Source organism: Erpetoichthys calabaricus, chromosome 3 (genome assembly GCF_900747795.2).
Source record: "Erpetoichthys calabaricus chromosome 3, fErpCal1.3, whole genome shotgun sequence".
NCBI lineage: Eukaryota > Metazoa > Chordata > Cladistia > Polypteriformes > Polypteridae > Erpetoichthys > Erpetoichthys calabaricus.
In genome coordinates, this window is record NC_041396.2 from 172,777,469 (window position 1) to 172,849,557 (window position 72,089).

Consider the following 72,089-nt stretch of genomic DNA (forward strand, 5'->3'; position numbering starts at 1 on the left):
CATAACGTTTTAAGACTTTTTGCCAGTCATCCATGGCTACTCCTTTTGTCGAGTAAGAAGGTCACACCCTAGCATTTGCCTGTCCTCTCACATAATTGTAGATTTCTCAGTGGCAGCCCCTCTTTCTCCCACATTGATACCCTGCACCTTAGTGTACCCTTCATTCCATTATTGGCAGTACAGAATATCTTCTTTTGCCCATGTGGTTCTTGCTGTGTTCTTAAGGTTTCCTTGCTTGACTTCTCCCTGTGTCCAGCCACTCTTTTTATGTCCTTGCACCTGGAAAGCTCCTTACAGCTTGTAGTTTGTGAATCTGTCTGGGGAAGCATGCATACCTAACTGGTTCAATTTGCTGTATTTGTCATTTTACAGACAAATATGGGTTTAATGTGAAGCTTAAATTCTTATTTATAATGAACACTTTTCCAATAGTCCCACACTATGATTCTTATACAAATCTACTGTATTGAGGGTGGTGTAGTGGGAAGCACTATTGCCTTCAGTGTCCAGTACTCTGGGTTCTAGACCAGTATCTGGTCATTATTTGTGTGGAGTTTTCAAATTCTTTCCATGTCCGCATGCCCTTCCTCCAGTCTCTGAACAGACATGCAGGTTAGGCTAATTAGTTGTTCCACATTGATCCTGTGGTTGTGTGCGTGAGTGGGCCTGGTGATGGACTGGCACCCTATCCATGGCTCTTTTCTGCTTTGCATCCAGAGCTTCCAGGACCAGCTGTGTCTCCCTGAGCCTGAATTGGATTAAGGTTTGTTATTTTACTCTATATTGAGGTTATTTAAACAGTTTGACATCTTGCATTATTCTAATTATGTTCACAATTTGAACATTCTTCAAAATGAAAACTAAATTTGAAACGATTTGGTTTGTACACCTGTGTCTTTGTTGGAAAAAGCAGTTATAGCTATTTTGAAAATGCCTCTTTAAATGCATGTAATCATGGCTTTATGTAAAAATCATCAGAAATAAAAAACACCTTAATTTTTGCTATAGAGTAAGAAAATCACCCCAGCTGTACACCACCATTTCCCTTAGTGACTTTCTTCTGTAAGTTTTTTTTTTTACCATCTGTTTTTTGTCTTCTGCCAGCTTACAGTCACTCAACAACTTAAACCATCATTTTAGTAAACATGGACATGCTGTGTCATCTGACTCTGCTTCTTGATGAATAAGCCATAGCTTTCCCCAGAAATCACTCGACATAAGGCAGTAAACAGTTACAGTATTATCCCCTTTTCTTCATTTCTCTAAAAGCATAGCTCTGATCAGCACCAGCCACAAGCCTGTTGTATTCATTCATCCATAGTCACAGAAAGGTCAACAGTGGCCAGCTGGTAGTATGAGATTGACCCAGAAATAATGAGCCTATAGGTGGTGGACTCAGACCAACCCACACAAGCAAACTTCCTAAACATTGCTAACCATTGAAGATACAAAGTCAGTTTTCAACAGTTGCTTAGTTCATACTGCAGAGTGGAAGAATCAAATCTTCATAGTCAATCGAGTCAAAGGGAACCTCTTTCAGTGCAAATGTCTGCTTAGACTTTTGACCTTGAGGGGGTAATGTTGGCTGTATACTCATTCACTTCAAATCCGCTACATTAACATGTCCTTATTTGTTTAGCCTGAAATTCGTAATCCTAAGGAAGACACACTCATGTGGCTCAGCTTTTCTGGAACAGTTATAGCAGATTGGGACAAATATAGTGACACAATACCAAAAAACAACATTATAAGTAAATGTTTTTTTCAACTAGTCAAAGATCAATCTAAAACAATGGTCTGACTATTCTTGCGGGTAGTGATGAGCAAAAATGTTTGCAGTAAAATAACTCTGAGAAACAATCTGTGCTTCACAACCAGTGAAATTTGTGACGTTAGTACATGTATTTTCATCCCACATACAACTTTTTTCTCCATGCATGGGGAAATTTATTCTGGTGCAGAATATGTATAGGAGGGTGCAGCTAGAGAGGAGATACCTGCAGGTGCTTCTAAAATCCATTGGCCTGGGTGTGTGGCTGCTGGCAATAATCTGGATGGATCCTGTGAGATCATCTTGCAGAGCAGAGGATGGTGAGTGCAGATGGTTACATCTCAGACCTGAGATAAGCAGTGTGAAGCAGGAGGCAGGCATATGGGAGCATGTGGGGCTGCATGGAAAAAGTCATGGAAGATCAGGAGGTGGCTGTAGCATTGGAGGATGGCCAAGGAAGGATTACAGCAGTTTCGGCTGAGGAATAACCCATAGTGAGCAATACTTCTTGGTTTACTGTAAGCTTTAAAAAGTTCTGAAAACCTAAGTTTAGTGAGTTTTATGTTTTGTAATTGCAAAATTGCAAGTAAAATAATTTTTGAAGGCTATTTCATGAAACAGTATGTGAAATGAAACTCCACTGTTTCTCTCATCACTAGTTGTGAAGAAGAAAAATGAACACCAAAAGATACTAGCAAAATTGTCACAACCAGAAGAACTAGAAAAGATAACAGAACATCAGAACTTTTAAAGGGCAAGATAAAACCCAGGTAATTAACTGAAACGGTCCTACGGTTGGATTTACGTCTATCTAACTCATTAAAAACATATGCCATTTTTCAATCCACTATGCTAATGCCAGGCAGCACTATTTCATAGTTCGAGTTTCAGTGACTTCAAGTACCACAGAAAACTGGCCATGTGAAAACATCTGGCTCTGAGCACAAAGCTACATGGTGACCTCTGTGAGCTCCTATTTGGCAACCAAACAAAATATTAAATGTTTTTAATATATTCAAAACAAAAATGAATTACAAAGGTGTTGTAGAAAACAGAATAAAAATTGAACAAAGCTCAAAATTGTAATAAAAGTGTGTACAGTAGGCTACAAAACCTGTTGCTCCTGGACCATTTGTCCGTGCTCAGGAATTTTCCCCACTAATCTGTGGGACCTCCCTGAGCCTTTGGTTTAATGAGCAGCTTCCTCTTCTTCTGCTTTAATAAAAAATTTGTATTCTAAAGGATTGCTGTTAAAAACTGGAATATTCAACGATGGAAATGCAATCAACTTATGCTGCTTTAGTGAAACTGCAGTAATTTTGTTTTGATGCTGCCTAACACTAAGCCTCCACTATCTCAGATCTTTCTCTATTTAAACAAGAAGCATGCAGTTCAGTTTTTCAAATAATGCTTTGATGCGTTTTAACCAACTGCCCTGGAGTTACTTCTCGTGCACTTTTTTTTTTACGTGTGTATTTTTGCTCTTTGGTGAGAGGTGTCTGGAAATGAACAGCAAATACCTTCACTTCCAATTTCACCTTTAAAAATATTGTTTGTAATTTCTGCATCTAACCTATATTTCTGTTCATAACAAGAAGTAACTGCTGAGTTCTTAGCAGACCATAACATTGAAACTTAATGAAGTTCTGCTTCTGCTTTTTAGCCTTGTATTGCTAGCAGACAGACAAGACTGCACTGTAATGCAAAGGCCCTGAATTTGAGTTCCACTACTGTCAACACAGAAACAATGAAAAACTGAGAGGGGGCTTCACATTGAGCGAGTTCCTGAGCTGAGACAAATGGTGCTGATGACATTTGCGTGTTCATCCTGGATTAATCAGTAAAGAAAAAGGTCTAGTTCAATGGTCCCTGAAAGCCTTAAGCCCATGTCACATTAGATGAATTTTCCATTGTTGTAGCCTTCATTTACATAATCTTAAGGAGTCTGAGACATTTGTGGTGAGCTCCTGTGAAATCAGTTGTATAATATGACAGGCCCAGCAACTTAGTCCAACTATAACAAAATCAAAGAGGTATAATTTTGTCTTTAGTCATAGAGGTGGGCTCTGTATGCATGAAAGCTGACAACCAATGAATGCTCATCCAGAAATACAATGTATAGAATACAATGACAAAGAACAAGGAATGGGGTATTTTGATCTCACAAACAGAAGAGACACACCACTGTCTGATGTGAAATATTTTATGTGTCATGACAGATGGAAAAAAGAAAAAAAAAGGCAGAGATTGCAGCTGAACTGACTGTACCTGTTAACCTTTCGTACAGCACTACCTCCATCAGGCAGCATGGTTTGCACAAAAAGGGGTGAGCAGAACTGTGCTGGAAGTTCGGCACTCAGTCAGTTAATGTGACATTTGCTGGCGAATGCTGCTGGAAAATGTGATATACCTCGTGACTAGAAGTCATGTAATGCGACTTCAGCTTTGAAATGAGAGTCTGTCTCTGTGTGTAATATGATACCCTTATGTTACTCTCACTTTAAAACAGTAGTCTGCTTATTCACTTGGGAGATGCAATCCTCTTTAGTTCAGCTTGATATGCTGCTGCTTACTCAGAGGCTCTGGGTTCATGGGCAGCATCTCTGTGTGAGGATGTCAAATGGAGAATATATGAGCGGTTTCTTACCGCTGACAATATATACCAAGAGAAAATAGCAACAACGTTATGGTAACACTGGTCATTTTTTTGTAATCCCTCTATTACTATGATCTGGATTATGTGGGTTTGAAAATGAATGAATAATGAACATTGGTGTCAAAAAGGAAAATATGTATTATCTTCTCATATAATACGGTGCCGTGGCTGTCCATTTGTCTGTCCAGTATTTTAAATCACCTGTAGCTCGCAAACTGTTTGACCTATTGACCTGAAATTTGGTACACATATACTATGTAACGTCTACTATCCACTTTCGGGGTGATGATTGACCTCCAAGGTTATTCCTCTTTATTTTTATTTTATTTTATTGTAGAATCAACTCTCAGCAGCAGCCAGCAGGGTGCCGGTCTCATGTCTATCACCTTCGCCGTCACTTCCCCTACTTCTTCATAGTTTAGATCATTCTTGAGGCCGATTGAAGACTTAAGTGCCAGCGTAAGTGAAAAATTAAGGAAAACGTACTAAGTAATTGCAACACAAACACTGACTTAATCAGTTTTAACGTGAAAAGATGTCGACGAAAGAAGAGAAGAAGTGGGCCACTAGGGTGGAGAAAAGAAGAGCTGCTCAGGAAGCAGCAAGCGCATCAACCTCTGAGCAAATGCTAAACGTACAGAGAAAGAGTATGAAAACTAAGAATGTTCAAGTCAAGTGGATTCATGCAGTGCACCATTACTGGTTATAATAAAATACATAAGTAAACACTTAAAAGAAAGAGGAACTATTATAAGAGATGTGCGATACAATTTTTATTGGTGTTTAATAAAAAATCATCAGTCATGAAAATCAATTTAAGTCCAGTACTAAGGATCGGGGTAAGAAGTAACAACACCCCACATATTCCACCCACAGCTCATAAACACCAATCTACAATTGTCCAGTAAAAGAGGTTCCCAAACAGCCAAAAGTTATTGATATCCATGCAGACTGGGAAGAGAAGTAAGAGAGACAGAGCTGAAAAGTAGAGAAGGTACACAGTAAAGGAGTCCTATTTGAAGGTAAGACTGGGGACACAACGTTAACACCCAGGCAATCAGCTCACAATCAGTTTCCTGGCTGATGAACACTTCTTAATATTTGGGCAAGATAATTTGTTAATCTGTGCTGTTGAAAATTAAAATAAGACTAAGTTAAAGAAGGAGGATTTGCAGCAGTCTTACCAAAACAAAATAACCTCTGCTGGATAGAAGGCTAAGATTTTTAGATGAATTTAAGATTAGAGAGTTTCTGGGGAAAAAAAGTAAGAGGCAAGTTAACAGAGGAACATTCACCAAGACAACAGAAGACAGACAGTTCGAGGCAGCAGACCAAAAAGCAGAGACTGGGGGACAGTCTCAAAATATATGAAGAAAAGTGCTAGGAGCAGAAACCTTCACAGTCTAATACCCAAGATCCAGCAGTTATACTGAGGCAGCGTCTCCATTGATCAAGCCTTTGTGGTGAATATATTGCTGTAGGTGAAGATGGCAGGTTTTTAAATGGGAAGGGACCAGATGATGAAATGTAGTTAAAAGAAAAAGGACAAGGTCAAAACCAAAATGTCAAAAAGCACTGTAGTCAAATACAAACAAAATATCCTAAATCAAAGTCAAAAGATGACGATTAGGTTTTTATACCAGGAAATGCTAACCAGCATTAACAGAACACTATTTTCTATAATTAATTTCTATAATTTCTATAACCATTGGGTCACAAGTTGCGGCCCCTGAAATCACGTGTAGGTCATCACATTATGGCAATGAATCCACAAAATGGCATCAGGAAAGACAATAAAATAACTGCACTACATTAAATAAATTTTAATCATAAATCTACCTTCAAATTTAGAATCTTGGTATTCAAAACACAGAATAATTAAAGATACAAACTGAAAAACTCAAACAAATTTAAAATAATCCACATTATAACAGTGAATACCAAAATCAACACCTCATATGTTATTACAACTTCAGCCCTGTGTTGAAAAAGGTAAGTACAGAATGTGAATGAATGGATAAAAGTATAAATGAAGGAATTAAGTAATGGCAGGCTGGTGAGTCATATAGGGAGGGCGCAATTGTAACTTTCTTCATCCCTGCTTCTTAATTACTGGGCAACTTGGTTCAATACAATCTGAGGAAGAAAATCTGAAGCACTTGAGACATTTTCAGACAGTATTGAAAGCAAATACCCCAGGGGGCAGCTTAACATGGACTATTTAACTGCTAAAAAAATGAGCCTTGTATTTATTAAGAGCAAGAAACATGACTTCATATACAACAAAGTGCGGAGAGTTCAGCTTAAAACAGTTTGCCCCACTATTTTCCTCTTATTAAAAGTTTGGCCAAGGACAGGAAATTATCTCTTGTGGAAAGCTCTCTCCTCTGGGAGCTCAGCAAAAACTGAATAGGTCAGTGAGCACGAAATGGGTCAGCTTTCATACAGGGATCGATGACACTCGCCATTGATTTCATCAGCATGTTGTTAAACATCAGTGACACTGGAGCAAAAAAGAAGAAAATAATATTTTCCAAGAGGAAGCAAAATAATAAGTGTGTGATTTATTTATACGTATAGAAAAAGAAAGTTGATGGCAGAAAGGTCAAAGTAACTTGCACACGATGTGGCCAAAGCTGCTCAGCGAGTGATTACATTGACGCACAAAGGGATAGACGGCTTGCTACAAGTGAGCCAATCAAGCGAGAAAATACTGAGCTTCTCTGGCTGACATGTAATAAGCTGCAGCTATTCACAAGATAGTCTCACTGAAATGCACTGAAATGTTTGGAAAAAAGAGAAAATTAGAAGAGATTGAAAAATAAATCATTTTCAGGCTTTCGACTTTTTAACATTTGTTCTTTTCCATTTTCCACCAGTTTATGGAGGCAGTAAATTAGCAATGGATTTGATATTTTCATTAATGTCAGTGAAATAATTATAACATTCAGTACATGGACTTTCAATATTTTTATGCTAAACTAATTTTCTCATAATTTTAATGTGTTACTTTTATTATCTAATAAATATTATGGACAACATAAAAGACACAGTTTTCTTTCTTTCTATTAAAAACTGGAGACATTTGTCTTCACAAATCCATTCCACTACAGTGTTGCGGTAAACCAGGGTTTATCCTGGCCATACTGTCCGCAGAGCAGGAGCCAACCAGCATTGGATAGGATGTCACACAAGACCAGTTTATAGTTGCCAGTCAAAGGAAAGGAACTTGTTAAAGGTAAATTCTGCACGAGCATTAGAAAGTTCTTCTTTACACAAAGAACCCCAGACACATGGATTAAGTTACCAAGCAGTGTGGTAGACAGTAGGACTTTAAGGACCTTCACATCTGGACTTGATGTTATTTTGGAGAATCCAGATGAATAGAAATTATGAGTTTTTAGGGCTGAATGGCCTGTTGTCAAAATTGTGCAAAAGTTTGAATTTTCTTCTATACATAGCTTTCACATGGGGGAAAAAGCAAAAAAGACACCCCATTTAAATATGTGGAAAATGTAAAAACCTGACATGGTAAAAAAGGCCATAACTCTAACAAAGATCCCAAGAACTATGAAACAAATGCATTAACCACAAGGTCAAAGCCTTCATCCAGAAAATGTATGTGTTATGATGGTGCTCCCAAAAATGCTCAGAATCTGTCAATAGCACAGGAGGAGGGTGTACAGTTATAGACTATTCCACTAGGTATCGTATGCCCACAGTCTTATTAATCAGTCTGCCGACTGGCATCGTGCTGATTTGATCGAGTGCATATTTGAAAAATTTATTGTACAATCGTGCAGAAAGCACATCAGGTCATATCAAACATCAAGACAACAATGATCATGTTTTTCAACATTGACAGACTTGTTTACAAACAGTTTGTTTCCCGTGGACAGACCATTAATCAGCTGTCTCCGGGAAACCATCAGGAAAAAATGTCTGCATTTTGCACCATAAACAGCACACCTGCACACACTGCTTTGTCAGTCAAAATATAATTGTTTCTATGCGTACCCGAAATTCACCTGATCTTGCCTCCTGTCACTTCCTTTTTGCTCCTGAAATTAAAATTGAAACTGAAGGGAAGACGATTTGCTACTGTGTTAGAAATCTAAAGATGAGTCTGGGAAATGTTTCCAAGAATGGAAGAAGTGCTGAGACAGGTGCATTGCATCTCAAGGAGAGTACTTTGACAGTGACTAAAGTTACATTGTTGTAAGTTGAATAATATATTTTTTTAATAATTCTGTGAAATTTTGCCCCCCCCCCCCCAAAAAAAATGCTTATATACATTTGACCTTATTCATTCAGTTTTTTGCTATGTTAAGTTACCGTATCACTCATATTCTTACCTTTCTGTATTTCGGTACTTCTTTTTCACGAGTTGTGTTTTTCTGTAATGTTTAACTTTTTAAGATATTTGTCCACTGCGGTGGGTTGGCACCCTGCCCAGGATTGGTTCCTGCCTTGTGCCCTGTGTTGGCTGGGATTGGCTCCAGCAGACCCCCGTGACCTTGTGTTCGGATTCAGCGGGTTGGAAAATGGATGGATGGATATTTGTCCAGGTTTTGTAAAATATATCTGCCCACAACAGTAACCCTCCTCAGTATCACAACAATGTGCCACCTTATATAACTCAAGAGATGGAAAGGATTAGCTTATACTTTTGAGGCAGGCATCATATTATTTGTTTTTAACTATGATATATCACTTTTTTGAAAGCAGCTCTTTATTCAGATTATTAATACATGATTTTGATCCTGTTTGCAATGTCATCCTTCCCTTTAACATTTCATGTCCTAGGTCTTACACAAAACCAGAAGAATAAACATTTTAAGTCTGCTGAGCTTAGAAGATATTACTTTATTTCTGCAAGTCGATCATTTCCTACTTTACAGGAACACAAAGTGTCAGGGTTCAGAGGTAATACATGTTGCACCGGTGGTCATTCAGCAAGAATAGTGGACTAAAGCAGAAAGAATGTGAGAGACGGGTGCAGAATGTCAATGGATGAGCATAGAGTAACAGAGTTAAGGAGTGGACTTTCTGTATCAAGCCGTGAAGGGATGTCACCAACTCAAAATCTATTTTATCAGATTAAGTTCATCATCTGTTATGCTTTGGTCATGATAAACACATAAGACTGACCCTACTTGCTAACCAGGTATCCTAACTGGTGTCATAAATTTAAGGAGGGAACCCGCAACTTTGGAGAATGAACTGACGTCAGCACCACCACTGACAGAGATAAACTGCAACTTTTTAAGCAAGCCAAAAGCTCCTCTAAGTTATCAGACAAACTTGTTCATTTTGCCCCTCCACATTCAGGCTAGTTATAAGAAAGTCATAGGTTTGAGTCTTGTAAAAGATCACTCAGCAGGACGTGTAACACAAATCATTATGTTGGTATCTAAAACTTACATCACTTTGGCAAGGATTATGGATTAAAGCAGGGAAGTGTCTAACAGGGTTAGAGTGAACCTGTAAGGCATCGAGAGGTGCATTGATGCCACTATTCTTTACTAAATATTGCTGACTTATCTCATTTTAAGCAACAGAAATATTTCATTGACTCTTATAATATAAGTTGTTTTCAACTCTGTGAAATGTTCTAGGTTTGAATCCAGGAAATGAGTGACCTATGAAAATGTTTTTGTGTGTTAATATTGTGTTTATTTCAGATTTCTACTCTTCAATGTTTAGAATTTCACCCATTCTTTTAACTGAAGTTGTCTCTGTGTTCGTCTTCAGGAGTTTGCCGAGAATATGTTGTCAGTGTTGCAGCTCTCATCATCAGTCCCTAGACTCACAGATATGTTTTAACATTCATTATAAATCTACCAGAGAAAACAAAGATAGATGGGTAGAGTGCTTCAATTTGGATTTATGATCAGTAGCAGAAGAAATAAAAGTAACTGTGGGAGCAGAACTAATATTCACTCAAACTGACAAAAAAAAAATAAGAGAGCCACTTGATCGGCCAGGTCATTCCACATGAATTCCCAAGTAATTTCACACTTCATTTTTGTGAGCAATGGGTAAAAAGTTAGCCAAAGAAAAGCTTTTAATAGTCTGTCACTCCAGTGGCTCCAATTAAGTCATTAATCCTTATGCTGTCACTCGTCAGGTGAATTAAGGGCAGTTAATGGATTGCTTTAAATGAATTTAGGGAGCATGGGAGTTATGAACCTGTTCAGAATGAAGATGTTACTTTGCAAAGACCTTCCTGGTGAAATACTTGCTGTAAGTCTTGTGACGTGGTTCCTTTCTTTTTTATGGCCTGTTGCTAAGCAAAGGCAGAAATGTAGCAAGCACCGAACAATTGGGTTTAAACAGCTTGACCTGCAGCTGCAAGTGAGGTGACAAAAGAACTTAAAGAACGAACAAGCTGGTGAGGGCACTGGAGCAAAAGTGAGGGTAGAGTTAATTGTGTAGAATAGCACAGAAACAACCTTTGAAAGAGAAGAAGAAAATAATAAAAGATGAGGATACTTCTATGGAAACAGGTAAAGATACACTATTTTACAAATTATCTTTTTTATATAGTGCCTTTGTTTCCAAACAACAAAAGTGGCTTTGATGCTGTACTGTTGTCTCTAGTGTGTCATTCAGCCAACATCTGGAATCACTTAAAAGATTTGTGTGGACCAAGCTAGAACTCCCTCCTGATGTCACTCTACCCATGAACCTGGTGCTGGCCTTAAAGAGCTGGGTCTCCAAGGTAGCTCTCCAAGGGACTCGCAGCCATGCCTTCTAGGAGAGGGTGCCCACTACTGGCCAGAATGTTGTACCATTTGCCTTTCCTGCTTGGTTTCATTCTCTTTTGAATAAAGGTCAAGCGACCCTGGCAACTTCTGGGTCACCTGCCATGTGGCATCCTGGGGCAGTATTGCATGCGTCCCTCCAAGCTGGTCCAGCTTCTTCTCTCTTATACTGTTGTTGCTATCTCTTGCCATTCCAGAGCACTGAGCATATGTGCCCTTAGTGGTTTCTTTGTTACCATTCTTGATTACTGCATTTATTTAATTATTTTCCTAGAGAAAATCTTACTGAGACTTGAGACTCATTTACATTGGGCCCCTGGGTACAGTAACGCAAGAAATAAAAATAAAGTGACAACATTCATATTTTAAAATATGTATACTCATACAATTCCTGATCATTCAATATACTGTACAGTGCCTATCAAAGCTATTCAACCTTTGGAAGTTTTCACTTTTTATCGTTACATGTTAAACACAGTAGATTTAGTTCGGCTTTCTAGACACTGATCAACACAAAAAGACTCACTTAATGTCAAAGTGAAAACAGCTTTCTGCAAAGTGGTTTAAATTAACCTCTTTGGTAACAGACCCGACTGTCACTCCGACTGTAAAAGTGCCAACAGCGTTAGTGCCGAGCATTACTCAGGTAATAGTAAAGGCGTGTCTTGTGTAAGCGTCAGGCCCAAGTGTCACCTAGGCAACAGTGTAGATCCATCCTCTTCTAGCCTCATAATGCCGTCTCATAAGAAATGCCTCATCAGCAGTGATGATGAAGGGAATCTGTCTTCAGGCAGTGAATTTGAAATGGACACTAAACCGAAACTGACTCTGGTGAATCCAAAAGTGACGCTCACGTCACTCACACATTTGCAGTGTGCTGTTCATATTATTATAATTTTTATTATTATTATTTATATCATTATTATACTTTTGACAGAAAGATATGGAAGAAGATGATCCACTGTGGCGACCCCTAACGGGAGCAGCCGAAAAAAGAAGAAGTATCATTATTATACTTTCTACACTTCTGATTTTGTACTTTTAGTGTTTCCCACATTTTACAGTCAGATTTCATTTTCAATGAGATGAGATTTCATGAGTTGTCATTTTTCAAGCCAAAATGTTTTGTTTTTTTTTTGTGAAAAAAAATATAACACTAAGGAGGTTAATTGAAAATAAAAACACAAAATAATTCATCACATTTAGGTTTAATAAATGTACCTTTGGCTGCCATGACAGCCTTGAGTCTGTGTGCACAGGTCTCATTCTGTCAGCTTTGCACATCTGGACAGTGTTATTTTTCTAAAATTTTCTTTGTAAAACTGAGCTCAGAGCGCAGGCTCCGTCAGGTTGCATAAGGATCATGATTGAACAGCCTTTTTTAAGTCCCCCCACAAATTCTCATTTGAATTGATATCTGACCATTAACTCTGCCACTCCAGGGCATGAACATTGTTGTTTTTAAGACATTCCTATGTACCTTTGTCTTTATGATTAAGGTTGTTGTCTTGCCGGAGAAAAAATCTTCTCCCAAAGTGCAGGTTCCTTGCCAACCGCATCAGGTTCTCCTCTAGAATTACTCTGCACTTTATTGCACTCATTTTCTCTCTACCCTTACAAACCTTCCAGGGACCACTGCCGAGAAGCATCCCTGTATCATGAAGTTGCCATCACCTTGTTTCACAGTGGTATATTTTTAAAAACGCACAATGCTCAAATGTGACATTTAGTCTTATGACCAAAAATCTTCATTTTGGTCTCTTCAGTCTATAGAACCTACTTCCAGCTGACGTCAGAGCATCCAATGTGCATTCTGTCAAGCTCTAGTTGAGATTAAATGTGGCTTTCTCTTTGCCACTCTCCCATAAAGCTGTGACCCGTGAAGCACCTGGGCGACAGGTGCTGTATGCACAGCCTCTCCAACCTCAGCCTCTGTAGCTTGTAACACCTTTGGAGTTCCTTTAGAGTTCTCAGAGGTCTCTTGGTGGCCTTTCTCACCAGTCGTCTTCTTGTAAGATCACCCAGTTGTTACGGATATCTTGCACTAGGCAGATTTACAGCTATGCCATACCCTTTCCATCTCTTAATGTTTGATTTAACAGGATACCCAGGGCTATTCAGTGACATGGATATTTTCTTGTCTCCTTCCCTTGACTTGTGCTTTCAATCATCTTTTCATGGAGATGCTTGAAGTGTTCTTCTATCTTCGTTATGTAGATTAGGCCACAATACTGGCTTGCCACTAGTTGGATCTTCCAGATATACAGTAGGGGCATTTAGACTAACAACTGCGACCCCTGGACTACAGACAGGTGATCTCCATTTAACTAATTGTGTGACTTCTAAAAACCAATTAGCTGAACCAATGACAATTTAGGGGTTCATGCTTATCTGATTATTTTGTGTTTTATATTTGTAATTAGTTTAGACAGCTGAGCAGAAATCAGTTTACACTTTAAAATTAATGAGTCTTTTTGTTTTGATCAACGTAAAAAAGCCAAATTAAAAAAATGAAATCAATTAAATTAAGTTCAATGTTGTATAACAATAAAATGTGAAAACTTCCAAGGGAATGAATACTTTTTATATGCACTGTATATTTAAAATGTTCAATTATGACCAGTGTGGGATCTTAATTAATTTTTGCAAAATTCTTCTGGCAGCAAAAGCAGTAGTAAGTAGAATCTAACCCTGTGACCTTGCAGATGAACTGAAAGAACCAAGTGGAGACTTTACTGATAGCAATGAGGTAATTTACTCTTATACAATGATAGTTTTACCAATAAGGACTTATAATTAAATCTGAAATAATGAGACTTTCATCTCCAGGTTAAGGGAGGCCAGCATACCTTTGAATACAGTTTGTGGTAAAATGAAGTGCACTGTGATCATGACCATTGCACCACTCTAGTAATGTACATTATTCATACAGATTATGTCATCATAATCAAGCACTGACTGAAAAGTAGATTAAACAGTCCTACCACTGAGAAGCATAAGGAGTTCCTATAAAGAGAACACAGCCTCATCCCTGGTATCTTAGTAAATTCTTCAATGTGAGTTTTACCTGTCATCAAGTCCGATAGCGAGATATGTCTAACTACTTACACGCTCAATAAAGGATCCATTCAAGGTCTTAATCTGCAAATCCTCATAGTTGAAAATGTGTGTGAAGGTAAAAAACATAAATTTACTTCTACTTGCATTTAAAACCAATTTTCAGTCTATAAGGCCATCTGGACTCTGTTGAAAGCTATTTGTAAGTCGTACATGGCTTGATTTACAGTTGAGTTAGAGCACATAAGATAGCGTCATTGGCAATAAGATGAATCTTACAAAACGTTATTAATATCATTTATATATAACGCAAACAGAACTGGCCCCAGTACTGAGCCGTGAAGAAATGTACGTCAATAAATTTAGATTCTACACTCTTAGAAGCAAAGCACTGACTCATATCACCCGGGTAGCCATAAAACCAGTTACAGTCCTTCTATACATATTAATGACCTCTCCAGCTACTACGGCTGTGGCTCTTTCTCTCTCAGAGGCTGTTTGTAGGACTCACTGTTTGAACAGTATCCCTCCGTTGCAGATGTTTGTGTGGTCTGCTTTCTGTAGTCTACGACCAGCAGTTTGGTTTTGCTGACATCAAGGGTGAGATTGTTGTGCTGGCATTACTGAGTCAGCACATGACCATCTTCTCCTTAAGCTGTCTCATCATAATCAATCACCAGAACTCTGTCACTGTTTATTGCATACAATCCTGAATTATGCAAGAGCTGTGGTGAAAATCCACACACATTTTAAATTTGGGGAAGCATGGTTGAACTTCACAGCTCCAGAATCCTGGGTTCAGATCCCAGTTTGGGTAATGTCTCTTTGAAGTTGGTACTTCTCTTGATTCTGGGTACTTTCACATCCCAAAATGTTTATAATAAGTTCAGTGATGACTTTTAAATTGGCCCTGAGTGGATCTGGGTGTGTGAAGGTGCCCTCCCATGGACTGGCACTTGTTATAAGGCTGTGGACAATCCAATTATTTTGGCCATGATTTCCACTACACATATACACAGTTTTATATCCTTGAATAATTAAGGAAAAAAAAACTCATCAGTGTATATTTCCCAGGTCATAGTTCAACTTTGCTGTTTGCAGCAGTGCAGTAGTACAGCAACTCCTACAGTGAGCTCAGTTCAAATCCAAGCTTCACTCAGTTTGCACATTCTCACCCTGTCTGTGTGGATCTTTCTGGTTTTCTCTAACCTCCCTAGCATACATATGTTTGCCCAACTCATGGCTGTTAACTGGATTAGCAAGTCTGATGTGAACCTGGCATCCAGGGTTGTTTCACACCATTCTGCCTAGTACCACCAACAAAGTGTACGCAAAGGAAAATGAATGGTAAATTGCTAATTGTAGATATAAAAATGATCCAGAGAAGCAAGAAAGGGAATAGCAGAATAGCCATTCTGCTGTCAGGGATCATTCCATGCTTATTCCACTGCTTATTTCCCTTAATGACATAAATGTTTGCAGTTATTTGTAGTTTTATATTCTGCTCATCTACTTTTACAAAGCTTTGCATCTTGGGACTGTACACTTAGTCGAGACCATTTCCTGTATTATATCTTGCAGCCTAGACTGTGGTTATTAAAAGTAATAGGCAGTCAGGATGTGATTGTCGACAAAAGGCTGGCATGAAGAATAGCATACTGGGCAGTTACCACTCATCAGCAGGGAGACCGGAGGAGGCAGACAATTTTATTATAATGTGCTTACTTCAGTCCACATGTAATGAAACCAGCTGTTTTATTTTTAACTAAATAACTTCCCTGCTTAGTAAGTCATTTTACAACATGAAAATGATTCATGCCATGCAAAACCTTAATGCATACTTTGGCTGCCTCCTCACTGCATAATGCTAGTATGCCTCATAAATCCTCAAAGCTAACATACTTGATGACAAACCTTTTCTTTACAGTCATTTAATCTGAAACTACTTTACTTTACATTGTCTTTAACCATCAAATTACAATTAGTCATTGGCGCTGTACACTGCCAGCAAATCTGACTAGGAGGTGTCAAGAGAAGATGAATTAAATTAATTTTTAGATGTACTTGTCCCGTTAGCCATCCAGTTTATGAAATTGCCTGCTCGTGCTTCACCGACATCTTCAGCTGGAGTGCCGCACTAGCTCTTTGCACCAGTTTAAGAAAATATCTCAGCCTAAGGATAATGAATAGTGTTTAGAAAAACAGACGGCTAAATCCCAGCAGTCTCAGTTTAATTATATGTTGTGATATTTGATTAGCTTAAAGCTGCACTGATTGATTCTTTGTAAATATCTTTTTGAGTGAGTTCTGAAATGGTGTAATTTGGGTCTTCTGAAGCGCACAGTAATAATAACACGATGAAATCTCAGCTAAATGCAAAACAGTTTTCTAATTGAGGCAGGGAAAAATAAGCTAAAAACACTAGAAGAAAGAAAGTACAGAAAACTGAGGACAGACTGGTGAACACAGTAAAACTGCAAGACATCAACTCTACAGAAAAAATGTATATGTGCATCTGTCCCAAAGGAAATGATTAGATGACTAAAAAAATGAAGACTATCAGAAATTCAAGCAATTCAACCCACACAGGCTCAACCAGAATGAAGTCCTCATCTGGCAGCTGTGGAATAAGTCATCAACTCCACAAGACAGTAGGAAAAAAAGGAGAAAGTGATCAATCTTCAAGAATCACAAGTCCGTTGTTATCTTAAAAATGTCCCGCGTGGACACTTTTTTGGCACATTTTAGAAGTAAAGTGCAAAGGTTATGAAGAAGTTGTTTATTCTGAATCATTTCTGTCATTGCTTCATTCCATTTCCCACCAGTTTCCAGACAGAAGAACTCTGAGTAGCGTGAATTTACCTAATTAAATGCTGCCCAATGATGGAGAGGAGTTTCTACCTAAAGCACATAGTTGACAACATTGATACTGTGTGGTCAATCGATTGTCAGCAAATCTATTGGACTCTGAACTTTGATAGCATGTGGCTCTAGAAAAAAAAAACTCCATAAAAGCAGAGAACAATTAGGTGTCAGGTTTGGGCTGTGCATGATGTGTTCTTAATATACAGTCTCAAAAAGGGGAGACAGAATTTTTAAAGAGGTAAACTGTAAAATAAGACCAAAATCAGAAATCAAACTGCATTTTCACCAAGCCAAAAACAAAACCCATAAATCGTTAGGAAATGATAAGAGATAGGAAATGGCAGTTAGAGCCAATCTTTAAACCTCAGATGCTGCAACTCCAGTATGCCTTCCGGTAACTGGGAATCATATGCTAATTATGGGACTCATAAAATGGCAGCACCCATAACAAAACACAATGGCATCAGAAATGCAATAAAGTCTTTAGATCTAATTTTTAGTGTAAAAACAAACCCGATATTTGGATTCCTTATAGACAACAACCCACAGATATCAAAAGGTCAGAACAAAAAACAAAGCTATGGAAAATGTTAAACAAAATGACATCATAACACTCTGTCAGGCTAGTGAAAGGTAGCCATATTATTGAGGCTAGGGTAAGTAAAGCAAAGCACCCTCTTTTAAGTCATTGAAACCCTAATGAACTGAGTGAGGTCCTGCTGGTCTGCTTTTCAACTGGGCAGTTTGTTCGGCAAGTGGAAATGCAGCTGAAATCATTGAGCTCAGGTGTGGCTTCGTATTTTTAAAGGGCAGCGACTAACACAAGAGGCAGTGGAGATGATCACTGGACTGTGGTAAAGATGACACATGTATTCACTGATGCAGGTAGGAGAGTTAACCATTTGAATTAGCTGTAGTTCCATATTTTAAAAGGGTTTTATAATTTTGCATTTGTCTTGTATTTTAGGAGAGGTGCGTTGCTGACTGGAATTTAAAACCAGTGCCTTGGTCATGAGGGTGAACGTTGAAGTGATAAATCTTAGTCTTTGATTATCAAATGGAGTTAGGATTAGGGCTAGTGATGTTTTCTTTTATTTCTTAAGAGTGGGCATTTTCTTTGACTATTTACTTGAGTTTGATTTTTTTTAAAGATTGTCTGTACTCCTTTCTGCTGGATTCTTATTTGTTGCTTTATTTGTAATTCATATCTCAAAGAAATAGAATGTTTTGTTTTATATGTTTATTGCTTTGAGCCCTCCCCCACCATAAACTATCATCTATGAGGAGCAAAAACTTTAAATTAGTCAAAAATTTCAATCTCTGTTTTTCAATGGATCTTGCCGTTTTAGGGTCCCCTGATATCAAAAACATTGATATGTCGATGATGGGTGTGTTTCTGTCTCTGTGTATGTGTGTGTGTCATAGTTTCCTGAGGATAGTCTAGAGCTAAAACAGCTGGACGGAAAAATACCAAACTTGAAACTTAACTCTTTTATGAGATGATAATACAGTGATCCCTCGCTATATCGCGCTTCGCCTTTCGCGGCTTCACTCTATCGCGGATTTTATATGTAAGCATATTTAAATATATATCGTGGATTTTTTGCTGGTTCGCGGATTTCTGAGGACAATGGGTCTTTTAATTTCTGGTACATGCTTCCTCAGTTGGTTTGCTCAGTTGATTTCATACAAGGGACGCTATTGGCAGATGGCTGAGAAGCTACCCAACTTACATTTCTCTCTCTCTCTCTCTTGCGCTGACTTTCTCTGATCCTGACGTAGGGGGTGTGAGCAGGGGGGCCGTTCGCACACCTAGACGATACGGACGCTCATCTAAAAATGCTGAAAGATTATCTTCACGTTGCTACCTTCTGTGTGCAGCTGCTTCGTGAAGCGACATGCTGCACGGTGCTTCGCATACTTAAAAGCTCAAAGGGCACGTATTGATTTTTCACTGTTTTGTTTTTCTCTGTCTCTCTCTCTCCTCTCTCTCCTCCCTGCTCCTGACGGAGGGGGCTGTGAGCTGCCGCCTTCAACAGCTTTGTACCGGCGGTGCTTCGCATACTTAAAAGCCAAACAGCCCTATTGATTTGTTTGCTTTCCTCTCTTGCCTGAAGAAGGGGCCTGAGTTGCCTCGAAAGCTTGCATATTGTAATCTTTTTAGTTAGCCAATAAAAGGTGTCATTTTGCTTGGCTTTTCTCTACTCTCTGTTTCTGACAGTCTGTGCTCCTGACGCGCACTCCTTTGAAGAGGAAGATATGTTTGCATTCTTTTAATTGTGACTCTGTCTTGTCATGGAGCACAGTTTAAACTTTTGAAAAAGAGACAAATGTTTGTTTGCAGTGTTTGAATAACGTTCCTGTCTCTCTACAACCTCCTGTGTTTCTGCGCAAATCTGTGACCCAAGCATGACAATATAAAAATAACCATATAAACATATGGTTTCTACTTTGCGGATTTTCTTATTTCGCGGGTGGCTCTGGAACACAACCCCCGTGATGGAGGAGGGATTACTGTATGCTGATTAGTTTTAGAGCCAAATGATGCAAGAGAAAGAGGCACTCAGGAGGAACCCTCACATACCATCAAAAGACCTATTTTATTATCAGAAAGATCAGCATTAGAGCGGTAAGTAATTACTGAAATGTTATAGAATAGTTTGGGTAACTTGGTTCCTAGGCTGTACAAGTCTACTGACACTCATTCCAATGTTTTTTTATTTAGTGGGTGCCAGTTTGATATTAAATTTGATTCACGTTTAGCAGTGCATTTTTTTACCCTTTGTAAACCTCTCCAGAGCAATTCAGTGATAAGATTGCAGTCATTTTATAAAGTATTTTAAACCGTCTCTATTTATTAGCAATAACAAAATTCTGTAATATCAGTCTGTGTGTGAACTGATTTGGGAATCCTCCTATCTCTGTACTAAGTTTTATGGGGTGGTGTAGTTATAATACATTTCTAGTTTCTTTATATACCAAGTGGTGCAACTTGGCCATGTCATCAATGATGAACCCAGGGTCATAAGGGGTGCCTCCTATATACCTCTACCAGCTCAAGGTATTTTGCCTTCTTGCGCCCATGAGCCTCCTCTATTCAGTCTTCCCAGGGAACAGTGAGTTCCATCATGATCACCCGATTAGACTGGTATGTTGTTAAGACCAAATCTGGCCTGAGTTTCATCTTCGCAATTGTTCTGGAAACTTCAACTGCTTTCCCAGGTCAGACTTCAGCTGCCAGTCCCATGCTGAGGCAAACAGCCCACTTGGGGCCCTGAGCTCCACCTGTGGTTTTTTCCCTGCCTTAACAAATGGCAATGTTGTGCCTTATTGAGAGCTGGTGTTTGCTCTGTTGAATTCCAATGCAGATGGTATCAGCTACTGCCTTCAGCACTTGGTCATGGTTCCCCCTCCCAAGGCTTTTGGGCAACAGCTGAAGATGTGCTCCAAAGAACCTCTTGTCCGGCACAGTTGGCATGCCGGGGTACCAGCTATACCACAGCAATGCAGGTTTGTTGGGCCTGGAAGGACTGAATGCTGACTGAATCAGAAATTTCAGTCTCGCTGGTTCTGATTTCCAAAGTTCTGCCCATGTGATATTTCGAGCTGTTAAATGATCCCAACGATCCAAGCTCAGGCTTTGTCATATAGGGGTCTTATAATGATAAGACCCCTATATAATATCTACCAAACCCAGCTCATCCAAATGCAACCAAGCCTATCATCATGCTGTGTCTCAGCCTTGCTTCTGCCTGTTCCATTGCCTTCTGTGTGCACCACCTCCTTCCAGTTTTAACGATAACACCACCAGAGGAGACTCTGGTGTCAGTAGAGCCTCTATAAAAGAGCACCTCTCTCGCTCTGGTGACCTTAAATTCCTCTGTCAGGCTACTGAAAGTTAGCTGCAACTTGTTGGTATGCCTGTACAGGGTAATGCTGTTCAGGCTTCTCAGCAGGCCCAGTCACCTACGAAGGAATTGACTGATGTTTTGCCGAAATCCGTCTACATTGGTCATTGGAACTTCCTATATCATACAGCGGCCAGAAAAGTCTTGGGAGGATTCTATGCTGATAAATCCACACCTTGAACTTCCCTGGAATTACTGTCTTATCAACTGCTAATAACCATGTGTTCAGCTCCATACGACCATCTCTCATGGTGCAGTCAAAGGTTTTCCCCAGGCTTTTCATTGGCTTTTCTGTCACCAATGGAATTTGGCCTCTTCCCAAAGATCAGCCTTTCCAGCCCTTGGAGGAGCCAATGGCACCCTGGCACTGATGTGCTGTGTCATGTCATCCATGAAAGCTCTAACTGGAGGTTGGTGTATACCAGATCTGGACAGGGGTCCCCTACATTTCACTTCTGTCACCTTGACAAGCATGTTCATCGCCAAGGCAAACAAGGACTCTGATATAGTGCAGCCCGTGATAATGCCTTTCTCTAGATAATGCCATGCAGATGCTACTGTCAGAGAGGTGAATCTCACACTGAAACTTTTAGAATAATCCAATAAGAGGTCTTTACACTTCTCTGGAACATGGTATCTTGTCAGCTCTGATGCCAAAAGTTTATGTGGAATGGACCTATAAGCATTGGCAAGGTCTAGCCAAATGACTGCCAGATCTCCTCTATTCTCCCTTGCCTTGCAGATCATCTGGGTTATCACTCCTATGGCGATGACATTAAGAACTGGTCACCAAATGTCGAAATGAATAGTGAAACTGATGTATTCAGCACTATATATTGAAACCTCCATGGTATGCCTAGTGACTTTGGTCACTTAAAGCTTCTGCCTGAGCAAGTAGCCGCATGGCAAAATGGCACAATGATTACAATCAGATGGAAGGATAAGAAAAGCGTTTGCCCCCTGTTTTGTCTTGGTAGAGTTCTATATTACTCTACTTTCCCCTTTTGTATTCTTTGTTGTATAGGCTTTATCGGAATACATCAAATCCCATAGACTTACCACTGTTTATAAGGTACTGTAATTTATAACTTCTCCCTACATTCTCTTCAACATCTATAACCTCAGGCAATTACATAGAGTAAAAGGATCAGCAGAAGTTAAGTTACAACTTTAAATGATGTATTATTGGTAATATTCATAAAATAATAAAAATAAGCAAAGTACATGTGAATATTGTTAACCATACAACCTGATAAATGCTAGTTTAAATGCTAGTGTGTAGTTTAAGGCAGTACACAGACTTGTAGTTACTTAAGTGTCTCTACTTAAGTCATAATTTCTAGTCAGCTTTCTTCAGGACAGGCCACACGCCCGCCTGTCTCAATATGGCTGCCAAGTTGTGTTTTATGCTTGTGTTCTTCTCTTCATGGCCATTGTGTATGTGTGTGTGTGGGGGGGGGGAGTAAAGCAACCAAATTTATAGATTATCTGTCTAAATCCTTACACCATCAGGGTGTGGCCTCTGATTCAACACCAAAACCAAACAGCTATACTTCAGATGAAATGGGTACGACCATTTGTGGAGCTGAAGCTTGCCAGCTAGGTAGTTTATGGCTATTGTGGACGAAAAAGGCACACTGAAAAGCAGACAGATAATAGTTTCTAAATTCTCCTGTTTATTAATTTGGAGTCGCAGTAAGTAGAGATTCAAAAGAGCATAACTTATTGCCGCAAAGCTCAATTTGAACCCTGATCAAAAGCCAGGAGGGGTTTTTATACTTCAGCATCTCATGATTAATAAGACAGAAAGAACATCCTTATCAAAACAGTAAAGTTAAAACATATGTCTGTTGAGCTAAGCATTATCTGTGTTTTCAAAGCTGAGCACAGGAGAGACGCCTTTGCATAAACTACATGTGCAGTTCTGCAGCCTTGTGACCTTGTCCCTGAAACATTCACTCTGAGAAAGGAAAAAACAAGAAACAGCTTACATTTTATTCATGTGGACACCATTTCTCCTGAACCCTGGAATAACATATTTTTGTTAGTTCATAAACCAAAGCGTCTCTCACTGGCAAGTTACAAAATAGTTATTATAAAGATTCTAATTTACTAAACACACAAAATACATGGTGCTGAGGAGAACATTCTTCTTCTACATTCCCCCCTTTTTGAACCAACAAAAATATGGGTGACATAGGAGTAACAAGGGAGAGAGTAGGAGAAGGGGAAGGAATGGAAGGAAAGGAGGAAGAAATGGGAAGCATGCATTCTTCGTGTAACATATAAGCCTTGGCCACGGAGGCAGTGAAATACTGGGACACAATATATCTAATTAGGGGGACTATACAGCAGGCCACAAGCAACAGAATGATAAAAGCAACGGCCAGTGAAATAAAAACTGACCTGAGCCAGCAGCCCCAGGGGCTAGAAATGCCAGAAGTGGTAGCTAAACCATTTGAAAGGGCAGTTAAACCTGGCAAAGCACGGTGATTGATCCATCGGGAGCCGTATTATTAGGGATGCAAGTGCAGCACACATCACCAAACATAGTACATACACCCCCCCTTTTCAGCAAGGAGCATATCTAATGCTAATCGATTTTGCCAAGTCATAAGGGATGTTCTATCAAGCTGTTCATGTATCCCTTCAACAGCCTCTTTAGTAAAATTCAGGAAACGCTGTTGGTTGTAATATAAGTAATTAATCCAATCTACATTTTTATTTATTGTAACTTGGGGGAAAATAGACTCAAATCCGGCAGCAACTTGATCTCGAGCTTGAAATTTATCAGGGACTCCATGAGGGACACCAATGGAATCAAAGTAAACGCCAGGGCCGTGAAGAGAGAATGTGGAGGGGTCCGCAGAGCGGGGTCGACGACGTCGGCCAGAGCTGGACGACATGCGAGGAGAATTCAAAGGGAGGAGGCGGAAAGGCATATCAAGTTGGGTTAATGCGCATGTGCCAGTCCAAACAGGGGGAAGAATATCAAGTAATTTTAATGTACTGCACATCCACCAAACATCAGCACGCGGAGTGGACTGTGTCAACAGGAAAAGTGATAATGTAGAATTAAATGAGGTGGAGTTAACCTGGAAAGTCTGGGACAGAAGGAAGAAGGGATATGACCAACATTAGTACCTCGGAAGGGGGAACTATAATTACTAGAGAAGCAGGTATAATTGCCTTCATGAGACTGGAACATCGGGGGAGTCATATGAGGAGTGGGGGGGGAAAGAGGAGAGAAAGTGTAATGCAGTTAGAGTCTTTTGGTGTGGACGGAGAGGTAAAAAGGGCAAGGAGACAAGGAAGACCAACAGGGTAAATATTAGAAAGAGGGAAAGGGACGGTAGCCAAATGTGGCCTGGCCGTAGCACAGGCGTAGCAATCAGATTGATTTACTTGCTTAGCCAAATATAATACCCACTGTAACCAACGATTCTGATCGCCATAGCCAGTTTCAATTGAAAAAGTGGATGAAAGGGTGGAAATATTCATAATCTTAACAGAAGAAAAGTCTGGACCAGAAGTTGGGGAGACAGGTGTGTGTGCAGGAGAATGAGAGGTGTTAGTAACAGGATTGTCAATCTTAATTAGAAATCTCCCTAAAGGTCTGTTCCAGATACATATGCCCCTAATATATAGGTTCCTGAGTCATGTAAAGAGGAGTTCTTCAAAATGATGATCAAGGGGTTACAATGGTTGTCAACACATTTATGAGAAGCATGTCCTTTTATGATAGAAAATCGATTTTTCAAACCGTATTTTTGGGCCTCAAAAGGTTGAGAACCCCAGTCCTCAGTTCCAGTGTTAGCAAAACCCCATTGCCAGGTGTCACAGTTACTTCCCCAATAATACTTCGTAACAGTCATACACACGTATTTGTCAGACCAGGTCCACTGGGCTTGTCGACCAGTCCCACAGTTGATAATAGAGCAGAAATCAACCTGCACTGATGTGGTGATTCCTAACGGGAAAGTCAAGGTGACCAGGGCAGTAGACAAGGGAAAAGAAAGCACAGTAGCACAGCAATCAAGGGTGCCATCTCTTGCAATGTGAGGCGTGAATCCAGGCGGGCAATCCTTCCATTTTCACTGCATGTGGTGTGGACAGAAGAACTTGGAACGGTCCTCTCCACCTCGGCTGATGCCAATGTTTCCTCCGAGTGTCACGGACGAGGATCCAAGTGCTTAAGGGAATCGGCGTGTCTTTAGATGGAAGATTAGTCCTCCAGGCCTGGTTAACCTGCTCGTGGACTTCTTTCAGAGAAGCTCAGAGACCTGTAAGACAAGAGAGAAGATCATTGTCCACAGTATGCAGGTTAACATTTCGCATAACCATGCCCACAGGCATGGGTGTCCAGTCAGAATTTCAAACGGCGACAGTCCTAATTGCCGGTGTGTTCTTGCCCTCAATCTCATTAAGGCCAGAGGCAAAGTGTCTGGCCAGGATAAATTTGTCTGCTCACAGATTTTGGCTAATTTAGATGTTAGGGTGCCATTGTCAGTTTGCAATTTCTGTGGTATGCCCCACCTAGGAATAATTTCTTTGATTAAAGCTTTGGCTACAGTTTTAGCATCAGCGTGTTTAGCAGGAAAAAGTTCTACCCATCGGGAGAACACATCAACAATTACTAGACAATAACGATAACCTTTAGACGGAGTTAGTTCAGTGAAATCCATTTGGAGGTGTTCAAACGGACCCATTGGATTAGGTGTAACGGCGGGACTTACCTGGACTTACCTGGGTGCCCTTTCCTACATTAGACTTTTGACATAATGCACAGCATCTGCAGAACTGCTCTGCATATGTAGAAAAGCCTGCAGCTTCCCAGTGTTTTTCAACATCCTGAATCATGGCGTCCCTTCCAGCATGGTCTAGACCATGAGCGATTTTTGCCATACCTGGGAAAGAAGCCTTTGGGAGGAAAGGTTTGTTAGTTTGCCTATGGGTCCAGACTCCATCAGAGAGGGACCCTTCTTTGGACCATTTTTTTTTTTTTTTTCTCTGTCCGTGGCTACACTCTGTAAAGAAACAAGTTGATTATCAGGGTCCTGGTTATTTCTCTGTTGGAATAAAGAGATTGGTGTGTTATTTTATGCAGCCTGTTTAGCAAAGTGATCAGCTAATTCGTTTCCTTTGCTGACAGGATCTTGTTTTCCTATGTGAGCTTGACATTTAACGATCGCTAACTTTGATGGTTTAGTTATAGCTTCTAAGAGGGATTCAATAAGTTTTTGATGTTGGATCGGTTTGCCAGCGCTGGTCTTAAATCCTCTACTAAAATAGAACGAACGGCGTGAGGTACCTTTACTGTTAGGGGGCTCATGAGCACTTTGTTTGTCTGTATGTGGTTGCGTTAAAACTGCATTCATTAATCCCCCCTTTTTCGTCCACGAACACAGTGAATGGACGAGAATATGGTCAGTGAGAGTAATGCATTTTTATTATTATTTATTTATTTATTTATTTTTTTTAATCACATAGAGCCTTGTCAGCCTGCTATACCACTGCATGCAGCCAGATCGCAGTGTTAGCTAGATTTTGTAAAGGCTGTGCTCCTCCTGAAAACTTACAATCAAACAACTTCTCAGGCCGCAAGCTGGTACTACTTTTAAATTAGGAATTCATCTCACCGTGGTGCCATACATGCTAGCCTCCAGATCATGGAAAAGTCTGAGGCGGAACCGGGTCAGCGACAACAAGGAAACACTAATTTCCGTGGCGACCCAAATGCCAACTGTAAACAAAGATAATCCATCTTGGGAAACACACAGCACAACTCCACAACAAGAAAACATTCCCACCAAAAGCTATGCAGCCACAGAGAAATATGCTGACTTAACCTGTTGTTTTGTGACCGGTCTTGGAAGGTTTTGAATGATGGTTAAACGGCCGCTAGAGAGAGCTCTTGTATCGCAAGAAATGTCATGACCTAAATATTTAACGATAGCTTGAAGTAACTGCAGTTTTTTTTTTTTTTTTTTTTCTTTCTTCGACACTTTTTTATGGCCATTTTCACCTAAAAAGAATAGCAATTTTCTGAGTATCATGTGCACTTGTTGTTTATTTATTTTTCTTTTCTTTTTTCTTATCTATATACTGTATCAATTTATTATCTTTTTTCGGCCAAAACCATAAACACAAGGGGCTTCAGTATATCCCTGAGGCATGACGGTCCAGGTCCATCGGCGGTTTTGAAAGGTAAAAGCAACCCAGAATTGAGAATCAGGGTGCACGGGAAATGGAAAAGAAAGCGTTAGCAAGGTCAAGAACAGAGAAGTACCGGGCGGACGGGGGTATCGTGGAAAGAATAGTGGAAGGATTAGGAACAATAGGTGCTCTAGGAAAAACTGCAGAGTTAACTCGTCATAAGTCTGGAACAAAACGGCAGGACCCGTCAGCCTTTTTACAGGTAAAAATGGGGGAGTTGACTGGAAAGTATGTAATTGGAATAATCGCTCCTCGCCTCACGAGATCAGAATGTACGGCGGCGATGCCAGCCTCTGCCTCTGGAGACAGAGGATCCTGGACACGGTACGGGCGGAAGGAAGATTTTGAGAAAATCACCAGTGGCTCAGTGTGCTATCCTTCCATAATCAATTTTTCCCTTGGGACCACAGTGCTAAGGAAACATGGGGAACCGAATCTCCTAAACAGAAAACGCTTTGTGAATATGTGAGGTGCACTGAAGCAACTGCTTTAGTAGACAACAAAAATACATGGAATGTGCAAAGTTTCAGGGCATGTGCTGGAGGAAAGAAAAGATTCTAACCAAGGTGTGTCCACTTCAGTAGGGAAATACTGGGCAGTATAAGGCAGGGTGTCCGGGACTTGTAAGTGAGGAAAATAGGCATGAGGGGAAAGAATGAAGGGCTTTCAAGAGGAAGGTGTGCGGGGAGATGTTCAGGGTCCAGGCTGTAAAAGAGGGCTTGGGGTGTGAAGTGTGGCACAGGAGCTTAGGAATGGAGCAGCAAAAATCCTTGTTCAGTTAAAGAAAATTGAGACTGACAATTTAAGTCATAAGATCCCATCCCAGCAGTTTCACAGGGCACAAATGATTTAACAGAAAGGAACGAGTCAATAATGAAACTGTTAATGCTGAGCTGTAATTGCACAGGAACCTCCTTCAGCGCATGGCTCCTGTGTCCATTTCAAAGGCAGTTTCTTTGCCATTAAAGTCAATAAAAGATCAGTTTCAGCATGACGAGTAAGCAAAGGAAACTGGAAAAAGTGGCTGGGGTCCCTGATAATTCTTAGGACCAAGGAATGTCATTAGGCTCAGGGAGAGGGGGTGACGGAGGCGCTTGTGTGGGCAGTTGCGTCTAAAATGTCCAAGTTCACCGCAGCAGCGGCAGGCATATGACGCTGGCGTCTGCTCCGAAGGGTTAGGCATCTGAGCAAAAGGATTTTTAGGGTTTGATAAATGGAACCCGCGTCCTCTTCCGTGCCCTCGCCCTCGACCTCCAAAGAATTTTCCGCGTCCTCTCCCCCTAGCCAGATCAGTTCTTCCAGTATAATAATTTATTTGTGCAGCCAAAAGTTTGGTCTGTGTCTCTGACTCTTTTAATTTAGTCTGTCTGTCAGCATGCTCTGCATGACGCTTGTCTTCCTCGAACGTTGCGGTCTTCCAGCCTTTTTTCAGGACGTGCAGACTTTGCTTTGAATGTCACTTCTCAGTCTCGAGATGAAAGGAGGCACTGCAGCATGAGTTCTATCGTTTGTATTGTCTAGCCCAAAGTGATTAGCCATCAGATCTTGCAATCGGTGAGCCGGCTGAAAGTAGTGACCAGTTTGTGCCCTTTTTTATATTTTTTCTGCCAGGGCTCCTTTCAAAGGCTCTCACTGGGCGAGGAAAGGACCTTCATTCCAACGCCAAGGGACACCGTTATGATCACCGTGATTTACAGTTGCCCATGCGGTGCTCAGCTGTCGAAGAGCACCTGTGTCCACTCTGCAGCATTTGTTTTATACATGTTATCCAGCTGCTGTAACAGCTCCACAAATTGCAGTCCACGGACTGCTCGTGCGCTGGGAGACTCTTTTAATTTCTGCCATTGCAATCCAGTAGCACCTTGTGAATGATCTGAATTATCTTCCTCAGGGTCAATATGTGAGGATGGGTCATAATGATATTGTTCATTGTAAAAACCTGCTCCAGACGGTTCGTCTGTTAACAGGGGTGTTGTTGGAGAAGAGGGTGCAGGAGGTGGAAGCGGGGGAGTTTTGGTAAGGAGGGGGTGGACAGATTACGGGGTATAGGGGGTCTTTCTTTTCGGTCTGCTTTCTTTTACTTTCAGGCTTGGGCGCTGTCTCTATCTTCATTTTCTGCAACACTAGCAATAATTCTTCCTTGTCTTTTTTGTGTTTTGACTTCAGCAGCCAGCAGGTTGTTACGCCTCTGCTTATTCCACTTCTTACATGCCTTTTAAAATCCAACCCAGTCTGCTTCTCTATTAACTGTTTAGGGGACCCGCTTTCAATCCCGACGGTGTACTAGGAGCCTGGTGATTCTCTGAAAATAATCCTTCTAACATTAAGTTTTGAGGACCCTGGGGGACCTGTTTGACTGGCGTGCCATTACAATTTCCCATAGTAAGCGGCAGGCCTTCAACAGAGAGCAACTCAATCCCCGATTATTTCTCGTCCCACTTGTCGTCCCCGGAATCAACCAGTCGACAAGTGGAAATCAACCTCCCCTCTTCCAAATTTCACACGTACTCTAACTGCCCCTTTCACCCCTATTCCTCTTAATATAGGAACGTGCCACTCGGTCCTTTCTACTCGAATTCTTAAGGGATGACTTACTAGCATTCACACTGTGCCGTCACTCTCTATGAATCCCTAAAACCCTTCTAGGTCGATACGGTATGATTCTCTATTCTTTCAGCATGCTTTTATTTTTTATTCTCTTTTATTATTATTTTCTTTTTTTCTTTTCCCCGTATACTTCTATTTCTTCCAGCACACCAGTCAAACCAACGGGAATCCCCCGAATCTACTCACCGCGACTCCTTCTGCCTGCCTGGAAAAATCCCATCCAGTTGCTTTTCGTTTCGGTCAGGAGGAGGTCAGCGACTCCCCACGCAGGAAAACGCCCGAGGTTGGCCAGTCCTAACTTTTACCGGAGCTGGTCCTCGATCCGCGGAAATCGGTCCACTTGGACGAACCCGCCCAGGGAGTCGTCTGCCCGTCTCCTGCCCCACGTTCGGGCGCCAAAAACTGTGGACGAAAAATGCACACTGAAAAGCAGACAGATAATATTTTCTCAATTCTCGTTTATTTATTCATTTGGAGTCGCAGTAAGTAGAGATTCAAAAGAGTATAACCTATTGCCGCAAAGCTCAATTGAACCCTGATCAAAAGCCAGGAGGGGTTTTTTATACTTCAGCATCTCATGATTAATAAGACAGAAAGAACATCCTTATCAAAACAGTAAAGTTAAACAATATGTCTGTTGAGCTAAGCATTATCTGTGTTTTCAAAGCTGAGCACAGGAGAGACGCCTTTGCATAAACTACATGTGCAGTTCTGCAGCCTTGTGACCTTGTCCCTGAAACATTCACTCTGAGAAAGGAAAAAAACAAGAAACAGCTTACATTTTATTCATGTGGACACCATTTCTCCTGAACCCTGGAATAACATATTTTTGTTAGTTCATAAACCAAAGCGTCTCTCACTGGCAAGTTACAAAATAGTTATTATAAAGATTCTAATTTACTAAACACACAAAATACATGGTGCTGAGGAGAACATTCTTCTTCTACACTATCCAGTGGGGGTTTGTTGAGAGTATGTTCTGCAGAGAATCACTTGCCAAACCGATGTGAAGCACTTCCTTCAACCCTGCAATTAATTCTACATCCTGAGTCAGTCCTAAAGACTGAGAGGTAGGGTTGGATAGACGTGAAAGCATTGCTGTTCTCAATAATGAAATAAAATATTCCTCCTGAAACACTGTTGTATTTACTTTGTCTGACTTACAAATAAAGACATACAAAATATTTATTAGCATATATACAACATTTCATGCCACAACACCCACTAAGCACTGTTTACAATGTAACAATGATCAATGTTTATTTCAGGGAAAAAGTGGAAGTCACTCAGCCTTGCACTGTAGTAGGCTACAATACTCCAATGGGCAACATGGATCATGAGAATCATTTATGTTCTACTCTCTCAAGCACAAGCAACAGAAAAATATTATAAGAAAAGTGCACAAAGATACATACTTCTACTTTCCTGATTGCAACATTTTGCTGTGCATTGATTTCAAAACAAGTCACATGAAGGAAGTATCCTAAATCTGCATCACTACAGCAGTGGACACTAGATGTTCATTTCCTACTGTATGTTGACATTTTGTTATTAACATATTTCTGTTACACATTTACACATAATAACATTTTTTAAAGTTGAAAAAATTCAACATTCTTTTGGTTTGTTTTTCCAGGTGTAAATGTAACACTAAGGAAGCTACGCGTGAATAACATACTCAAGGACATCAGTGGAAATTAAGGGGAAGTGCATTTAGGATGGAACTCAGGAAACACTTCTTTAAGCAAAGTGTTGTGGGAATCTGGAACAAACTACAGAGAGATGTAGTCGAAGCAGAAACCTTGACAACCTTTAAGAAGAATCTGTGTGAGATATTGAGACAGCTTAGCTTTTTGTTAAACAAATGTCCTTGATGGACTGAACGGTCTCATCATTTGTCAGATTTCTTATGTTCTACTGTAACTTGTGGCCAGCCATTTAAATATTCTTGGCAGGACACTGGCCAGGTAATATCCTACTTCACTCATTGTTCATTGTGGTTCCTTTCACTGTCCATTTTCCCACAACACTGTCTAAAGAAACTGATTTTGTCATTAGTTTGAACAGAAGTTCTATATTGTCTTGACCATTTTAACTTCTTTTTGTATTGAATTTGTTCGGTATGTTTGTTGTTCATTGTTCCCTGCCTATGTATTTGTGATCAACAAAAATGATTTTCTGTTAAAAGTGTTCTGATGCAAAAGATGCATGAAATTTTAGAAATGAATCGAGACTGGAAGATGGGAGAGAAACATAAGCCAAAGAGCAAGCAGGGGTTGAATGGTAGCAATTCTATGTTAACAAAATGTAGCCTCCAAAAATCATATTCAGGACACAAAGCTCCAAGTTGTCACCAGTTAAATTAGAAAATGAGAATCTAATTCACAAATTAGTTGAAAAGGTTTACCCACAATCTTGGAAAGTGTTTTCTAGCCTTAAATGTCATGTGATGTTCCTGGGGCGTGGTCTTGGTAACGGGTACCCAGGTCTATGTGATGGGTACACAAACCGGTGGCATCCATGAGAAAAGCAAAATGGTTACATGTCAAGACATAAAAAATATTTTAGTACCTGAAAACTGTGAGGAATTAGAGTCCTCATGTAACAAAACCCCTAAAGGGAAAAAAGAACAGGAAAATATGCAAAACAGAAGCTGAAAAACAAATATAAAGGAGCCTAAAATCATAGTGAAATTGTATGTCTCTTTAGTTCTTTTATATCCTTGGATGTCAAAGTTTTGAACACAGTAACACAAATCATAACCAATAAGACAAGTGTGCGGGGAAAATTAATTGAGCAATAATTTTGTTATTGGGAAAAGCCATAAATCACTTTTGAGAGAGCTGCTGAATGTTTTGATTTTGTAAGTTTGCAGACAAAATCATACTTACAATTCTTGTCTAAAAGACTTTTAAGTATTTTTTATGTGCAAAGGGAGTGTCACTGTGGCCTCTAGCCTGTAAATAAAATTACATTTACAAAGTATTTAACTAATGCACGCCCAGTGGCAATACAGCAGTGCCAAAGTGCACAAATACACAATGTATGACACATTCATAAAACAACAAAAAACATCTTATACAAGGCATACAAATACATTTAAAAAGTCAGTTATGTAAAAATATTCTCAAAAGTCCAAACCTTGTTAAAAGCACCTAGAGATTATGACAAAGCATGAGCTTTTTGCCTGTTATTCCTTTTTGGATCAAAGATTCATTTAATGAAATATTTGTTTTGCTCCTCCAAATCTACAATTATCACACAGTTCCTGTTAACCTTGAAGGGGTGCTGCCTTGCTCGCAGTCATCACACTATTACTTTCTCATGTTGAAAGGCAGTCGCTGCTGAAGGTGAGGTCATATGGCACAGGCCTGGCCCCAGGTCAGTGTAAAGGAAGAAAATAATTTAGAACAGCGCTAATCACATTATAGTTGTAAAAAGAAGGTCATACACATCCAAAAAAACACAAGAGAAAAATAAGAAAAGGTATGGAAATTCAAACTGAGTGAAACTATTGTGATGCACAAGGAACAGCAGAAAAGAAGCCCCTCTGACTAGATAAAGACGACCATGGTATGCTGTAGAAATTCTAGGGTACCAGCAGCGTTACCCCTTTTAATAAACAAAATGAAAATTATAGCCACTTGGATGAACAAACTGAAAATAAATGGGCTTCAATCAGCCTTAAACAATTCAACGGATTGTCAGACCTCTGTCCTCCTGAATGCTGGGTCAAGATCTGATGCCACCTACTGGGACCGGCTTGGCTTTGTGGTGTATGTACCAGAAGTATCAGAATATTCTCAAGCATTGTGGGTGAAGCTTGGCATCCTCCTCGGGCAGCTTTTCAATGCTATGGGGAAAAGAGAAGATGTCATTAGTGCTGGCACCCACACCAGGCACACATGTGTGATGCCCCTTAGTTGAATGTTGTGGATATTAGGAGTGAATCTGAGTGAATCATATGGGCAACATCAAAGTCAAAAGAAAAGCAGAGGCAGTGTGACAGAAATAAAAGTAAGAACTAAAGTTTAATGCATTATGTCTGGGAAACAGAATTATTCAGAAATGTAAACAAGGTCAAAATAGGAAGGCAGCAGTCACAAATTCCAAAGTACAAGACAAAGGAAAAAAATCTAACAATCTAACATTTCAGATATTCTGAAACACCAAACAAGACTTAAGAGGCATTAGAGTAAACTAAATGACTTTCATACAGGCTGCAAGCATAATGCTAGAGCACACCCGTAGGGCTATGCTCCTCTATTGCTTTGTCTCCATTCACACAATTTTGAATTATAAGTGCTGTTTTTGTATTACTGACATCTAACGGTAGCACAACTACAGGAAAGTAATTACAGCTTTCCAAGGACTCAATGATTCAGTTAAACTGCTGCAGATAGGTGTGCCAATAACAAAAGTATGACGTTGTTGACGAATTTTTTGACTTTGTTAATTCTTTTAAATTTTGTACCATTTAAAATTTTTATTTGTCTGTTTCTCCAAAAACTAGTACTTTGGTATATGGCCGGCCGTTCATCCTGGCCAATACCCCCACGCCGCCAGATGGAGCCCTCCCGGCAACATGGAGGTGCCCCGAATTCCAGCAGGGCATCATGGACCTTGGAGTTTTTCTTCACAGCCCTGCTGGATACTGTGGGGGCCTCCAGGGGATGCTGCAGGGAGGCTCAACGATTTATATTTGCACTATAACCCGGAAGTATGTCCTAGTCACAGGGACAGAAGAAATGACGTACTTCCAGTATGAAGAAAAGAAGTTTTCACATGACCTGGAAGTGTTATAAGGTCACATGGACTGAGGGACAGAAATACTTCCAGGTCAAGGACTATAAAAGGATTAGGGGAGATCCCAGCAGGGGGCCGAGTTGGGAGGAAGGGTGACTGAGATGCTGGGAGGTGTGGAGGATTATTGAGTATTGTGATTATTATTATTGTTTATGAGTATTGTGGAGTGGAGGGTGCTTTGTGCACATTATTGTAATAAATCCATTATTTGGACTTTTATCTGGTGTCTGGCGTCTGATCTGAGGGTTAAGGGGATGACAGCGTCCCCTATCTGTCACAGTACATAATATTTGCATTTTTTAAATAATTCTGTAACAATGAGTCATAATAAACAATACTGTAATGGTGATAATAGAATGCAATTATGTGTATAAGTAGATTACACATACACACACACACAAACACACACGCAAAGCATTTTATCATATCATGTAGTTAAAAAAAAAGTTAAAAATGTTTATAGTGATGGAAATAACTTTCACAGATACCAGATTCTAACCATCTTGGTTGGTTGTGGAGGTGTTCTAGTTAACAATAGCAGAAAGGATATGAAATTAGAACCAGGAGATCAAATTTAAGTCAGAAAATATGTTAAGAACAAACCCAGTCAATCAAATTTATACAAAACTAAGTCCTAATCTGAATATCAAAGAGATGCAGATTAAAGTTCTCATATAAGAAAAAAAATAACTAAAGCAACTACAAATTATAATGAAGAACTGCCCAGTGCAATCTTCACACTTTTGATTGGGTGACATAATGCATGGAACTTCCAGGTTGAAGCAACACTGTCACAGTATGGCAGTGATCGAAATAAGGAAACAGCGTTGGGAAAAGACGTAAAAAATAATCAACTACTGTATTTCATGATAGAAACGAAACAAAAAACTAGTATTAGGAATGTATTCACGATCCCAAAAAAACAATTATGGCTAAACGTTACCAAAGAAGGATTAAATAAATTAGAAACAAACTACTTTCACAACAGGATGGTCTAAGACTGACTATTGGAAAATTGTTTTGTCACCAGGAGCAGCTTTCAGATGTGTAAAAGAAGACAAATATAGGAATTTGGAAAATACACATGTTGAAATATCTCTGTCAATATACATTTAAAGCAGTGATTGAGGCTGCACAGAATGTTTCTTGGTTTTAAGAAGGACTATTTAGAAAATTTGCCATTGTTTTTTTAAATGTGACTTTCCAAAATGTGTGCAGTGCCCTCTATTGGAGATAACTCAATGAAAATGGAACTTGCCCAATCAATTTCCTGGAAGAATAAATGTGTCGGATACTGCCAAATGAATTGTTTTATTCAGACACTCAGACATAATGATGACCGGATGTGCTTTTGCATCTTATGCTGATGAAGCTAAAAGAGCTGCATTATTGCAGAAAGGGTTTGTGAGTGACCAAATTCTAGCATAGTATCATGGGCACCATGATGTTAAATTACAGTAAAGGAATTTAGTGGCATGCAACACTATCAATCATTTCAAAATTATTTGTTGAAAAATCAACATTAATTCAATGTTAAACACTCAGCAAATGGAAGTAGCATGTAGTAAACATGCAGTATCTCAGTATATAAATATAAGAAACTAATTTTAAAACCTTAAAGACTGAAACTAATAGGATGCTACAGGTAATAAAAGGAAAGGTTTGTATGGCAGCATCCAACAAGAGCCCAGGAGAACTACTGAAAAACATTGCTGCTGAAATTCAAAGTTTACAAAATCGAACAATTGAATCCCATAGCTTTCTCTTTCCCCGCAAACAGATTGTTTTAATGTTCTGCCTTTTTCAGTGTGTTGGAGCAGTAGACAGAATTTGTAAAGAGTCACACAGGTAATTTTTTTCCTCTAATTCCCATTTGTTCAATTTCCTATCATGTGCTGCTTTCTTGGATTTACCAAAATCAATTTACTGCCAACTGCTTCTTATCTTTATTTCTCAAAATACAATCCAATTATCAGAGAGTTCTTACTTATTGTCTGTATGCCTGCATGTCATATGCCAAAGCCTTGTTGAAGTCTGCCTTGAATGCAAGATTCATTGTGTTGAACATTTGAACTTATAAGGTAGGAGAAACCTTATTTATTATGACAGTGCTTTTAGGATTTGGAAACACAGGTTTTTTCTTGCAGTATATTTTAGATAACAATATTTATTTATGTATTTATTTATTTATTTATTACTTTTTGTCCTCACTTGAAGTTCAGACAGTGACTTGCTTTCTTATAAAGTTTGAATTTAGAGAGGTTCCCATCAGTTTGCTTTCATTCTGTTTGTCCATACTATCATTTCAGATAATTTGCTCAAAATTTTGAAGCCACGTGACAATAAAGAGTATTGTCCAATTTAAACTGCAAAAAGACACACTCAGAAGAGACTGGATAATGCACTTCTTACTCACCGTCTGATCTATTTTGGTTTTCATTTATATATACAGTACTGTATTTGTCATCAGCTCAAATCTTACATATGTTTCTCATCCACTTAAATTGGGTCTAATTTTGTAAAACTTTAAAATGGCACATCATTTTTGTTTTTTAAATAGTTCTTTAATTTCAAATCAAACCTTAGCAAGAGACCCCTTTTCAGTAAGGCTTGGAACCAAAGGTGGTGTCATGCACATGCACCTAGGAGACATTTTAAGGGCTTTGGTGTTGGCAATTCTCCACTGTTCCAGGGGATGACGCTGTGTGATAGCATTCTTTCTTTTCCTCTCAGAACAGACCTGGAATATTGAAAGCTCTCCTCCACCGATGTCACTTCCAGTGTCCGTCCCCCTGGACCCACCTCTTCCTGCCTGGTTGCCATATGACCAGAAGAATTGCCATCTTGGGCAGTTGATCATTAGGACTCACATCTGAAGAAGACATTTTGCGTAGTTCAAGCATTTACTTTGAAAATCTTTAACATCCAGTTATACGGGATTCATCTACCATCACTTTGACTGTCTCAGTTCTTTTTCATGCAGTGGAAAGGAGAGAACTCTCATAATAATGCACAGTGCTGTATGTGAGCCAAAAGCCTATAAAACATTGTGAGTGTATATAGGGCATTGCTGGCCATTTCAGAGCCAGCTTCTGTTGCTGTACATATGCCATTTAGAGAAAATAAGAATTTAAGAACTAAAAAACACCTAGGTGCCAAAAAATATGGGAGACTGATAGTGTAATTCAATAATAATTATTATTTTCTCCACACTGTACATTTGTAAGGATTAGATGCCTTTTCTTGAAAGTAGACACCAGGGGGATTTGTTTCTGCTATTGTAGCCATGAGAGGGCCTCAAGTTCACATAGACATTTATGGCAAGAGCTCTGTCAGTAATGCTCGTTTTTTCTGTACAGATGTAATTTTACATTGTGCTATAAACCATATTTATTACTTATCGTTCATTTATTATGATAATGAAAAATACTGCAAAATGTACTTGGATCAAAATTGTAAGACTGATCATAATAACAGGAAACTACATCTTGACCCAAGTACATTGTTTTGAATGCCACTCTTCAATTTTTCTAATTGTACCTTGACATCGATCACCTTAAGCTTTAATTGCAAACCATTACTTATGATTATTGCTGTACTTTTGGCTTATAAAACTGCCAAAGGTTAGAAGTAATTGAGTAAAACCGAGGCATAGCGTGAATATCAAAGCATCTTTCAATTAGTGACAGTAAGACCTTTAAATAATCTGCTGCTTGAATGAAATACTTAATAAGAAGAGTTTAAACAGATAAAGATTAAAGATGATTAAGAGTTGGTGTTTACTAACAGATTTTTTTCCATTTGTTATTATTTTCAGGTTGTAATGAAAGGATTTGTGAGTTTCACATAAGCAGGGCCATACACACATACAACTGGAGCAGTTTTAAAGAAGATGCTTTGCAAGCTAAACTCGTGTCCTCAGGTAAAGAGAACTGACGGTTTAAGTGCTTTGAGCTCCTACTTCCTCAATAATAGCCAGAAAGTGACTCTTTGCCAGAGAACATTAACTTCAGTTCAGCAACAGTTCATTGGAGGTGCAAACAAAAGGACAGATTTTGTATTTTTTTATTCTGCTATATGGAGAATTTGGAAAGCCACAAGGGCAAATCTAAGGTTTTAATAGCAATTGGGAGATAAAGGTCTTTCAAAAAGGCTTACCATGGACAGTCAACTACCAAGCAAGGATCTAACACAAGAAAATCAGTGAGAGTTGAAAATGAAAAATGAAAAGAATCAGTGCCAAAGTAACGAAACAAAGTGCTGAGCCTGATCTATTATCCATTCCCATAACCCCTCTCCAGACACACTTTAAAATATAAATGCATGCTTGTTTTGGTATTTACATAGAGGTAGATGCAAATCTCTTACTCATGATGAAGTCTAAAATTAGTGGAAGAGCAGATGATTGTTCAAAACCAGAGGCATGTCCACTATGCCCTAACTACACCATCACTTACAAGCTAAATATTATTGCTGAATGTGGCATCACTAAACTAGCCTGGGAAAAGAAAACTGGTGGAAAAATAAATGTCCAGTGTGAGGAGCGATAGGGGACAAGCTGCTCCAGTCTTTGAAAATGTAAGCAAAATGTGCAAATGTGGCACCTAAAAGGTTTTTAAAAGGTTCATTGTGAAAACCAGGAGCAAAGAAGAAAAGGACTTGGATGGAGATGCTGATGACATGGATGCTAGTGAGATAGCGATAGCATTAACAACAACAGGGCAAACCACTTAAGTAGCTATTTCATATCCTCAGTTCTGCCTCTACTATTCCTTACCCCCATGCCACCAATCTGTCTCTGAACATTACTCACTCCTTGCGATGGCCCAGCGCCCTCATGACAAAATGGCTGCAACATCAGCAAAACTTAAAATGGCGTTAAGAAGACTTACAAACAAATAATATTGGTAATTATTGTGCATGAAAACATACCAAACAATAAATAAATCATACTAAGAAACATCATTTTAAACATAGGCACTCTCTTGACACTGGGCACCGTTGTATGCTATAGGATTCTTATTTCTGCCAACTGCTTTGATAAAAAAACACTAAGCAGTTCTTTATTATGGATCAAAGTTTCCAAGTTACATTGAATTCTGTCAATATGTGCACTTCATTTGTAGTTACCGTATATACTCACGTATAAGTTAGGTCTTGAAACCCGAAAAATCAATCATAAAATCAAACCCCACAACTTGTATGCCCGTTCAGAAATGCAACACTTAATTTTTTTTTTACATCTTCTTGCCTCCTCCAGTCTCGCATCAGTTTCTCAGACGCATTGAATTTTGTTGCAGCAGCGCAGTTACCAATTTCTTTCACCACTTCAATGACGTTTAATTTAAAACCAGCTTCATATTTTCTTCTGATTGACTACTCCATTGTAGATAAGCGATGCTCTTATGATAAAGGTGTATGAGGGTGTGAGATACAAAATACACAAATCAGTGCAAATGTTGCTTTGGAATAGTTCGGGTATTACCGTGTGGTCATGCAGGCACAATACATAGAAAAAAAAGGCAGTGTGCCCCGTGGTCACTCTCTCAGGTGGGTGTTAGCATATCATAATCTCTTGGACCAATAGTGTGAGTTTTCCGCATTCAACTTATATGACCAACATTATAAAATACCAGAAATTATACGATAAAATCAAGCCCCAACTTATCTGCGGGAGAACTTAAATGCAAGTATATACAGTAAGTACACTTGTCACTGAAAGTTAGCATAAAAAGCTATTATCACACAAAACAGCAAATCTAAGCAACTAAGGAAACTGTGTAAAATAACACAGAAGAGTGCAAGAAAAAGATATTTTGAATTCTGTTTGTGCTTTGTGTGTTTTTGACGTTCATGCCCTTTTGTTAATATTTTTATCATTAGTAGGACGGTTTCACAGCATTGTCATTTTATGTTGTCATTGGCACAGATGCCACAATTTTATGTGTCTGGTCACTATGGTGCTGTGTGACCTGTGACATTTTTGTGGCCATGATGGCTGCTTGAATTGAGCAAGCATCTAAACTTTAACTAATTAAAGGAAAGACCTTGGAAGAGATTAGTGCTTGACCAATTCACAAAACTTTTTTTCTATTTTGGTTTTATACCTTAAAATTTTCATGACAGATTTAACAAATTGTTGTTTAAAATCCTTAGCTAACAACAACTATTCTTTTGTTTTGTCCCTGAAGAAGGACCTTTGTGCTCTCCACCATTTACATAAAAAACTTCTCTAACAGATCATTCACTATATCCTTTTTGAACATGATAAAGGTTAGGACCAGTACAATGAGTGACCTGGTGCCTTTATGTCTTTTTTTAAAACTGGGCTTACTTCAGAGTAACCTTGTGTTAAATGACACCTTTTATTGGCTAACTGAACCAATTACCATCTTCAAGTTTTCAAGGCAACTGAGGCCCCTTCTTCAGGCAGGTTGTAATCCCATAATGGCTATCATGGTACAACACCCTATTGCTACAAACTCAGGCTAATAAGTTGGTTACAACAATTCAGCGATTGCTGAATAAGGTCTGAGAGCAACCGCTTTAATCATACCTGCTATAATTTATCATTTATTGATTTATAATTTTAGTTCAAACATTCAAAGCTCTTGAGTAGGCAACTGCCATTTGGGATAGTATTTCTCCTTACTGTTATGATTTATGTGGAGTTTTTTTGTGTTTAAAGGCACTAATGGATTATTCAATCCAAAACAAGGCAGCAGGTCTCTAGGTGATTATATTAGAAATTTTAAGATACTAGTAGCTAACTTGGGATGGAATGCCACTACACTAATGCCTGACTTAAGGCAATGGACTGTGGGAAGAACTGAAACACGATACGGTGAGTCATAATGTACAGTAGGGGACTCTTTAGAAGTTGTTATCAGTTTAGCATTAAAATTAAAAAGTAGGACATCAGAGAGAAAAGGGGATAAAAGAGCCAGGGCTCTTATAACTCTCATCCAAAAACAAACATACAGTATCACCAATGGAAGTACAAAAACCAGTTTGCAATCCCTATACTGGGGTACAAAGAATAAATACTTGCTTCGAGCACCAAAACTCAAACAGTTTTCTAGATCTGTTTAAAAGCAGCTAACTAAATCCACGTTCACACACATGTAGCTCTAATGATAAGAATATTATTAGCTCCTACCCTATTGCAACATTTATGGCAGAATAAAATTCCATCAAAATATAAACTCAGAATCCTCCTTTAAAAAAGGACAAATGTCCGGCGTCTGTCAGTTGCTGTGTCTCTGTTACATACCATTTGGTGCAGGATTTGTAAAAGCACATCTCAAACATTAGTGCTGCTTTTATGTAGCAATAGGATGGACACACTGCAGTGCAAATGTTAACGCTGAGGTCTGCATTGATTAGATTTCAAACAGTCTTAGATGGCTAGCACAGCTAGTTCAAGCAATGACTGGTTATCATATGGGTATTGAATTATTTTAACACTTTGCAGCCTCTTTAGGTGTGGTCACTGGGATATTTCAGGGTTTCAGCAGACATAAATCCCACAAATATGCATATAACAAGAATGATCATAATCTTAAGTATACTAACAAAGTATAAATACATATAGAACAACAATTATCTCTAATTATATTAATAAAGTGTAGCTTTTCCCTTAGTGTAAAGTGATTAGTTTAGAAAAGCACATATTATCTGTTATGATTTCACAGTACAAGATTTCAGTCATAGGCACAGTATATTGCATAGCGTTATTGTCTCTTAAGATGTCTGGTAGAACAGCAAACAGGGAATGATACTTCCTTGTCTGAAGCCTGATGGCTGAGGGTAGAGATTACTTCACATAAAGCTCCTTGGAGTAATGCAGTTGACTCTGTCTGTTATTAAATGTGTGCTCTGTTGTTTAGCCAAAACCTCATACAGGGGTGGAAACTCATTATCCAGGATAGTAAGTGGCTTTCTGAGTGACCTCTGTTCTATCACTTTCTTCAGTGAGTCCATCCTGACTCTCTAATGAAAACTTTTTTAGTCAGTTTGTTTCAGTCTGTTGGCATCATTTGCACTAATAGTATTTCTCCAGCATACTAACACCCTACCCAGTACAGAATGGTAGAAAACATGCAAGAGAGGTTTGCATACACCAAATAACCTCAGCCTTCAATTAATATAAGCAGCTCTGACCCTTATATGTACTCACCACCTCCACATCTTCACCATCAATGAACACCAGAGTGGGCTTGACTTTCCTGAAGTCCACAATTATCTCCTTTATCTTAATGATGTTGAGCTGCAGGTGGTTCAGTTTGCACCATTCAATAAAGTCTTCCACAAGTGCCCTATACTCATTCTCCAGCCCACTGCTGATAACACCCAACTATGGCTGTGTTATCAGAACATTTCTACAGATGATATACTGTAATTCAGTGTTACATCTAAAGTGTGAATTGTACAGGGTAAATTGGAAGAGCAACAGTACAGTTTTTTTTTAGAGAAGAATGGTGGTTTTCTGCATCCGTGTTTTGAGAGAGAAATACTATTAAGGTTAAAATTTATTATCCTGTTCCCCCAATTATGTCACTTCTAAACCAAATTAATGACACTATGATCTTCATAAATACAGTATGGACTTAAGAAGTGCTTATAATCATAATAGTATAAATCGTTCAAAACTGCCTCAGGGCACTGGAAAGCACCTTGTAATGGCCTATGGGCTGGCAAATGTTCCTGCCATCTTTAAATCATTTGTGAATTACATTTTCCCTGATGTGTTGGCTGCCTTTGCATTGGTTTATATAGATGACACTCTTCTCTATTCCCTGTTTTGAGGGCAAACATACCACTCGTCCAAGACGATTTGTCTTCTCTATATTTCTTAATTGTCAATATATTTTGTATGGGTATAATCATGGACCAAACAAAGTTTCAAGTAATACAGGCCTCCTCATTTTCCACATCAAAAAAACAAGTTTAATCAATTATTACAGATGATCCATTAAAAATCTCAGTCAGTCTAACCAAGAACTCCTCTATGATATTTGCCTGCTCTCCTGAAGCTCAAGAAGCTTTCGTTAAGCTCAAGGTTTTGTTTAGAATAGAGCCAATAGTTCACTATCCAGATAACTCTCCACCATCTGAATTGGAAATCGATGCCTCAAGTTTGGGAGTAGGAGTTGTTTTACTGCACTCCAACCTTGTGCAGATTACTCTGGAAAGCTAATGTCTGCTGAATACAATGATAATGTAGGGCATCAGGAATTATTAAGCATAATCATCTCAGGGGTACTGGACTGCCCTTCATAATTTTTACTGACAATTAAAAATTTGATATGTTTAAAAATTACCAAATGACTCAATAATAGAGAGCCAGATTCACCCTTTTCTTTTGCTTCTTTAATTTTGTGATTTTGTAAGAGCTGGAAACAAGAACGTCAGGGCTGATACAATTTCCCTGTCTGAGGTCTCACAATTAGAAAAACTAACTAACTAATTATTAGTGTGGAACAATTCATGGCAGCAATCAAAGCGGTCATCATTATTGACCATCCTGCAGTTATTTTGAAAGTGCTAATAAAGTTCCAGAAATGCCATGAGCCTCCTGAAGGCTCAGAGGGAATATATGACAGTCACTAACTGGTTATTAAAGAGATTAGTATTGACTTATGATTATGATTTTTTCAATGGATGGCCATCCTGGAATTTTAAGAACTAAAGAGCTCATTCAATGATATTTTGGGAGCTCTCAACTCAAATAAATTTTGAGTATTACATTAAGGTCTTGTAACAATAACGATCACAAGACATTGCGAAGGTTTGGGGCAGCCACCCGTATAATTGTTCCCGGTTGCAAAAGTTCTTAATAATCAGTTCCATGTTCACACTATTCAGTCCAAAACAGAACTAACTCAATATTAACAAGATGGCGGCTTTAAAGGCCATTACAGGAAGTGATGTCATCAGGACCAGAACCGGAAGTGATGTCGTTGGCTGTCCCAGAGTCGGGCAGGATTTCCCTAGAATGGTCTGTAAGAGATTGAGAGGGAGAATTAGTGCACTTCGCTACCCCCTGGTCCGGTGTGGAATTACATATATTCGAGCCCTTTAGTTGCCTCCTAAACACGCGTGTGTGACAGTAACCCCCCTTCAGCCCAGACCCATTGGGTCGGGCGTCCTGCACCGAGAGGTCGTGAATGCGAGAAAGGGCATCGGTGTTGGAATGGAGAGAACCCTTCCAATGTATGAGCGAGAACTTATAAGGTTTTAGATCAAGGAACCACCTAATGACTTGATGGTTCGACTCCTTGTGCAGGGCCATCCACTGTAAAGGTGCATGGTCTGTGACAAGTGTAAACTCACAACACAAGAGATAATACCTCAAATGTGTAATCTCCCATTTAATCACAAGAGCCTCTCTCTCCACCACCGCATACCTGGTTTCCCAATCCAGCAGTTTCCGGCTCAGGAACATGACGGGGTGTTCAGCACCATCGACGCTTTGGCTCAGCACTTTTCCTAGGCCTGTGTCCGAAGCGTCCATCTGGAGGATAAAAGGAAGCGAAAAGTCAGGTGCTTTCAAAATAGGTGCTGACGTCAGGGCCTTTTTCAAGTCACTGAATGCAGCTTCCGTCGTATCAGTCCATACCACAATGTTAGGAGCCCTCTTCTTTGTTAAATCACTCAAGGGCGCAGCTCTCTCCAAAAAGCGTGGCACAAACCAGTGGTAGTACCCAGCTAGACCGAGAAATGCTTGGACATACCGCTTGGTTCGCGGACGGGGCCATTTCAAAATGGTATCTATTTTAGAGCACTGTGGCTTTACAGTACCACGACCCACCAGGTAGCCCAAGTATTTGGCTTCTTTCAACCCAAAACAAAATTTTTTTGGATTGATACGAAGATCGGCTTCACCCAGCGTCTGTAATACCGCTCAGACGTTTTGTATGTGTTCCTTCCATGTGCTGGAATAGATGACAACGTCATCCAGGTAGGCAGCACCATACGTGTTATGGGGTCGGAGCACTTTGTCCACCAGACACTGGAAAGTCGCTGAAGCCCCATGTAACCCGAATGGAAGTTCACGATACTGCCAGTGCCCACTAGGGGTGCTAAATGCGGTGTTAACTTTTGTGGAATCCGTTAAAGGAACCTGCCAGTACCCCTTGGTCATGTCAAGTGTGGTCAAAAATTCTGACTGTCTGAGCCTCTCAAGGAGGTTGTCCACTCAAGGCATATGATAAGCATCAAATTGTGAAACCTGATTAAGTTGACGGAAGTCATTGCAAAACCTTCAACTTCCGTCAGGCTTACTGACCAAGACTATTGGGCTGGAACAGAGACTATAACTTTCCTCTATGACTCCTAAGTCCAACATACGGTTGATTTCAAGTTCCATTTCTGCCTTCTTTGCCTCGGGAAGCCGATAGGGGCATTCTCGGACTATAACCCCGGGTTCGGTCACAATGTTGTGGGCAATCAGAGAGGTCCTTCCAGGTTTTTCATCAACCACCTCCTGGACGGACGAGATAACTGCTTCGAGCTCTCGCCTCTGTCGGATACTCAGATTAGGGTCGAAGTTAAGTGGGTTGGTCTGATCAAAGAATGAGCGGGGCTGGCCGGAGGAGGGATCAGGGACCCTTTCCTTCCACGGTTTCAGTAGATTCACATGATATATCCGCTCGCTCGGCCAGTGATTGGGTTGTTTCACCAAATAGTCGACGAGCCCTTTCCTCTCCTTAACTTCGTACGGTCCTTGCCAGTGGGCAAGTAATTTAGAATGTGAGGTGGGAACCAACACCATGACCCGATCCCCCGGTTGGAACTCCTGGAGCATTGTGCCACGGTCATAATAGAGGGCCTGAGCTGCTTGCGCCTCTTCCATGTGACTTTTTAGTATAGGTCGAATTTTCTCAAATCTATCGCGTAATTGAGCGATATATTCCAAAATATTAGTTGAGGGAAGAGCCTCTCCTTCCCAACCCTCCTTTAGAATGTCTAATATGCCCTGGGGTTGTCGTCCATATAATAATTCAAAGGGTGAGAACCCCGTCAAGACTTGAGAGACTTCCCGATGGGCAAAGAGTACGAGGGGGAGGAGTTGATCCCAATTCCTTCCATCCCCGCTGACCACCTTGTGAAGCATCTGTTTGAGAGTTTGATTGAACCTCTCTACTAGACCATCGGTTTGAGGATGATACACCGTGGTCTTTAAGTGCTTTATTTTGAGTAACAGCCATTTCCCTGAACATCTCCAAGGTAAACAGCGTTCCTTGGTCCGTCAGGACTTCTTTAGGAATACCAACACGCGCAAATACCCCTACTAGTTCCTGTGCGATGGCTTTAGAGTTAGCTGAACAGCTTCTGGATATCGGGTTGCATAATCCACGAGGACTAATATATATTTATGTCCTCGGGTTCTAGGGGTCCTACTATATCGACGCCTATTCTTTCGAATGGGACATCTATTAAAGGAAGGGGAACAAGAGGAGCACGGTCCTTCCTAGGAATTTGCTGCAGCTGACACTCAGAGCACGAGATACAGAAGTGACGAACCTCCTCGTTAATTCCCGGCCAATAAAATCGGAGCTTGATATGCTCTAATGTTTTTTCGGTGCCCAGGTGTCTCCCACCTGGTCATGATTCAGGTCCGGTCCCGTTTTCTTCTGGGTTGTTTCCATCCTGCTGACTACACCACTGTAACAATAACGATTACAAGACATTGTGAAGGTTTGGGACAGCCACCCGTATAATTGTTCCCGGCTGCAAAAGTTCTTAATAATCAGTTCCATGTTCACACTATTCAGTCCAAAACAGAACTAACTCAATATTAACAAGATGGCGGCTTTAAAGGCCATTACAGGAAATTATGTCATCAGGACCAGAACTGGAAGTGACATCGTTGGCTGCCCCAGAGCCGGGCGGGATTTCCCTAGAATGGTCTGTAAGAGATTGAGAGGGAGAATTAGTGCACTTCGCCACCCCCTGGTCCGGCGTGGAATTACATGTATTTGAGCCCTTTAGTTGCCTCCTAAACACGCATGTGTGACAGTCTATGAGCAGTGTGGTTGAGTGAAGTCCTCTAATAACACCCCCCAGATTTCTACAGACTATATCCCATCAACCCATTCTTTCTATGGATTGAATTACAGATTTTCAAAAGGTGGACTCTTCATTCCACAGAAGTTTTTTATTTTTCAGGTCAAAGTTATTGTTTCACAGTCACAGTACATATTCATTTATCACATGAAATTGTGTTCTAAAGTGAAGTATATTTTATAAATTTAAAAAAAATAACTAGCCTGCTTTCACATTTTGTAATGTAGGTGAAGGGTACCAGAGTCCTATTATTGAGAAAAGCCTTAATATTGACCAAATACATACATTTTTCAAGCCAAAAATATTTTATCGAGTACTGATGCAGATCTTGAGATTATATACATATTTCTAAACAGCGTATCCGTGTCGTTTCAAGAAGAAAATAATGCAAATAGCAAAACATTGCCAGGTTGATAGGAGACAAACACTGCACATTTCTTCCACCGCTCTTCTTCCTTGTCCTCACAGGTGGCGCAGTGGTAGTGCTGCTGCTTTGCAGTAAGGAGACTGTCAAAGATTGTGGGTTAGCTTCCCAGTTCCTCCCTGTGTGGATAGCGCTTTGAGTACTGAGAAAAGCGCTATACAAATGTAATGAATTATTATTATTTTCAGCAATCTTTCAGTGCCATAGACTTGGTTTAACCTTGAAAAGCCATCACCAAGTGCCATTATTGACATTATTGAATCCTGATGCCCAAATGTTCGGTGCAATCCTACCTGCTCATGCATGCTGCCCAGTTCTGCCTCACTTTGTTTGTCCAGGGTCAGAGTCAACCCATATGCCTTACTTTACAAACCAGGGCAGATGGACTCCAGCAGCCAGTAGATGTGTCTGAAGTGTTCTGTAAGTGCACATCCCGCCTTCTTCACCCTGTGGTAACTGGCCCGAACACAGACAGGCAGACATCATTAGGTCACCCAACACACGTTTATTTACAATATGTACAGAATAAACTGCCACACACAACCCCAAAACTCCCCCAAAGTCCAGGCCTCACAATGCCTCTCTTTCTCTGGACCGCCTCCACTCCTCTCCTCCCGAGCTCCATCTTGCTTCCTTCCGACTCCAGTCATCGAATGGAGGGAGGCGGCCCCTTTTATACACACCCGGATGTGCTCCAGGTTCCTCCTGATTAGCTTCCACTGGCACTCCCAAGTGTGGCGGAAGTACCAGCTGCGCACCCGGAAGCACTCAGGGTGTCCCTGGTCTTCTCCCCAGCACTTCCGGGTGTAGCGGAAGTGCTGAGGGCCAGGGCTCCTCAGGCATTGGGGCGGCCCCTGGCGGTGACCACGGTCCCTTTAGGGTAGACCTTCTAAGCTCTGTTCCCTTGGTCCCCAAAGCCACCAGGGCGGTCGCCCCCTTGTGGTCTGGATGAGGCATAAGCCCTCCTCCGGTCCTCCTGGGTATCCCAGCTGGACCACCCCCAGTCTCTCGCCACAACCCCTAAAAGCTGCTTCCACCACTACTCGTGGAGCTCCTTCTATGCTGCCTTCTCCAAGTTGCACAGAGTTCACATTAGTGTCATTTATGCCTCACATTGCCAGGATCTACATGAGTTTTATGTTTTCTCCTTGTGTATTTATGGATTGTTGGAAGGAGTGTGTGTCAGTGAGTTTACTCAAACAAACATGTTGGCTTAGGATCTTTTATTATCATATCCTTAGTAAGAATGACACCTTGTACATTCAAAAAGCTGACAATTGGTGTGTGGTGCTTCAATCTGCTCTGTAGCACACTCTGCCTTTTTCATTTTCTGAGTATTATATTTTATTATGCATGCACTCAACACACTATGGAAATTTTCATGGAGTGGCTTGGCTCATTCAAAACCCTAAGCTCTTATTAAAAATTAAATGCAGTGTAATCAGTTGGCATCTGGTTTATTGTTATCTGTACAAAGTAGACTTAAACTGGAATGTGCTCTTTTCACTCTGCTGCTACTTGTTGTAAATCTCTCTCATTAAGCTATGTAAAATAACAACACAGAATGTAATGGGCGAAAAGTAGGTGTTGTGTAGGAAAAAATTATCATATGATTTGAGAGCATGCCTGTCTGCTATTACAAGCTATGACAGAACGTAACCACTGAAGAAACAGAATTTCAGAAGCAAAACTTGGATTATAAGCAGAATATAGATTGGCGAAAAGGGAATGGGCCGTGGCTCTCAGAACTCCACTGTAAGCAGATAAGAAGACAGGGAATGTATTCTTACCAGAGGAAAAATAGTTCCAAGACTGATAAAATAATGTGGTAAAAATAATTATTTCTAGTTTCCTTTCGTTATCACAGTGATGTCTCATAGATGGTGGAGGCATGTTTTCTTAAACTCAAACCTTTGGAGCTCCCAAGTGGATGTATTTCAAGGCTTTTTCAAGTTTAGACCCTAATACCTTTAAGGCCCATTTTAAGCTGCCAGAACAGTTAAAAAAAAACAAAAAACTTTAGAACACAATTTTATAGGACAAATTAATATATGCAATGATTTTGAAGAAATAGCTTTGACTTGAAAAATACCATCTTATCCTTTAAAAACATCCATCAGAAATTAGCAAACATGTTAATAAAACTAACTTTCCTGTTGTATGGTCTGCATAAGTCAATAAGCTCTGAACAGTGCCCACACTTAATTTCTTTATCCTACTGTATTTGGAGAAACAACTCTATTGGAATGTATAAAACTAATTGTAATTGAAGTGCAAAATACCATGTTCAGTCTGTGTAATCAGGTAGTCTACATATTTAGCTTTAGAGCACACTTACATGTTTACAAGATTTAGAAGGCCTAATGACAGTTAAGGGCTGCCTTGCTCAAGATGTTAAGAAAGATAAAGGCACATACCCATTATTGGCCTTAATAAATGACATCAGGAGATTGTTTGGAAATAAGTACATTATTCTGTAAATGTGTTCATCGTCCTGGTGTTGAAGCTCCCACAAATCGACATTTATTTTAGTTAACAGAAAAACATAGCAATCCATCGTTTGTCCTTTGAAATGTGTGTTTCATTAATTTGCAGCACTTTAGTGAATATTGAAAGGTGTTCTTTTTACAGTTAGTAATGGCTTTGTAACACCACAGTTCTTTAATTAATTAAACCCTATAAGGCATGTTTAATTAAAAAAAAGAGATGAATACTTTACTGAGGAAAATAATTATACAGACATTTGGGAGATATTTCCATTTTAAAATATAATGACTACAAATCAAACATTATTGCCTAATAATACATCAAAATGCCTTTCCTTAGGCACTATATCCCATTTAAACTCAATAAGAAAGAAGGTTAAACATAATTTATATTCTATGCTTTAGCTCTAAAATAAAAATATCAGTTGGTGACACGAGATATACCTTTATTCCATGTTCCTACTCCAAGGTTGGTGATGTATAATCTTCTTCTTCTTCTTCTTTCAGCTGCTCCCATTAGGGGTTGCCACAGCGGATCATCTTCTTCCATATCGTTCTGTCCTCTGCATCTTGTTCTGTTACACCCATCACCTGCATGTCCTCTCTCACCACATCCATAAACCTTCGCTTAGGCCTTCCTCTTTTCCTTTTCCCTGGCAGCTCTATCATGGCATCATTCTCCCAATATACTCAACATCACTCCTCTGCACATGTCCAAACCAACACAATCTCGCCTCTCTGACTTTGTCTCCCAACCGTCCAACTTGAGCTGACCCTCTAATGTACTCATTTCTTATCCTGTCCATCCTCGTCACACCCAGTGCAAATCTTAGCATCTTTAACTCTGCTACCTCCAGCTCTGTCTCCTGCCCTCAACTAGTTAAGTTAGGAAGCAGCTGACGAAGAGGATGGGGGGCTACAACTTGGTGGGGTCCTTCAGATTTCTGTGTATAGTTGCCATTATAAGCTTTACTTGTCAATAATAAAGACTTTCTTCTACAATTTTTGCTAAATAAAGTGTATGGTTAGGAGATTTGAGTGGAGCAATAATGGCTGGTAGGGCTTTTACACCTTAAGGAATATAACTGCCATAGTTCTGTTTTTCCTATTATTATCGTAACAAAATTTCTTTTCAAAGGCCTTTTTAATGTCAGCAATGCTAATTTTAGTTACCTTAGTGAAACTGCAGTTTAGTTAGTTGCTGACTTGATATACACAATGCCTGAAACAATGAGGCATAAGAAAAAGGTTGAATAATTGTTATTACTTGTTTTAGATTTTTGCTTCAATTGCAAAAAGAGTGGAAAAAAGAAGCTCCATTTTGTTTAGACCAGCATATTATTCCTTGACCAATTGCTCCCATGATGAAAAGTGTCAAGAAGCACTTTGACTACTTACTCTATCTACAATCTATTTAAGACTGTTAGTTTTCTTAGTTTTCTTGTGCTTCACTTTTATACATTTATTATTATTTATTATTTTGATTATTTATTTTATTATTTATTATTGATATTGTAAAAGCATAATATATTAAAACAGTAAAATGCAAAGAAAAGCAATACATTTTAAATCTAAACAGAAAACAGAAAAAAAAACAACACTAATTCCCTAACCAACACAACCTCTAGTGAGTATAGAAAACCCAACAAAGTGTTAAAATTAAGATATCATATATAGGGCAAGTGTGTTAGGGGTATTATACTTCCTTGGACAAAATCCAATTTTGGATAAGTTTGCCAAGCACTGATATTTGAAGAAGACATTTGATTGATTTTCATTGCTGAAGATTCAAGAATACATTTATAAAAGGATAATTTCCATTGAATTAGAGAAAGCAGCAGATTTTCTTTCCAGCGGGAAGGCACGATTAATTTTACTGCAATCATTCCTAAAGTGAATACTCTTTGCTGGAAATAAGATAAGGGAATGGAGGATGAATCTGAAGAAGAAAGATGTCAGGGGTGAGCTGATTATCAAAAGCCAAAGAGTCAATAAAGATGAGGCTATGAACGACCAGAAACTTGAACCTGACAAAGATTCCAGGAACATGTGAATAAAATATTCTGAAACTTTTGGGATACCGAAAGGGCAGAAGGGATCAGGAGAAAGCATTTACGGAAAGTGATGTGGAATCTGAGAAAATTAATACTGAGTATGTTAATAGTTTGGTCATCTAAAACGTAAAGTTCATTTTGAAGAATATAATTCCAAAAGAACAATATATTTTCTGGTCTATCACAAAGCCAGGTAGAGTTTAAGGGCAAAGGAATATAAAAGGTTTTTTTCAGGGTTGAATTTAGAAAAGAGCTTTTTTAAGGGTGAGAAGAATTAAAAAAGAGCTTAAAGAGGCTGTTAAGGGAGAGGAAGACATACTGTGATTAGACCCACGTGATCTGAGCAGTGATCTCGGATGAAAATAGAAAAAAAATGAAGTAAGAGATTATTTAAGTTTTCAGAAGGAACCACTGAGTTGGAACTGAGTGAAGAAGTTCAGAATTAGTGAGAGGCATACACCAAGAACATCTACTCCATACCCAAAGTGGAGTATGTAAAATGGGCCTCATACACTCCTATAGAAGGTTTGAGTTGAGTGATTTTAGCATTAACCAGTATGCAGAAGGTGACTGAGGCATAACATTGCAGTAAAATTGTAACTAGGGGTAACATTTTTAGTTAACTGGGTATGAAAGGATAAAAAGAGGCTTGAATACTGGGATAGATGAGAAATTGGCACCTTTTATAGCTTTGTTCTAATTTACCCAAAGTATGTCATTAACAGGTAAGAAAGAAGGACCCAGTTAAATTTATTTCATATCACTGTTTTTAAAAATGTCAGGAACAAAAGAAATGTCAACAGGAGTGTTTTAAGTATATTAAAATATCATCAGTGTATAAAGAAATGGTTTGTGTCATATCCCAAAAAGTTTTGGGGATATTAGTTGAGAATGATGTAAAGCTATTTCCATTGAGTTCAAGAGAAATATCTTATAATAGTGGGGATAAAGTGCAACCCTGCCTGGCACCTCTATAAAGTATAAAGGATGGTCATATTAGGATGGTCGCACAGAAAGAGGAATAAAGTGTTTTATTTATCCAGCCAGCTATCATCTTTCTAAACCTACTTATCTAGAGCAGGGTTGCAGGAAAGCTGAAGCATTTCTCAGCAAGCATCAGGGACAAGGCAGGAACAATTCCAGGACACGGCGCCAGCATTACAAGGTGAGTACACACACATATACACACATCAGGGTCCAATTTATCATTGTCAATCTGCCTAACCTGCATGTCTTTGGGACACAGGGAGAACATACAAACTCCATACCATGAACACCCAGTTCTTGAACCACTGCACCATTGTGCATCAATGTTTTAATCATATTAATAAAAATGCAACCAAAGCTCATGAAGGTGACTACTTGCTAGAGATTGCCCCCAATTCATTTTTGCAAAGTGTTTTTTCTGTATTTAGCAACAGTTAATTCCATTAGGATTGAAAAGTAAAGATGCTATTGAGGACAGCGTATGTTATGTAAGTCTTAAGGAAGCCTGCTTGATCAGGACATATTACATGCTGTATAACTCCTTGTAAGTAACCTGCAAGTAGCTGTGCTAACAGTTTTGTGTCAGAGTTGATCAGACATATTGGTTGATGGCAACCACAGTCCAAGGGGTCTTCATTTTGTTTAGGGTGGAAGGTAATCACAACTGTTTTAATATTATCACACAACCTGATAGAGGTGATTGCTGAATTGTACATGTGTTATATTACAGTTGATAGTTAAGTCCAGAAAGAAAACAGGATGTCCACCGAGATCCCATCCTGGCCTGGAGACCTCCTTTACTAATGGATTTTAGTTTGTCTTTCAGTTGTAAATTTGATGTAGTTGAGTAGAATTTAACAAGCATCATCATCACTATGTCTGGACAATTTCAGAAACTCAAAAAATGAGTTAATATTTCTTGTGCTTTACTTGAAAATTTTTTACAGATTTTTTAGCAACTGGGACTAAAATGTTTGCTAAATAAATAATTATAACTTGGAAGAAATATTTAAAGATAATTAAAACACAGCATTTAGTGCATTCAGTTATTTATTTTGTCAACCAAGTGAAAACTCACAGTGCTTTAATTTATTTAAAAGAGAGTAAGGGTAGAGGACATTACATTTTCTAGCCTCTAGGAATAAAAATAAGCATAGCTGGGGAAGAGAAAAATGATTAACAAGTTTGTTCAATGTGTTTGAGTAATCATGAATGATTCTGTCCCAGTTTCTTATGTTCATTACAGGAAGATAAAGGCAGTGTGTCCAGCTCTTCTTTTTCTTTGATTACATCTTTTTGTAATTGCAGTGAACTCCATTTTTTGAAGGGGTGTACTTTCAAGTGTCACACTCATTTGAAACCTACAGTTTTCACATGCATCTTTCAAGGAACACCACACAAGTTATAAGTATTTCATGCTTTATGGACGCACCACAAGCAAAAATATAAAAATGCTAATAAAATATAAGAAAAACAGAAATATAAAAATGGTAATAAAATGCAAGAAAAACAGCACATACAGTACTAACACGGCATGTACTGTACATAGTACCCTTACCCTTCAAATATATTCAGATATGTACTTATTTTCAATATAAATATTCCAATTTATCTTTTTAACTAATTTGATAGTTGTAGTACATGGACTGCCTGGTAGAATCAACAAGGTGTCTCACACACACAAGCTTCAGATGTGACTCATAGTTCTGGGGTTGATTAGTAATACTGGGAAGGATCTGGATGTGACGCTGCCACTAATGTAATTTTTATTTGCTTTAGAATGGAAGTGAATTATCCTGAGGACCAACGACGTCACATCCCTCCCAAAACACAAGCCACTCTGCCTCTTTTGCTTCTCAAAATGTATATAAACCACTTGACTGAGAAAGTCCTTGTCAGTCTTCTGAGCGAAATGGATCTCTTTGAAGAAAGCTACCTAAACCTGTCAACGCTCTCCTACTTTGCCTTTTTTTTTTCATTTTTCTACTTGATGTCCTAGTCCTTATTTTGTTTCAGTTTCTCTCATTTCACACACATCACCAGAGCTCCTGTTCCAACATAAAAGGGAGGAACAGGAAAGGTCCTGGTGAGTTCATCTCAAGGGACTGAACTCCACCCTGCCGTTAGTATAAATTGTGGCTCCCAGAGATTATACTTACCTCAATGAAGAGGATTAAAAAATGGGTTGTGAGGGGACTTGCATGATCATAAAAACCTTTAACAAAGACCAGAAGACCAGATCTCAATCTGGATTTCTTAAGAACAAAAATAATACCTTTCTGTATGTAAGTAATGCATATATACTATCTATATCATTATACACCATATATAAATACTGTAAATACTGTATATGTTGGGTTTAAATCCATATTTCAAATGTCGTGGTTCAGCTACATTCTGAAAAACTATCAAAATAAAATATACAGTATTTATTTTCAGTGTTTCATATTGCTTTTCACATCCCTGTTGAGTTTTTTCAGTGAAGTCCTGAGTGCACTTTACCTACACAGGTATTTGGAAGCAGGTATCTGGCACAGTTTTGTGTTCACAACCAGACAGTCACCCTGCGGCACAGTGGCCATGGTTAGTGCGTAGTGTGCCTGCTTTACACCTCAAAGGTTCCAGGTTTGATTCTCTCCAATTTCCATGAGAGTTTTCCTCATGCATTCTGGCAACTCCAAAATAGCTTAGTATGACAAAGTTTCTGTAAGTATGCCTTATGATGGAGTGCTGTCTCATCCAGACTTGGTTCTTCCTTATTTCCAATGTTTCCAGGGTAGACTCAAGCTTCCAACATCCCAATAAATGAAAGGGTGGAAACAGAAATTAAATGGGCTGATGAACTGTTGAAGAATTGCTTTACTTTCACCCATTTTCTATCCCACTTGTGTAGTTAACATTTTTGGGGAGTTGGAGCCTTGGCAGGATTAGGTGTAGGGCAGGAACCATCTGAAGATGGATATAAAGTCACACAATTACACTTATTATTTTGGGCCAGCTTAGTGATGCCAATTAAATTGCACCTCCTGTGGGAAGAATACCAGGAGAAAAAAATTGATGCTGACAGTTAGAGTAAAAAGTTTGCAGGGCAGCTGTTAAACTCCAGAGTGTAATTCAACTTTTTAGTTCATTTAACTCCACGATTTCTGTGATGATGAAACCTATAGACAGTAGAGGGGTTTAAAAATCCATTTCATCACATGCCAAAAAATAGTCAAATCTTTGCTAATGGTGTAAATTTTTTAATTAGTAGACATATCCCTCCTATCATTATCAGCATGATATGATTTTTATGTTTATGTGCTAATGTGACAATTCACTTTTTAATATTTTTATTTTATTAATTTTCATTGTAATCATTCCATACAAACAGATCAATTTATAACCCAACAAATTTGAAAACAAATCAAACCCCACCCCTGAGAAGGAGAGCTTAGCTAAAGGAAAATTTCTTTAAGCTTTTTAATAAGGCAACATTAGACAAAAGAAGGGGAGAAGTAAATATCTATATAAATAAGAGATGGAGAAGGGAGTTAAATGCAATAATAGTTATTTCTCTTATTCTGAAATAATGTTGATTAAATCCTGCCATGTTTTGAAAAAATTTTGTACAGATCCTCTAACTGAAAATTTGATTTTTTCCAATTTCAAATAATATAAAACATCGGTTTCCCACTGACTTATAAGAGGAGAATTAGGATTCTTCCAATTTAACAAAATAAGTCTGCGTGCCAAAAGTGTAGTGAATGCAATCACCGTTTGCTTGTCCTTCTCCAATTCCAGTCCATCTGGAAGGACACCAAACACAGCTGTTAGTGGGTTAGGAGGGATTATGATACTAAGGCTGTCTGAGAGGCACTTAAAAATTTTTGTCCAAAATGATGTTAGTTTGGTGCAGGCCCAGAACATGTGACCCAGTGAGGCAGGAGCTTGGTTGCAGCGCTCGCAGGTTGGATCCTGGCCTGGAAACATTTTGGATAGTTTTAAGCGAGACAGATGAGCTCGATATATAATTTTTAGTTGAATAATTCTATGCTTTGCGCATATAGAACTCGAGTGAATTCTCTGCTTTGCTACCTTCCACTCCTTTTCTGATATATTGATTAAGAGATCTTCTTCCCAATGTCCTCTTGGATCTTTGAAAGGTAGGGACTCTAATAAGATTTTATATATTGCGGAAATAGTGTTTGTTTCCTCGGAATTGAGCAGTATTTTTTCCAGCATTGTGGAGGGTGCAAGGTGGGGGAAGTCGGGCAATTTCTGTTTAACAAAATTTCTAATTTGAAGATAGTAAAAGAAATGTGTAGCTGGGAGGTTAAATTTTGAACGTAATTGTTCAAAAGATGTAAATATGTTGTCTATATAAAGATCTCTGAGCATTTTAATCCCAAAACTTTTCCAGGTATTAAAAACTGGATATACTTGCGAAGGCTGAAAGAGGTGGTTCCCTTGCAGAGGTGCCACTGATAAAAGATTTTCCATCTTAAAATGCTTCCTAATTTGGTTCCATATTCTGAGTGAGTAAAGCACAATTGGGTTATTAGTATATTTGCGATAACTTTCATTTATTGGAGAGCAGAGCAGGGAATATAAAGAAGTACTACAGGATTTTACTTCTATTGCAGACCAAGCCTGTGTATGTGCATTTATTTGTGTCCAGGTTTTTATGGCTTGTATGTTTGCTGCCCAGTAATAAAACTGAAAATTAGGTAAAGCCATGCCACCTTCTGCCTGAGGTCTTTGTAGGGTCGCTCTTCGGATACGTGGGTGTTTTGAGTTCCAAATGAATGAGGTTATTATTGAATCTAACTGTTTAAAAAACGATTATTGATATATATTGAAATGTTTTGAAATAAAAAGAGAAGTTTAGGAAGGATATTCATCTTAACAGTGTTAATTCTTCCGGCTAGAGTGAGATGAAGGGTTGACCATCTATGCAAGTCTTGCTTAATTTTTTCCATACAGACGCCAAAATTTTGTTGATAAAGAGCTTTATGTTTACTTGTGATATTTACCCCTAGGTATTTAAACTGATCTGCTATGTTAAAAGGTAGGGTGTCTAATTTAATATTATATGCTTGTGAGTTCACTGGAAAGAGTATACTTTTATTCAGATTAATTCTAAGACCAGATATCTTTTGAAATTCTGTTAGTGTTGTTAAAACAGCAGGGACAGTGTTTTCTGGGTCCGATATATATAAGACCATATCATCTGCATATAGAGAAATTTTCTGTTCCAGTCCTTCTCTGACAATCCCCTTTATCTGATAAGAATTTCGGCAGTGAACCGCCAGTGGTTCAATAGCGATTGCAAACAACAGTGGCGACAAGGGACATCCTTGTCTGGTACCACGTTCTAGTTTAAAGTAGTCTGAGCAAATTTTATTAATACAAACTGAAGCTTCTGGACTGGTATACAGTAGTTTGATCCAAGCACAAATATTCGGGCCAAACCCAAATTTCTCCAATGCAGTGAAAAGGTAATTCCATTCGATCATGTCAAATGCCTTTTCTGCGTCTAATGATAGTAATATCTCTGGGGTGTTTGATTTTGCTGGTGAATATATAACATTAAACAAGCATCGGAGATTTGAAGATAGATGTCGGCCTTTAATAAATCCAGTTTGATCTTGTGATATTACCGAGGGCAGCACTTTCTCCATCCTTCTAGCTAGGATTTTTGAGAGTATCTTAACATCATTATTCAGGAGTGAAATTGGTCTATATGATGCACATTGTAACAAGTCCTTATTTTGTTTAGGAAAGACGGTAATTAATGCTTGTCGAAATGTTTGAGGTAGTATTTGGTGGTCTTTAGCTTCTGTAAATGTTACCAATAAGAGTGGAGCTAGCTGAGTGGAGAATTTCTTATAAAACTCTACGGGGTAACCATCAGGGCCTGATGATTTCCCGCTTTGTAGTGACTTTATAGCGTCTAGTAATTCTGTTAGCATTAGAGGTTTATCCAGTTCCTCAGCACTTAAAGCATCTATTTGTGGTATTTGTGAATTATCCAGAAATGCATTAGATTGCGTGTTGTCTTCTTTGGGCTCAGTGGAATATAAAGACTTATAGTAATCTCTAAATGTGTGCATTATTTTATTATGGTCGATGATTTCTTCTCCATTCTTGTTGGTGATTACTGGTATTGCATTGTGAACTTCTTGTTTATGAATTTGTTGAGCTAAAAGCTTATTAGCTTTTCCTCCGTGTTCATAGTAATGCTGTCTAGACTTATAAATAAGTTGTTCAGTTTCTTTAGTTGTTAAGATGTTAAGTTCTGTATGCAGGGCCTGCCTTTTCCTGTGAAGAGCTTCACTTGGACGTCTGGCTTGTTCTTCATCTATTCTAGTAATTTCATTTCTTAGCTCTGACACTTTCTTGGTTTCTAATTTATTTCTATGGGAAAGATATGAAATAATCTGGCCTCTTAAGAAGGCCTTGAGAGTTTCCCAGAGCGTTCCTGCAGAAACCTCTGTGGACGTGTTTGTCTCTAGGAAGAAGCTGATTTGTTTGGATATAAATTCTGTACAGTTCTCGTCTGCCAATAAAAGAGGGTTAAGACGCCATCTGCGAGGTGAGTATGAGGGGCTTATTGATTTTAGCTCCAAGACTAGAGGGGCATGGTCAGAGATAACAATTGTGTCATATTTGCATGATTTAATTGTAGGCAGGAAATTATTATCTATAAAAAAATAATCAATTCTTGAGTAGCTATAATGCACTGGTGAGTAGAACGAATATGTTCTTGAGTTTGGGTTAAGAAACCTCCAGGGGTCTGATAAGTTGTGATCATTTAAAAACTGTGTAATTATCTTTGCAGTATTAGATGTCGTCCCCCCTGTCACAGGAGTCCTATCTAAGAGAGGATTTAAAACACAATTAAAGTCCCCAGCCATTATAATTTTATGAGTGTTCACATTGGGAATGGATGCCAATAGATTTTGCATGAATTCCTTATCATCAACATTGGGTGCATAAACATTTATCAAAATCATTTTACTGTTATATAAGTTGCCCATGACCATCACATATCTCCCTTCAGGGTCCGACACTACCTCTGATGCTACGAATGGAACTGTTCTATGTATGAGTATTCCCACCCCTCTAGTTTTCTTTGTAAAGCTAGAATGGAACATTTGGCCAGTCCAGCCTTTTTGTAATCTGAACTGATCCTTGGTTAGTAAGTGGGTCTCCTGTAGAAATACTATTTTAGCGTTTAAGCCTGTTAGGTGAGAGCATACTTTCTTTCTCTTTAATTCGTGATTCAGGCCTTTAACATTCCAGCTCACAAAGTTAACTGTCCCATCATGGAGACATTGATTCTGAGTTTTTAATGTCATTTATAGTTTTAATTGGTAATATGGCAGTTTTAATCTTAGTTTCAAGATTCCCCATGAGTTGTTGCATTTTAGCCTGTTGTTGCATTGATATTTATAATTATGAGGATTACAAGAATAGATTAGATATAACCTGCTCTCCTTCTCTCCCCCCTTTATCCCCCCACCCCCCCATTTTGCCTCCCCACATGAGGCTAGATCCCACTTCGCTATGTTCCAGTCCTCTGACATACGAAGAGACAGAGCACGTCCAAAACAAAACAAACCCCACCCTGCAGCGGCGTTACAGAATTAAAACAGAGATATCTTTTACAGTTAAATCCTTAATACTATCTGCCGAAAATGTTCTCATTAACAATATTTAAGCTTGAAATAATCTTCAGCACTTTTAAGTTAAGATATTAAGATTTAAAAAAAAAAAAAAAAAAAAAAAAAAAAAAACAACCCTGGGAATGATTTTAAAAACTAGTCTAGGATAAACCTGGTAATTCCTACTGTAATAGTATAATGGTAATTATATAAATAGTAGAACAAGCAATAAACCAAGGGTATGAAGTTAAACAGTCTACTTTAAGGTATAGTGAAATAAAAAAAAATAAATAAATAAATAAATAAATAAAATAAAAAAAAAATAATAATAAAACGAATCCTACTTTAATCACTTCCACATTTTCACACTCACGTCTATAACTCTATAACTCTGATTAAAACATAAACATATAACATATAAAGTCCAGATAAAAAAAAGAAAATAAGGGATGTATAATTATAATACCAGTCTCTTTAAACATGGATCCAGCGATCAGATCATAGGTCCTTCCCGTGCCTTCATAGAATACGGCTCTTTAATTTTAATTAACTTTCAAAAAAGTGTCGGAAACAGCTTCTTTAATTCTTTTCCAGCTTCTTCTTTGCTGAAGAAAATATAATGTCGATCTTGAACTTCCACTTTCAGTTTGGCAGGATACAAGAGGCTGTATTTGATATCGGCTTCCCGTAGCATCCTTTTAATGTCGATGTAGGATCTGCGTTTTGCAGCTGTTGATGGTGAGAAATCGGGAAAAATACGAATAAGATTATTTTCGAATATAATCTCTTGCTTGTGTCTGAGAAGTGCCATCACATCAAGCTTACATCTTAGTCGTTCGAAGCGGACAATAAAAGACCTAGATTTAAAGGCGCTTGGTATCTTTGTGCGATAAGCCGTGGCTATCTCATTGTCGAGTTTAAAGTCATCTCCAATTATTTTAGACAGTAATTCTACTGCAAATTTCACTGGGCTTGAGCTTTCTCGTTTCTCAGGTATACCCTCAATTCTTATATTATTTCTTCTGCACCCATCCTCCAGGGCTGCAAGTCTGTCTCCAAGTTTTTTGCTTTCCGAGTTCGCAGCTGTGGCTTTTTCATCGGCGTTAGATGCCAGTTGTTCCGCTGTTTCCACTCGAGCCGTGAGTCCCTGCTTAACGTCTTCCAGCTGATTTGAAACGTCATTAATATGATCATCAAACCTTTTCAGTTTGGAATTAGTTTCTTCAATGTGTTCCACTAATTTCTCCAACATGCCTTTAAAGTTCACGTCGAAACGTTTAAATAGACGCGTTTCCTTATCTTTGTTATCCTTCTTGAGCTCAATGGCCACCTTCTTAAGATCATTTGTGTTATCTTTCTTAAGCTCATTCATGGCCGTAACCATGGCAGTGGCCAGTGTAGCGATCATCTCTTTCTGGGTAGCGATCATCTCTTTCAGTTCGGACAGTTCGCTTCGGCTTTCGTGCTCCGCAAGTGAAAATGCAGCTCCTGTTACAGGCTCGCGATGAGTAGATGAGAGCACGTCCTGCAGAGCCCTTTCTAGTCTCGAATGATCCTCAGAAATCGGTGATCCCTCGTGGCCTGTATCACTTGCGCCTTCACTCCCATTTTCACTCTCGACTGGAGACGATACAACGGAGCGGGGTCCCAGGAATTCTGCGCACTCTTCTGCCTGTTCCAGGTCAGTCTCCGTGATACCATACCTTACACTTGCACTCAGGCCGGAAGTCTGTCCGGACTTTGATGCAGCTTTAAGTTTCTTTTCCGGTTCTTTCTGACTTTTCTTCTTGTTACTCATGCTTGTATATTGTAGTGGAAGTTCCTTGGTCGGGTTAAATACAGGATACCTCTAAATAATATGAAATATGTGGGAAAATAAAGCCGCTGCTAGCGGAGCTCTGCTTCAGACGTCCATCTCCTATAAACGGACGAAACCATGACAATTCACTTTTTAGTCACAAATTTCTGAAACACTGGAATAATCTTCAACCTGTTGCCTACTAACCCTGGAGAGTACTATAAAAATCCTCAAATTCATCTTCCCAAAGATTGGTAGGGAGAGCTGTTCAAATACTCAGTTGCTGGATTCTGGGAATTTAATCAGTAGGAGATTAAAAAAAAAGTAACCTGACTTTTGTGAGAGTGAGCCAGCCACAGCCTTAACAATATCAACTTTCAAATACACAGTATGTATGAGAAGAAAGCTTTCAGCTAACTAAAATGTATTTTTTTGCTTTCAGCATACAAAAATTTTTTAATACTTTAAGTATGGGTTACTTAAAAAGGTACATTTTTGTTATGCTTAACATCTTAAGGCCATCTGATCTGCAAATCATACTTTCAAAAAGAAAAAGAAAAAGTAAGTCATCATTCAAATCAGTTCTGATTTTAAAATTCCCTTATTGTATCGTGCTAATTAGGATTTATCCTATTGTCCTGGAGTGTCAGATCTTCAGTTTTTTTTAAATAATAGATGCTTATGTAGGGCGGCACGGTGGTGCCTCACAGTTAGGAGACCTGGGTTCACATCCCTTGTCCTCCCTTCATGGAGTTTGCATGTTCTCCCCGTGTTTGCGTGGGTTTCTTCTGGGTACTCCGGTTTCCTCCCACAGTCCAAAAACATGCAGGTTAGGTGCATTGGCGATTCTAAATTGTCCCTAGTGTGTGCTTGGTGTGTGTGTGTGAGCGCCCTGCAGTGGGCTGGCACCCTGCCCGGGGTTTGTTTCCTGCCTTGCGCCCTGTGTTGGCTGGGATTGGCTCCAGCAGACCCCCGTGACCCTGTAGTTAGGATATAGCGGGTTGGATAATGGATGGGTGCTTATGTATATTTTTATTATGTTTTTGGCTCAAATAAACAAGATGAATTTAATTGAAAGAACACTTATAGGAGCAATTAACATCAAAGCATCTTCTCTTCCTGAATTGAACAAGTAATCGATCACTTTAAAATATTCATTTTGACGGTTTGCCTCTGGCCGTGTTGATTATTTCATCACTGATCAGAAACTTTGAGCAAAGTCATACATCAGACAGACAGACAGCTTATCAGTTGCAAACAGAACTTTGAAAGCCTGCCAGTCAAAGGTGTAAAATGTCATGAAATCCCACATCACGTGTCATGAAGCCCCACTTTGAATTTTAACATTAATATTCCTTGTCTGACAGACCAAAAGAAGAGAAAAACAGTAATGACATAAAGGACAGGAAAGGAAAAATGTTCTCCTCAGGTCTTAATCCTTCCAAGGGGAATGGAGGGGGGAAGAACTGTGAACTGTTTCAGTTCATGCTGCTTATGTAGAGCAAGTTACGTCAAGATGTTGGATAGGCAGAGAAAGACAAATGAATAGGAGAGAAGTTAGGATAAGAAGGAGGCATAGGAGTAAAGACATATGGATACGTATTTTTTTGTTTTTGTAGGAAAAAATAGCACTGAAATTCACAATTTCAGGTATGAACTTGCAGAACAGGCAGATATCTGGTCACTATAAACAGAGAAAATGCAGTCTTATATAAAAATGTATATGCACACAAAAACCAACATACAGGAACACACAACCTTAACTAAGTTTATGAGTTGTGTACAAGTGGGAAAGGATGAGCAAAAACAATCAGTAATGTATGTGTCCTTTCTGTTCTCAATAACTGGGCAAACAATTCCGAGAGCACAACTCCTCCAGGATTGGTCACCTTTACCCTGTGTGTCTCAAACATACAATTGAAAAGGTGTTTAAATCTAGCTCATTCATCATACACCTGATAAAAAATGCATTGTTATTTTAACAGATCAACTTGCTTTGAATGTACAAAAGGATGAAAGTAATGTTGTATTAACTTCAGTTTTATTTTTCTGCTTTAATCTGTCTGAACACATAAATCATAAGTGTCTCTATGTGGTAGAGAGCTTATCTATAAAATCCATTTATAGCCCACAGATTAACAGCAAACATTTCTCTTCTCACAGATCTGGAACTCTTTTATTTGTAGTTAATCACATAATAACTGGACCAGCAGTGCCTCAATCAGAGGTCCTTGCCCTTTAGCGGTATCAGGTAAACTAATTTACTTGTACCAGTCCTGTTCCACTTCTACACTCTCTCAGGAACAAATAAATAAGAGAGGCTGTTTCACTTTTCACGGGCCATTCTGATTGTTTTGTCCTTCTTGTGACCTTCCTTGGCATGACTGGACTGGCACATGTCTGTCTCTCCCTTGTATAAGAAATAGGAGATGTTGTCAATCCACTTGAAGAGGTGTCCCTATTTATACTCAACTTGTGGCAGCACCACATAGAAAATGTTATGTGTTTGTCGCTCATCTGCCTGGTATGCTTGTGCGGGCAAAGAAGATAGCTCATCCATGCTGCTTTAGAATAGACAGCTGATTAACAGAGACATCCCTGAAGGTTGGACGTCCGATTTCTGAGGTAATTTGCATAATTCGTGCCATTTTTCAATAGGGGAGAGAGGACAGCATTCAGAGGAAAAAGGCCATCAGTCTAGCAAAATGGATCAGCATCTGCATTGACCATGTAAAAGGAACCTCAGCTACAAAAGCCTGACTAGATAGGTGAAGGTCAGCGGTAATCCCGTGAAACCTGCATTGCTCTTAGTTATGACTAGTAGACCCGGGTGAGCTTGTTGAAGTTCTTTATTTATAATGGCGCAGTATTGACTGTGGAAACATGTTACATTTAATAATTTCGTAGACTGGCTTCTGCAGTTCATCCAACCATTATAACAGATGACAGCTCTAGCTCTGGACAGTTATGTGAATTTCGGGAGGGGTGTGTTTTTTCACTGTATCTATTTTTATTTAAATTTATAGGGGTTATAGTGTGTTGGAGAGGAAAAAAAAATCATTGCTGGTTTCATTTTTATGCCTTTCTTTTTTAAATTTATATTTTTTCTGGCTTTGCTAAAATTGCCTTATAACTGCCTTTTTTACATATACTGTATATTTACATTTGACCATTTAAAGTTGATTATATCAAAACAAGGAAGTACGGCAGGGCGCTTATGGGGGTGATATTGGCCTATCACATCCCTGCTTAAAAGTCCAAGAACCCTAGTCTGTTTCTGTTGTCCCATTTCTAAATAATGTAGGGCCAAAACACTTACTTGATCGGCACAAATTCTCCCCTCTGAGAACACTAAAAGATGAAGCTAAGACTTCTCCATTATGATGTGCCCTTAAAGTTAGCATCCTAGACACTGGCTTGACACCTTTGGTCCCAATCTCCTACTACAACTTTGGCCTGCAGTTACTGTGAATTTGCTCTCAATTATCCATTTCTTTATGTCGCTTAAGTGCAGGCCCACCATTTATTTCTACATGCACTCGCATACAGCTGAATTTGAAAGTTTAATGTAGAAGACGTTGCACTGACTTGCACCATCTTACTTAGCTAAGCTAATTACACCATACACTCCGGTACGTCTTCTTTGCTCTCTTAATGCTTGTCTTTTGGTCATTTCTTTAGTTAAGAAAACATCACTTGGTCACAGAGCATTTGCTTACTGTGAACCTTATCTTTGGAATGGCCTTCCATTATGTTAATATTTTTAAATCAAGACTAAAAACCTGCCTTTACTCCATTCATTACAACATGCATTAGAATTCAGTCAGGTCTATCATCTTTGAAATATTCCTTAAATGCTTAATTTATTATTATTATTATTATTTATTTTTATTTTTTTACTTGTTGACATACCCTAATTTTTAATGTTTTAATATGATTTTATTTCAGTTTTATTATTTATTATTCCTTCAACATTGATGTTGTTTTGTTTTAATTTCTGTTTTCATTTGCTTATTTTATATCTTCTCCCACATATTCTTGTAAATTGTGCAGTGTATTGGATGCTGCATGGTGATTCTGCACTATAAATAAAGCCAATTGATTGATTGATATATAATGTAACACATAACTAGTTTCTTTTTATTTTATTCACAATATCTATGTATAATTCTTCAATATATTGTGTGTTTGTGTGTATGTATTCATTTACTGTATATATACATATGTGCATATGTATGTGTGTGTGTGTGTGTGTGTATATATATATATATATATATATATATATATATATATATATATATATATATATATATATATAGTAGCAGGATGGCATTCAAAAATATCCTTGATGTCACTCCAACTCATTACTGGTAGAGTTATTTTGAACTACAATCCCAAGTGAGACGAGAATGAATCATTACTGCTGACGTTTGAGCTGCTTCCTTTTTTATATCGAACGGACCTTTAAAATGATTGAAAATAGTTTGTTATCTGTATGTCATTTATTGTGCCAGTTTCCGGAACACAGTGTAACTTCTCCAAATGCACACTTTCAGTATGGAGGTGGCCGCATACTGTACTGTATGTGAAGCTCATCACTGCATTCTACAGCAACTGTGACAGTTGACGGTTGTCTGTCAAAAGACTTGATAAGTGAAGACTCACTATAGTGCCTGATTACTACATGGAGTATAAAACATCTCCTGGGACAATTACACAGAAACAGGCTCGTTCAAGTTTTATGCAAAAGTACCTTTGTATAAAAAAGTAGCCTTTCTTTTGTTGCCTTTTGCTGGACCAACACCGCCATACTTTTTAAATTATTGGGAATCCTGTTGACTAAATCAAAAACACCTCAATGAACTGAACATCTAAAAAGCCAATTAAAAATCCAGCAGCACCAGAGAAAAGTCATGAAGAAGCAAGATGGAACCTGAAACATTGTATGTATAGATTAATAGCCTTGATATTTGCTCCATCAGATTCAAATCGGCATCTGATTCCCTGTTATCTGAGATGTCCTTTAATATTCTTGCAGCTCAGCATAAGGTAAAAAAGATTTCAAAATCCACGCATACATAAACACCTTCTTTGTAAATTTCTTGTAATTTACACCCTGGCTTTTATAATTCGTAAGCACACACCATCATTGTCTCTCTCTTATATGCCTCTCTATAATAGGTATCTCTCTGTGCTCATTGATGGTAATATCATCTGCAGATCCACAGTATATGGGCAAAAATGTAATAAGGTTAGATACTGTCAGAGATGAGTAATCCAAATATTGCTGCAGGCCTCTAATGGATAAATTGGCTCAAGCACAAAAAACAACAAGTTATCACTTGAATATCCATTTCTGCTTATAGATTTTAAGAATCGAGACATGTTCAAGGTTTAGCACTGGGGCTGTTGGTGTTCTTAATTTAAATGATCTAGACAGAGAAGTAACAAACAAAGAAGTTATTATTTGCTGGTATTAGAAAATTACTTAAATTAACATATTTAATCTTGAAGTAAGTAGGTAAATACAGGAAATATTACTTATAGGGGGTGTGATGGACAACACGCATTGGCTGGCATCTCTGCTGAGATCTGCCCCATCCCCTTAACTTGCCAGAGGCCAACATAATGGAGAGATCAGTGGAGGCTTCATATCAAGGCTGTATGCTCCCCCGACCCACTAGATGGCAGCATCCCTGGGTGACCCATTCAGACACCCACAGGGAATGCTGGGAATTGTAGTCAAGTGAGGCAGCCGTGGTGGGGTCTGTGGGTGCCACCAAGGGGTGCTGCAGGGAGTTACGCTCCCTACTTTGTGGAATTTCCATATGACCCAGAAGTGCTTCCAATGAGCAATGTCCTGGCACAGGAAGTACAAAGAACCACACTGCCCTGTCCAGCCAAGTTGGTGCCACGAAAGGAGATACTCATCTGGGAGGAGTAGCAGAGAGAAGAAATAAGAGCAGCTATTATTGCTGTACTTAGATATTTCTTTAAAGTAAAAACTTTTATTCTGATCCCGGGACTTGTCTGTATATTCATGTCTGGGGTTAATGACTCTGTGGTGTCCCCTGTTAATCACAGGTGGAAACATTGAGCATTTTGCATATACACCCAACATTATACTGCATTTTCTCACATTCCAAAAATGGAGGAATAGCTCAATTGTCAACTCTCTGGCCCCTAGTTAAAATGGCAGTTTAGATGCATACTTTGCTAGGGACAAGTTCCTTATTTATTGCTGAGGCCTGTCTTGCTTTCATTACTGCTGGGATAGACTCTTTTGACGTTGTGATCAGGTACCGAAATAAAGCAAGGCCAGGAGATGGATGAAAAGAATTCAAGTAAACATGCTGTAATGAAAAATGGTTGAACACTATATGAAAAAGCCCGAAAGTCACATTGAATTTTCTCTTTGTCCACAACACAATTTTGTATTTTGACGTGTTATAACTGTTGTGCTTAGCGAGAAGAGCTGAAGAGTATCAATTATTAGCTGGGAGAAGGAGGCTGAGAGATATTTCAGATCATAAATATTAAAGCTTGACACCCACTGGCAAATATTTCTTTATTTAAGGAAGTCTTAATCTACTATATGGAACCACTTAGCACATAAGTGAAGTGCAAGGCAAGGTGTTATGGTTCAGTTAAGGTCTCCTCAAGTGCATTTAATTTGAATGTAATGTTTCAGTTCTCTTTTAATTATTTTATATAACATATTATGTTATTAATTATTTTTTGTTTTCACTCTTTCTGCATTTTATTTATTGTATTTACACATTTTGCGGACCTGCATCATATCACTAATGTATATATTTTTTTTCTACCTTGTCCCCTTTGAGTTGAGCCTCAGGGGAAGGGGAAGCTCGTAATGCTACAATATTTTTGTTTAGACCCCTCAAGGACGAAGTCTTGCAATGTGGGTTTTTATGTTATGCAATAAATATCATTAACAACATTTTCTATTTCTAGTAGTTGTGATATGTTGACGTCCTACTGATTTTGTGGGTTGAATTTGGAAATTATCTATCTATATATAAAATCCCTATGTGCGTCCAGGTGTCCATGTGTGGGTGTCTTCAGGTGAATTGCGCATGCGCGGGGCACGGTGCGAAGAGCGATATTACTGTCAGAGAAAGTTAGAGGCGTTTTACGGAAATACAAACCAGTATTACTGCGAGAGGAAATTAAAGGTACACAATACAGTGACGCATATTACAGCCACATACAAGCCAGTATTACTGTCAGAGGAGATTAAAGGTATATTACCGATGCGCACACCTGTATTACCGCCAGAGAAAATTAAAGGTATATTACAGACGTACAAGCTAGCGGACGTATAAGACGGTATCCTTCAATAAGGGCGCGCACAGGCATCCTTCAATAAGGGCGCGCACAAAAAGGCGAGCCTCAAAAGGGCGACCTCAATTGGGCGCAGCGAATAAAGGAGCGCGTAAATAGATCTGCACCTTTGTTACTCTTCACATATTCCAGAGCCATTTGAACTAAATTATCTACGAACGCCTTTATTCGCCGTGCTCAATTGAGGTCGCTCTTTTGAAGCTCGCCTTTTTGTGCACGCCCTTATTGAATAGAGCCGTACAAGATAGTATTACTGTCACAGAAAATTAAAGACACACAATGCACGGCGGCAGCCCACGAAGAACGGTCAGCTCAGCAAGTAAACATCAACAAAAGAAAGGCTGAAAGAAAGAAAAGTACGACCAACAAAAAGAATGAGGTCAAAGTCCCTTGCCATTTAATATAGACTGTTCCTACTAATGTTTATGCACTACTGTTCTAGCGCCCGTTATTGTCATGCGCGGGGCACGGTGCGATGCTTCAAATGCCGCCTGACGCGTCACACAAGACAGAGAAGGCGGGACATATAAAATATCGCGCGGCCGATCCAATTGGATTTCGGTAAATGAGGTAAGACCTAAAACATAACGCGTGAAAAATCCAATCGGGTACTGAGAACCGGAGACCAGCTTCCCCAAAGAGGTGGGATTAGTGTTTGTTGTTGGGCAAGTGTTCACTCTGAGGATGTCAGATTTGCGATTAACAAACTTGGCCCGGTAAAAGTGTAAAGTGTCAGTCGTTGAAGGGGTTTTCCTAAATATATGAATTTCCATGATATTACAATACGATGACTTTTAAAAGTTGATTTATTTTCGCTCACATAAAATCCGTTGCTGGGGAGACGACACACATACAATAATCAGCTGTAAACCAGCACAGATTAAAATACTTGCTGGGGAACTGCACAATACTTGCTGGAGAGACATTACTGCGAGAGAAAATTAAAGAACACAATACAGTGACGTATATTACAGCCACATACAAGCCAGGATTACTGTAACAGAAAATACACGGTCCCTTGCCATTTAATATAGACTGTTCCTACTAATGTTTATGCACTACTGTTCTAGCGCCCGTTATTGTAACGGGCTTAATGTCTAGTGTGTGTAATATTTAAGAAGATGCAGCCTTTATTATGGATGCTACAGCATTTATGTTGTTTTCATTCTTGCAATTTGAGCTTTTTGTTTGATTATTGATTTTTCTGTTCTGCTTTATTGGAGTTGGATTTGTAAAAGGCAAACCTATTTTGCTTTCTTTATTTTTGCTTCTGCTTTTATTTTCTATGGAATGGCTTTTGAATTCTTATAATAAACACAAATATTAAAGGAACCTTGTTTTGTTTTCTTATATTTTTCGTTTCTCCCTTGTCCTTAAATCCTTTGCACCTTATTTGGGCCTGTGCAAGTTAAAAGCCTGTCTCATAGGTTTGTGGCCAGACTGCTTAACAATATGAGGCCTACTCTTTTGGGGAAGACATGTGAAGGAGTGCATGTCTTTCAGGGCTGTCACCTTTTTCCAGCTTAAGATCAGGCATGATCACAACAGCAGCACCTTTAATGCTCCTTTCTGCTCTTACTTGAAGTGACTGGTGAAGAAGTGATT